General features: G+C 37.9%; 1 non-coding gene and 1 pseudogene across 1 annotated transcript; one reads left to right on the top strand and one right to left on the bottom strand.

The window, feature by feature from the left end:
* The first annotated feature begins 21,936 nt into the window (after positions 1–21,936).
* Positions 21,937–22,897, top strand: LOC113192464 (germ cell-specific gene 1 protein-like; annotated as a pseudogene).
* A 24,669-nt stretch (positions 22,898–47,566) lies between these two features.
* Trnae-uuc (transfer RNA glutamic acid (anticodon UUC)) lies at positions 47,567–47,638 on the bottom strand. The gene has a single exon. It is a non-coding gene; the product is annotated as a tRNA-Glu (tRNA).
* Between the last annotated feature and the right edge of the window lie 24,451 nt (positions 47,639–72,089).

Genomic DNA, 72,089 nt, shown 5'->3' with positions numbered 1-72,089 from the left:
CATAATAACCAGAAACCCCCTTTCCCTGAAGTGAGCCGTAAAACCTAAAAATATCACTCTAACTCTCCCTGGGATTTCCGTTTAAGAGTTGGCCATAAAGAAATTCTCTGACCAGCCTTGTTTGATTGTAGGTCATAAGACTCCCATTCTAGAAAGTGTCCCACCCCATACTCAGAAGAAATTAATGCTGTGCAGAGAGGCCAAGAAGAATTTAAACATACAGGTCTTGTGGGATTCCCCTCCTCAGTCTATTATTATTAATTCATGCCCTCTTTGTCCAATCATATGTCTACACAATCATCCATGCTTCACTGAAACTAACCATAAAAGTGAATAGTTTATTATACTGGGTCTTGGGGCATTCAATCTGAAGGCTCCTGTGTTGTGTAAAATTATGATCAAGTAAATTTGTTAAGCTTTTCTGTTGCTAACATGTCTTTTGTTGTAGGGTTTTTAGCTGTGACTCTATATGGTTGGCAGGACAGAGATCAAGCCCCCTTCTTTGTTGCTGCAGACACAAAATGCACTATTTAAGGAAAGCCGGGAATAGGGGTGAACACCTCTATAGTCTAGCTACTCGGGAAGCTGAGGCAGGAGGATCCCTTAAGCCCAGGAGTTTGAGGCTAGACTGGACAATGTAATGAGACCCTATTTTAAAATAAAACCTGAAAAAATTTTTATTGATAGTTTTAAAAAGTAAATGACAGCGGGAATGCATTACAATTCTTATTACATATATACAGCACAGTTTTTCATATCTCTGGTTGTATCTAAAGTATTTTGACACCCAATTCGTGTCTTCATACATATACTTTGGATAATGACATCCATCACATTCTATCATCCTTTTTTTAAAAAAAATGTTAATTTTTAAAAATATTTATTTATTTTTTTAGTTTTCTGCGGACACAACATCTTTGTTTGTATGTGGTGCTGAGGATGGAACCCGGGCCACACGCACGCCAGGCGAGCGCACTACCGCTTGAGCCACATCCCCAGCCCACATTCTACCATCCTTACTAATCCCCTGCCCCCTCCCTTTCCCTCCCACAGCTTGGCCCTATCTAGATTTCATCTATTCCTCTCATGCTCCCCATCCCTACCCCACTATGAGTCAGCCTCCTTATATCAGAGAAAATATTCGGCATTTAAAACCTGAAAAATTTAAAAATAAATAAATGATTAATTAACGTCACAATTAAAATTTTCTGATCACCCAAAGATATCACTAAAAAAATGGAAGGACCGTAAGAAAATATTTGTAATAGAAATATCTGACAATATATAACATATTCATTGTACACACACATATATATTTCTCATTTAAAAAATTTACTTCCTAAATACCATGGTAGTACATAGTATCAGGGCAAAAATGCCTTCAGAAATTGCATGTTTAGTTATACTAACTTCAAAATGCCAATTTTCATGATGTGTTCATATGCTTATTTTCTGCAGCTTGAGTAGGAGAGCAGATGACTCTATTAGAACAACTAACAACATTTCCAAGCTACATAACATCTCAGTTTTTCTTCCAGGTTGTTAAAAAAAGAAGAATGAAATTATGTCATCTCCAGGAAAATGGATGGAACTGAAGAGTACCATGATGAGTGAAATAAGGCAGACTCAAAAATTCAAGGGTCTTATGTCCTCTCTCATATGTGGAAGCTAGAAAGGGACCTCATAAAAATAGAAGGGAGACCAGCACAGTTGAGGAAGGGGATTAGAGGGAGGGAGAAGGAAAGGAAAGGGAAAGGAAAAGTACTGGGGAATAAAATGGATCAAATTATGTTACATGCATGTATGAATTTATCACAATGAATCCCACTATTATGTATAATCACAATGCACCAATAAAAGATTTTTTAAAAATCATATAAGCTAGAAAATCCAGCAGGGGGGTGTAGAATTCAGCTTATAGGATATTACATATTTCTTTGGAAAGCAAGTTCTTTCTTTATTGATGTAAAGTAGGAACCCTGCTCAGTATTGACCATGGAATAAAAAGACCTTTAATGCTGTTGTGCCTGAGCAGTAATTGAATGGCTCCTCTCTGAAAGATATAAGTTCCTTTTTCTGAGTTTCTTTTATAACAAATATGTTTTGTGGCCACTTTGCAATAAACATTAGTCAGATTGGAATTTCTTTAAAATATTTACACTGCTTTTGCTTTAATATTTATAAAAATCATCAAGTACATACAACACCATAAATAAAGCCTATGGTATTTAAAGTGGCAAGACTCTATGGACACATGGTATGTGCTTAATAATAAGAAACACTTTAGATATATGTCTGTAGATGCACATTTATAAAAATAAATATACATATGTAGAATTTCTTATTTCTTAAGAATATATTTAGAGGAAATCATAAGTATTTTTAGAAATAAATAATTTTTCATAAAGTAAGTGAGAAGAGACAGTGTGGTCACATTCCTGGGAAACAAGACAGTTTGCTTTTATAAAGTGGACTTTTGATAAAAGCTAGAAAAATAATACAGGAAAGCTGAACCAAGAGGCAAAGTCAAGGGCTTGCCTGAAACCCAAGCTGATAATCATCAGATGCATCTGTGTTGACAGACAGTTTTGTTTACATCTTTCCAAAATATACGTGTGTAGAAGAGAATCAACGACAGTTTAAGGAAGAAACAACTGTTGTTCTATCTTTGGAGTCAAGGGCCTTTCTCAGCTTTGCTAGGTCATTTCTCATTCTGTAGTCCATTCAATTTATTGTCCTGCCCTTACCTTCCACCTTTCTTACCTGTCTACCTTAGAGATGGGTCTGTGCCTGGCCTCACCTGGGAAAAAGTAAGGAGGCACCATCTACAGAGGAGAGGTATTTGCTGGGTCTTCAAGAGCAGGCCTGGGAGAGCAGGGTTTGTGAGGAGCAAGCCTGGAGATCATGGTGGACACAACATCTTTATTTAATTAATTTATTTATTTATATGTGGTGCTGAGGATCAAACCCAGCGCCCCTCGCATGCCAGGTGAGCACACTACCGCTTGAGTCACATCCCCAGCCCCGACTTATAACGGATTTTAAAACTTCTATGAACCTTAGATTCTTCACCTATGAGTAACACCTTTCATCTCACTGGGTTTCTGAGAATCCAGTGAGAATCCAGTGTTTCCTGGATGTGAAACACTTGCCACAAATACAGTCATGAGTTAATTTTCCAAGGAGGTGAATTTCTGTCCTACAGCAGAAGACTCCTTCCAGAGCAGATATACCTAAACTCTTGATTTTAGAGCTCATGAGGGGCAGCATGAAAAAAATAGGAAGTATAATTAAAGATTTACCCATATACTTCCTCACCAGCTCTGTGACTCTATCAGTGTTGTTCAAACTTTCTGTGTCTCGATATCTTCATAGTTAGCATGGGCATAATAACGTCTCTCTCAACTGGCTGTAGACTGTGATGACATTGCAACATGCCAGCGTGCTTATCCTGAACTATGTTCCTCATAATTCTCTTCTTTGTATATCTCTGATTAGAATTGTCTCATAAGGATGTTTGCCACAGGTTTGAGGTGGGTGAGTGTGAAGCAGCAGCTGTGTTGCTATTGTATTCAGAAGGTCGGTGCAGGGACTCACAGAGTGTCAATATCTGACTTGGTGGGCAGAAGCAGCCACGCCTGCAGTTTCTCAGCCTTGGCATGATTCTATTTCAGCTCCTCCAATTCCCAGGTCAGGAATGTGTTTAGTTCCACAACAAGCAGTGTCAAATTCCCCTGCAGGTCACCTACAACATAAACATGGAAGACAGTGAGTGACTGACAAAAAGAAGTACATTGATAAGTATTTAAAAATTAACCCCCCTGAAAAAAACCCCAAATTCCTGGTTCATGATGTTTGCCAATTCATGTAGTGTATATACCCACATCATAGCTGACTTCAAACTTCCTATGTGATGTCACTGAACATGAATTGGGGAGAGATAAATACAATAGACTCTGTGAGCTGGTGTGAGAGTTCTCCATCAAGCACATGACTGCTAACATGGGTCCAGTTAGTTCTTATGAGTTATAACATGTACTTGTGAGTTCCAGCTTGTCCTTGTTTTTACTAATTTCATAACTATCTTCTTTTCCTGACCCTATCCCAGCAAACTTCGAGTTGCAAAGTTAGTTTGGAAGATAGCAACCTCACAGTTATTGTCTAAGCATCACCTACCATTGCGTATGAGCAAATCCCTAGAATAATCCCTTTATTTTATATATGCAGAAGTTTCCCTTTATTGGCATAGGAAACATTCTGAGACTCCATATGGATGCTAAATAGTGCCATACCCTATACAAACTATATTTTTCTGATATATACATGTATACGTATGATAAAATGTAATTTATGGAGAACTCAGTACAATAACATTAATAATAACAAAACAGAACCATTATGACAATATTCTGTAATAAAAATGATGAGAATTTTTATTTCCTTGATGAAAGCATCAAGGAAACTTATATTTTCAAATAGTCGTTTGTCAGAGGTAACTGAAAACTTGGGAAGCAAAGCCACAAAGAAAAGGGAACTACTGAATATAGGCATATTTCCTAATAGTTTCACTTTGATTCAACCCTGACCCCTGACTGACATGGGAAGTTCAACTGAAATCATTTGTAAAACACCCAACAGGATTTGCTGTGTAGTACACACTGAAAAACATTGATTTCCTTGATTAACAATTGTTAACTATTGTACATATAGTAGTACACTCATTTCTTTTCTTGATGTCGTAGGACTCATAGAAATTCAACATATACATGGGAATTACATTCTTTTATTAGACCAGCACTACCCAGTAGAGATATAATGCAACTCACATGTGTAATTTAAAATTTTGTATGCCATATTGGAAAAAGAAAAAAATAACAGATCAATTATAATAATATACTTAATGTAACCCAGTATATCCAAGGTATTATTTCAAGATGTACTCAATATAAAACAACACATATGAGATTTTTAAAATTCTTCTTTTGTGTGTGTGTGTCAACTATTTAAAATGTGGTGGGAATTTTATCTTTGCAGCACTTCTTAATTTCAAGTAATCACATTGTCTCGTCCACAGCCTTGTTGGGGCAGGGCAGTGGGGTAGGTTGTGGAAAAGCCAAAGGAAGTGCCTTGAGAAAATGTGGAAGACATATGGTTTATTGGGGAAAGCTTATAAGAGATGAGTGACTGCTCCAGGGAGAGTTCAGTGGCTATAGTCTGACAGCACCTCTGTCCCTCGTGGTGTTCTGCCAAGCAGTGCCTCCTCTCCCTTGCCGTTTTATCTAGTGCCAGCTGGCAAATGACACATATCTCTTCCACAATGCCCTCATCTTCATCCCTGTCCTCACTGAAAGCTGTGAGGCTGCATCATCAGAATTAGCTTGCTCAGTTTCCTTGTCTGACCAGCATCCCAAGGAGCAACTGTCCTGGTATATTTGAAAGAAAGTAGCTTTCTAGAGGTAACACTAACACTCTGGTTCCCAGTGTGTGTAAGAGAAATTCAGTGTCCTGCAAGATAACTTGTATCTAGACATTCAGGCCCTGGCTTGCTCTAATTGTTTCTTGAACTGGGTGAGGTCTTGGGGAACAGAAAGGGGGCTTTCAGGGACATGGTGTTACTGTCCCCCCATCTTTAGTGATGATATACATAAACAAGAAGCATACTGTGACTAGTCACCATGATTGAAGAGTTTAGTGTGGATATAAACATATACTAAATCCAAAATAACATGTAATAATTTTTTTTAAATTTACATTTTGCATTGAAAAGTATGCATTTGTGCTTTGCCCAGTGACCTTCACTTCTAGGGTTCCTAGGGTCATTAGTAACTAGCACTAGGTTATTCTGGTTTTAGCAGGGCTGCCTTCTACAGCATTTGTGAATCACAGACTTCAGGAATTACAAGACATAGTGCTCCCTCATCCCTCCAACTACCTTGTGTTTCATATGTGTAGTAATTCTCAAGATACTTCAGGCCCCACCAAATAGCAGGACAGAGCTGTGGACACCAAAGCTGTGGCCTACTGGCCTGAATTCCTGGTAACTTTAAGTGGTTTAAAAACAAAAGAAATGAACAAACAAAACACAACAAGACCACAATTTACTCAAGATTTATGAGTTATTTGTTGAGTAAAAATGCAGTGATTTTTATCTGGTTTTACCACAACAAAATATGGTATATGTTTTTTTTTTCCAATGACACAATTTGGAATTCAACTAGAGTAATCCAAGAAATATGTCATATCTTTGCAGCCCCTCTTTGGTACTTCTTTCATTTTTGGTTATAGCGTTGGGGCAGAAATTCCACATCTGACGACAGCTCTTCATCCTGAAGCCTAATCAGAGTTTGCTTAATTGTTGTAGAATCCCTTGTGGTGTGCATAAGGTTTCAGGTCACACATTTAGGTACCAAAAAAGATAAATAAATAAAACTATATAAAAAAAAGTAATATGCAATTCTGGGTTTTCTGGTAAATTCAAGATTTTTCCCTCCTCCTCCTTCCTTGTCAGATGGATTCAACTGTGTAGAAGCTTCCTGTGACTTGAGGGGCTCTCTCTTCTACTATCTGCCTTAGGACACCCCCACCTGGGCTCCTCATCATGAGAGCCTCTTCCCTTCTACATGAGCATATCTTCTGCAGATATGGTCAAGGCCACTCCCTGGGAAGTACCCTTTGGCCTCGACTCTGAAGCTTTCTAGAACCTTGGCCTCATACTTGAGGTGATGCAGCAAAATATTTTTGTTGCTGTGGTGTGGATGTTGTTTGTTCCTCAAAGGTTCATGTACTGGAAGTTTGGTTCCCAGTCTGGTACTGAGAGGTGGCAGGAAGTTTAAGAGATAGGGGTTAATATAAGGTTTTAAGGGCATTGAGGCACTGCCTTTAGAAAGCTTTAATGCTGGTCTCAAGAAGTAAGTTAGTTCTTGCAAGCATAAGTTGTTATAAAAGGACACACCTGACCCATGAGTCCCTCTCTGGTTTTCTGTGTTGCCATGTGATCTCTTCTCTATGTGCTTTCCCCATTGTGATGCTGTCTGCCATGAGGCTTTCATGGGAGCCAAGCAGAAGCTTATGCTATTCTCTTGAATTTCTGGAACTAGAGCCAAATGAACCTCTTTCCTTTATAAAGTACTCAGTCAAAGCTGTTTTGTTATAGAAACACAAAGCAGACTAATACAGCTGTGTTCCGTACCCATACAGAGAGCTGAGAATCTCTATGGGCCTACAGTGTTATAGAATAGAACTGTGGAATCATGGTTAAGAAGGACCCATCCTTGTTGTATATTTTTTCTCATGTATGGAAACTAGACAGGGAAAAAGGGGGGGAAACGTGGGGCAGGGGGTTCCATGAAAATCAAAGGGAAATCAGTAGAATAGAGGAAAGAGACTAGTGGATAGAAGGAGGGGAGAGAAGAGGACGTACTGGGGATTGATATTGGCCAAATCATTTTGTTATATTGTGTTTGTATGAATATGCAACAACAAATCAACAAATCCCACCATTTTGTATAATTATAATATACCAATAAAAATGTGGAAAAAAAAGGAAAAGAAGAAGAAGAAAAGAAGGAGGAGGAGGAGGAGGAGGAGGAGGAGGAGGAGGAGGAGGAGGAGGAGGAGGAGGAGGAGAACCCATTCTCTGGGCTCTCATCAGTATCCAATTCTTGCTTCCTTCTAAACCTTCATCTGTTTTTCTAGCTTAGAAGATCTTTGTCAAGTATTTTCCTAAAAATTTTCTGTCTTCCTTATGCCTCTGGACTTGCTTATTTATTTTAAAACATAAAAGCCAAGAATTTTTCATCTTTATGTTCTGAACTGCTTGTAACCAGGGCAATAGCAAACTCATATCTGGGTACCTGGATCACAACAAGGGGCCTCAGAAACCACTAATTCATGCTATAAACCAATAAAGCAGGGCATATCCGTTAATCACTGTAAACAATCAACAAGTATGAAATTAGGGGATTTGTTCATTTTTGCAAAACAAATACTGAATCAATATTTGACATTATAATGACATTTTTTATTCAAAACTAACTCTGTCACTGTAGCACATAAATACATTTCCCCCATAAAATGCTTTTAGTAAACCACTTTATGACTCTTTGTGCTGACCAAATTTTAAAGAGTTTCAAGAGGATATGTTAAGATCCACGAGTCAATTTGGTTAGCCTGGGTAAGGGAACAAGGGTAACAGAAGGCTTCTACTTTAATTGAAACAAACTTGGATTTGAAATAAAAGATGATTTACTTGCAGTGTTTCCTAAGAGCATGAGATTTACCTGAGAATATTTGTTCTCTGGAATCAGTCAGAGGAACTCTATGTTCTCTGGGAATTTTACACTCTCCTGAGACCAGAAGCCTCTGGTAGAAACTGTATGTAGCATTGGCCTGGGTGTGGAAATTGTTATATAATTATTTCCTTGATGCTTATTTTGTTCTATGACTTTTACAATATTGTAAAAACAAACACTGTAACCTCTGGGTTGTCTTTGGCATCACTTTGATAGCCCATGTCAGGCAGATTTAGTTACCAGACTACCCAAAATAAAATAATTTTGGGCTTACACAGATGTGACTGATTTGATGACACAATCCTTTTCAGAAGTGATATTACTTTCTGTGCAATATCTGAGTGGCACTTCAACATGTATGCAGGAGGAAAATGTGGGATATCCTTTGGAGAAAGAATTGGAAACCAGAGACTTCTGTTGAAACCACCGAGAACATCTCTGGATTTGTGCCAGTTCTGTAGTTGGAAATCATGGCTCTTTTCAAAGAGACTTTGCAGAGGAACCCAGTGAGGGGACTGCAAGCTGAACAGGGTCTGATTGTTCCACCTAAAGAATCACATTATCCTGGTGTTTTGCTGAGTTCTTTGTACCTCTGTAGAGCCAGGGAGATATTACACAGGCTTAATTATTTAAGGGTTTGGTTTTGACCTGGAGGAATGGATTTCAGTATTTGGAACACCAACCACTGTAATGTCACGTGAGTCACTTCTGCTCCTTCACTAAGTGGAAACCTCTTTGAAGGCAAGGACCATGGCTCCCTTTGCTCATGACTTGCTATTAGCTTGTCCACTATATATGTCTACAATGTTTAGATGGATGAATGGATGAGATATAGATTTGTATCCCACTACACCCATATCTTACACCACTCTAGTCCTGAATAGTGCTTAGCATATATTGGTTGATCAAAAGCAATTTGTTTACATTCATTATGCCAGCATAATTTACACTGATTAAAAATATATAAGGAATCACATATGATATCATAGTTTTCCAAAGTCATTTTCAATTAATGTTATATTATTTGGTTTGATATTAACATAACTTTTAAAAAGTCCCCTTCTCCCATCAAAATATAATAGTTTCTTTTAGGAGCATCATGGATTCAGTAGATGTCTAATGTAAGTTTATTGATGATGATGATGATGATGATGATAGTATCATTAGTACAGATGTATTTGATTATCACAGTGACAAGCCTGAGGCTCATTGATGAGCAGATGAACCATTGCAAGATGCTGAAATGCCTTCTGAATGAATGTGATTATTCCAGTAAAGTTGCACTGTGAAGTTCTTTTATTGGATTTCAAAATTTTAAATTAGTAATTCCTGTGGGTATATGCTGTACAGAGCAGGATATCTGATTGACAGTTCAGGAGCTTGAGGTTTATCTCTTAATACCACCCTGTTCTTGGTCTCTAAGGCATGGGCTGGCTTTTCTGAACTTTTCTGTTTTTGTCAAATAATCACTGTTGAACCAGACAGTGGGTTGACAAATCAATGATTTAATTAATGGATGCCCGCTTTGTGCTTTCCTTTTCTGATTCTAATCTTAGCAAAGTGGAGTGTTCTGTGAACACTTTTGGAATGAATAGTACCAGGTTGTTCAGCTCAGATACAGACTCATCTCCTGTTTATTGAGTCCCAGTCCCATAGCTTCCTGGGCGCTTTCCCCAAATGCACACTCCTGTCCAACCCTTTATCACTCTGTGGCTCAAGGTTTATTACACACATTTTTCACATGTGGAAGCTAAGATTAGACTTGGAGATGTCAGACAACTTCCCAAGGTTGGGTCTTGCATGCTCAATTCAGATACCCCTTGCTAATTTTTGGTGAAATCCTTAGGGATGCAATTCTGGCAAAACTTTTGCAAACAGTTGAGAAAAAAAAAAGTTACCTGAGGAGGCAAAGTGGCTCTGTGATTGAAATATATAAAGCAAGTCAGGAAAATTTCCAAATCAGCCACAAGCAGGACACAGTTGAGCACATCTTTCTAGGATTTTAATTGTTTATGCAGTAATGGGTGGCATTTATCTGCTATAATTTGTCAATTGAAAAAGCAAATGGTTTCAATTCAGTCATGGAAAACTGTATTTAGGAAAGAGTAATAGAATAATCACTGAAGCAAAATGTTACTGGAGACCATTAAGCAAGAATTTACAGGAAGGTGAAAGACAGGCTGTCCCCTCATCCTGCACTGCAGTGTATTCCCTGGAAACTGCAAGCTGCCAATGAGAAAACAAGCTGAAATGCAAGGCCAGCCAATCAAATGGCTTGTCACAGAAATAAAGGTATTATGTCTGCAGGGAAACAGGGAGGAGGGCTCAGATTGCACAGTGTGCTGAATCCAAACACCTGGTTACCCAGCAAAGAGGGACATTTCATCTGAAAATTAGGACAGAATACAGGACAAATCCAATTACAAGGCATTTTCCTTTTTTTCACTGCTACACAACATATTTTGCAATAGAAAGTAATCAACCCCAGCATGATCAGCTACGTATTTTAAGTAATAGAGAGGCTTGTAGCAACTCTTTCTCCCTCCCTCCATGGATATTTCCTTCTATTCATTTCCTTACTCATACTACCCTCCTCCCCCCCATTTTATTCACCCATCCCTTTCTCTCCATTCTTCCACCCATTCACCTATCCATCTATCTATCCATCCATCTACACACATATTAGCACACATTCAACAAAGGCATTTTTATTGTATGTGATGTTCTATGCAGTGGTAGGTTCTGTGGATAGTGCAGTTTATAAGAGCCTCATGGTTCCTGTTCCTCATAGAGTTTATATGCATCTTGGGTGGGTATAGACATGTGATCAAACATTTAGAGTTCTTCATGATTGGTTCATGATGTGCCTCCTTTGCAGAAATTTGAAGCACTAAATGTAAGGTTCCTAGCTAGTACTACTATTTCTGCTACTGCTGTGAGCACTGCACTTAGGTAATGACTATGAAGTGCCTCATTGTTCTAAAGACTTCATGTGGAATAACTTACTTAATCCTATAATGACTTTATAAAGTTCTTGCTGGTTTTATCCCTTTACAAAGGAGAAAACTGGGCTGCAGAGAGATGAACTGATCTGTAGGAGGTACCCTAAATCATGGCAGAGGGCAGCACATACTTAGATACAATTTACCACCCAGTTCTCCTCCCTCCTGACTTTCCCTGGGTTTCTTTCTTGGCCTTTTTGTGTTTTTGCTATATCCTTCAAAAAGCAGCTTGAGATATGCATAGTGTCTTCATCAAGGAGCCTGGGCTTTTTTTTATTATTATTAATTGTTCCAAACATTACAGAGCTCTTGATAAATCATCTTTCATACATTTGACTCTATTGGGTTTTGAACTCCCATTTCTACCCCAAATACAGATAGCAGAATCACATCTGTTACATACTCACATTTTTACATAATGGCATATTAGTGACTGTCTTAATCTGCTACCTTTCCTAACCCCTACTATCCCCCCTCCCCTCCCCTCCCACCTTCCCTCTCTGCCTCCTCTGCTGTTGTTCAATTCTCTCCCTTTTTCCCCCCTCCCCCTTGCCCATCATAACCTCTTATACTTTTGTGTATCATTGAAGGTCTCCTACCATTTGCATATCCTTTCCCTTCTCTCTCCCTTTCTCTCCCCCCATTCGTCTTTGTTTACAGTTAGTCTTTCCCTCATGCTCTTCCTTCCTGTTTTGTTCTTAGTTGCTCTCTTTATATCAAAGGAGACATTTGGCATTTGTTTTTTTAGGGCTTGGCTAGCTTCACTTAGCATAATCTGCTCTAATGCCATCCATTTCCCTGCAAATTCTATGATTTTGTCATTTCTTAGTGCTGCATAATACTCCATTGTATATAGATGCCACATTTTTTTATCCATTCATCTATTGAAGGGCATCTAGGTTGGTTCCACAGTCTAGCTATTGTGAATTGTGCCGCTATAATCAATGATGTGGCCATATCCCTATAGTGCGCTCTTTTAAGGTCCTCAGGGAATGGTCCGAGAAGGGCGATAGCTGGGTCAAATGGTGGATCCATTCCCAGCTTTCCCAGGAATCTCCATACTGCTTTCCAAATTGGCCTCACCATTTTGCAGTCCCACCAGCAGTGTACAAGTGTACCCTTTTCCCCACATCCTCGCCAGCACTTATTGTTGTTTGACTTCATAATGGCTGCCAATCTTACTGGAGTGAGATGGTATCTTAGGGTGGTTTTGATTTGCATTTCTCTGATTGCTAATGATGGTGAGCATTTTTTCATGTACTTGTTGATTGATTGTATGTCCTCCTCTGAGAAATGTCTGTTCAGGTCCTTGGCCCATTTGTTGATTGGATTATTTGTTATCTTATTATTTAATTTTTTGAGTTCTTTGTACATTGTTGTTAAGTAAATAAAATATCACCAAAGTTATGATTCCCCTTATTTCATTTGTTTCTCCATCCAAGCAATGGACAGGACTGGAGAAGCTCCAGGACTCATGAGTCAAGGCATTCAGAAAACTAAGAAAACCTCCCAGATCAGCAGTAATTGGACTGCATTTGCCAACAACATCTGGCAACAATGAGAAAGAGGCATAGCAGCTTGGGCTTAGGAGCTAAGCAAAGCCTGATTTGCAGGATGAAGTCCAACAATGGTAAACTCTACCAGGGCTCAGTGATCCTGGAAAACAGTGATGATTAAAAACTTCATCTCCCACCCATTCATGTTCTAGGGAATGACCTGTGTTCCCCATTGGACTTAGATGACTTACGATGTTCCACTGTCTATGTCAAGGCCACACAGATCCACTGACTTCCCATCCTTTGCTTTAGGGGTGATTAGGTGAACTATTTGTCCCCACTGATCAGTCAAACCAAAATGCTTGTTAACCAGAATCAGGTCAGCTTCTCTGCTTTTCCCAGCCCATCCTCAGCTTGAGCCATCACATAGCCCCTCCTCAATAGCCCCTTCTGACAGCAGGCTGACCTCAAATCTTCCCAGATCTGTCTCCAAAGAGTCACCCTTCCATCCCCACAATTGATACCTCCTCCTCTCGTTTATTCCTCTTTATAAAACAAAACCCCTGTTTGCTTAAACCTTGAGATGCTTGCAGACGGTCACAGTAATTTCACCATGGCAGGAAATCTTTCTTCCCTTGGCAATATCCTCTCAAGTACAGTCTCACCTTAACTGAGTTCAGATTTGTTTTCTTTTGACAAGACATATCCCTGGCTGGAAGGTCCTGCATATGTGTGTCTCTGAGACTTGGAGAGTTTATCTTTGATCAGTTCTGTTGTGAGGACTGGGTTGTTAGGCTGATTGAGTGTTGGTAGGCAGGGTTTAAGAGGAGAGGAAGGAAAGAAGGAAGGAAGGAAGGAAGGAAGGAAGGAAGGAAGGAAGGAAGGAAGGAAGGAAGGAAGGAAAGAAAGAAAGAAAGAAAGAGAGAGAAAGAAAAGGTAGGTAAGCAAAGACAAATTCTGGTAAACTGTCTTATATTCTAAATGGACTCTTGAGGACTTCAACATAGAGAGGGTGTTCCTATATATAATCAGCCTTTGCTTCTAACTTTATTGAGAGCATTGAGATGTCTGGTGAGGACTCTTGAGGCTCTCAGGACTCCATCCTTCAATTGCAGGTTATTAAGCAAGAAGCTTGTAAGACCTGTATTTCTGGACAGAACTTCAATCAGGCTTGCTCAGTGTCTGCTCATGGTGGCTGGCCTATGTTTGTATTATCTTTTCTCTTCTTGCATTATTTTCACACGACTCTCTCCTTCCATGGAGTCCACATCACCCACACCTTCCCTGCCCCAGCATAGACTCCCTACTCTGTATCCAACTACAGTCTTTGTTTTCCTGATAAACCTGGGTTTCACCTCCAGCCTGGTGTGCTTATCTCTTTCTTCTCCCCAGAAGGAATTCTCCCATAACTAACCTCCACGTTGGCCGTCCTCCAGTCTTACCCCCATACCTGTAGAAACAAGATCATCTGGGATGCCCATTATCAAATCGAGCTTTTCTTATTTGTACTCAGCATTCAATGTGATTCTTGAGATGTTTTCCATTCTTTGATTAAAATCATATTACTCTGGTGGTCATACTGGCTTTTTTTTTTTTTTTTTGGTAGTACTGGGGATTGAACCTAGGCCCTCAAGCATGGTAGGCGAATGTGCTACCATGGAGCTACACCCCAGCCCTAACCTAGCATTTTTAGGATTCTTCTTTTCCTTTTCTTATTCTAACAATTCTCTTTCACAGTCTGTCCTCTCTCTCTATGTGTCTTCCCTCAGAAACCTCAAACCTTCTGTCTCAGTGTCTTAGCCATTATTTCTACCAATATGATTCCATCTTAGCTTATTTTTTTAATGTTCTTTTCAACATTTAAGTTTTGTACTTCCTCTCTGTTGTGCTTTTTTATTAAACTCAAACCACCATAAATCAAACTTCCTTTTTCTACTTTTACCTGGCTCCCTCCCAGATGAAAGAAATTGTCAAAGGAGCCTCCATATATTGAATATTTGAATCCAATGGGGGGGGGTTCATAAAAAAAAAGATGACAGTAGAGTCATTGTTCTCCCATGGAGGTCTGGTTTACTTTTCCGGCTCCTTTGCCCCCCAGTGACTATGGTTCACGCTGGTTTCTTCTCTTCCCTTACTTAATCATCTTGCAGTCCTGGTTTCCTCCCATCCATTCACTGTCACCACTCTAACCCAGGTTATTATTACTCCAAATCTTAATTCAAAAACATCTTTTGATGGATTTTTCTGCTTGTCATCCTTTCTATCTACCATGTTATCCAATACACCATTTGGATATTCCTTAAAATAAAACATTCATCATCCATGTCTCCTTTGATTACCTTGTCTAGGTTCTAGGAAATATGGCTCCAACTCCCAGTTCCAACCACATCTCTGTCAGCTATCTCTACCTCAGCCAAATCCAGGAACTCTTTGGCTGTTCTTTCAACCACCACATCTTTACCATAAACTTCATGCTACCTGAAGAGCTTTCCCTATGATTCTTCATTACATCAACCAAATCCCATCCATTATTCAAAAACCATGAATAAGATCTTCAATAATAAGATCTTCCATAGGTATTCTTATCAGTGTCTACTCATCATCTATGAAAAAAAAACAACTTTGTTTTTCTTGGCACTGGGGATTGAACCCTGAGGTACTTAACCACCGAGCTACATCCTGCTCCTTTTTTTTAATATTTATTTTTTAGATTTAGGTGGACATAATATCTTTATTTTATTTTTATGTGGTGCTGAGGATCAAATCCAGTACCACATGTGTCTTAGGCAAGAGCTCTACCACTTGAGCCATAACCCCAGTGCCCCAGTCCTTTTTATATTTTATTTTGAAATTTTATTATTTTTATATTTATTTTATATCATATTTTCGCTAAGTTGCTGAAGCCTCCCAAATTGCTGGGATTGATGTCCTGTTGTGTTTGGCTTTTAGGAAGTATTTTGAAGCAAGTAGACCATTAGCTCACAAATATTAGTATGTGAAATGGAGTTAAACTTGTATATGATAAGAGCTTATTAAAAATGTATTTGTGGGAGGGAGACAGGGGTGTAGCTCAATGGTAGAGTACTTGCCTAGCGTGTGCAAGGTCCTGGGTTTGATCTCTAGTATTGAAAAAAGAAAAAAAAAGTATTTGTAGGTCTTTTGCAAGGGTTGGATATTTTATTTATTTATTTACAAGGGCAAAGCTTTTTATTGATATCAGTAGAGAAGATTTACAAGATTCCTTTTGCTCTGACATATAATCTTTTAAAAAATTGTTCTAATTAGTTATATATGACAGTAGAATGCATTTTGACACACTGTACACAAATGGAGCATAACTTCTCATTTCTCTGGCTGTACATGGTGCTGAGTCACACCAGTAGTATAATCATACATGTATTTCTGTCTCATTCTACTATCCTTCCCATCCCCACCGCTCACCCATCTTCTCACTCCCCTCTATACAATCTGAAGTTTCTTCATTCTTCCCTGTCCTAGCCCCACTATGAATTAGCATCCGCTTATTAGAGAAAATATTTGGACTTTGATTTTTTGGGACTGGCTTATTTCACTTAGCATGATGTCTAGTTCAATCCATTTATCTGCAAATGTCATAATTTTATTCTTACTTAAGACTGAGTAATATTCTATTGTGTATATATACCACATTTTCTTTATCCATTCATCTGTTGAAGGGCATTTAGGTTGGTTCCACAGTTTAGCTATTGTGAATTGAGCTGTTATAAACATTGATGTAGCTTCATCACTGTAGTATGCTGATTTTAAGTCTTTTGGGTATAAACAAGGAGTGGGATAGCTGGTCAAATGGTGGTTCCATTCCAAGTTTTCTGAGGAATCTCCATACTGCTTTTCAGATTGGTTGCACCAACTTGCAGTCCCACCAACAATGTATGAGTGTGTCATTCCCCCTACATCCTCACCAACATTTATTATTGCTTGTATTCTTGATAATTGCAATTTTGACCAGAGTGAAATGAAATCTTAGAGTAGTATTGATTTGCATTTCTCTAATTGCTAGAGAGGAACTTTTTTTATACTCTTGTTGATTGATTGTATTCTTCTGTGAAGGGTCTGTTCAGTTCTTTAGCCCATTTATTAACTGGGTTATTTATTTATTTTTTGGTGTTAAATTTTTTGAGTTCTTTATGTATCCTGGAGATTAGTGTTATAACTGAGGTGAGTGTGGTAAAGATTTTCTCCCATTCTGTAGGCTCTCCTTTATTTTATTTTTTGATGAACCTACCCATTGGATTCAAGTGTGCAGTATGTAGAGACTATTTGACCATTTCTTTAATCTTGTTTGTGTTTCACTTTTCATGTGTTGGGTATTTTTATGGCACTAACATGTGTAAGCTGCTTCAGAGTAGGATCCAATGTTCATCTACTACAACAAGGGATCCTGCTAGAGACATAGGAGTACAAGGGGGAGAGAAGCTAGGTATTATTTACACTTATAAATAACTCCCAAATCAGCTTTACTGACACATCTTGTTGTTACAGATAAAATTCTCTTCACTCCAGAAGGAATTTGTTTTTTTTTTTCATTCATTTCAGACATTCACTTAATATACCTTTACTGGTCACCACCACGTCCCAGGTGAGTATAGAGGCTAGTTCATTCTTGGTAAGAGGAGACTCCCCATCCTAGGTAACAAAATTTCTGTTGGTCAATATAAACAAAATCCTATGGAGGTCCAGAGGTGAAAGCAATTAATTTTCCCTTGGAGAGTCCAAAAATTCTTCAACCAAGAGGTAACATGGGTGACATTTGAAGAGAGGGAAGAGGAAGGAGGGAGGGATGGAGAAAAAGGAAAGGTGGAGAGGGGGAGAGAGAGGAAGAAAGATGGAGAGAAAGAGGGGGTGCATCTGAGGAGAGGGAAAACTGATAGAGATTAAGAAAGGTCAACAATCAGTTGCAGAGAAGAATAAATGGCCCCAGGTGGCTAGAGGGAGGGTAGAAGGGGGTGGTGGTACAGGGAAGGTGATGGGGAGACAGGGAAGCATCACACTACAGCTCTTGTCTTGGGCATTGTGTAGGGCCATGTAAAGGCTCTTGAGAAGGGGAAATACTATATTAAAATGTGATGCAGGGTCATATATCTGACCACAGTATAGAGAGTAGGTTGTAGGGGAGATCTTGCAGGCTGAGAAAATGACTATGAACTGTCAAAAGGAACCAAAGAAGGAAGATGAGCCTTGATTCTCTGAGTCAGAGTGGAGATCCTGAGCCAAAGGCAAAAGTTGAATGGGCAAAGTTTGGTTCTGCCCTAGTACAGGCAACTTACTCCTACCATCTTCCCCAGCTCTTGTCAAAGACTTGGCTCCAATTATTCAGGCCACTGGGTTAGTACATTTGGTTTTCCTATCTACAGTTTCTGCTTCCATTGATTCAATCAACTACAGAATTTTTTTTTTTAAAAATTGCATGTGTACTAAACATAGACTTTTCTTATTATTTTCCCCTGAACAATACAGTGTAACACCTATTTACAGAACATTTAATTAAGTATTTAAGTCATCTAGAGTTGATTTAAAGAATACAGGAAGATCTACTGTGTAGATTATGTGCAAATATAAAATATAAAATTGTTTCATATAAAGAACAAGAGCACCCAAGGATTTTGGTATACTGGAGGTGGGGGGATCCTGGAACCAGTCCCCCACAGATACCAGTGGATGGTTGTAGTGGTATCATTGATGAAGAACAGGACCCCAAAGAGGTACAGATTTGTGGGGAAGTAAAGTGAACACGCCTTTTGACACACTGAACTTGGATTACCCACAAGACACCATGATGAAGTGTTCAGAGGCACCAGGAAAATGAAGAATGAATGTCAACTTGAGTCACTAAAAAGGAGAAAATAGTCAAAGCTCTGAGAAGGGGTGAGATTTGGAGAAGATGTTGAAATAAGAAGAATGTTGGGTTTAGAAATATCTATATTCAGCAAGAAGAAAATGAATGGGCTTGAGTTTTATTTTAGTCTGTTTTCTGTGTCTCCTGTTTGGAATACTAATGAATAAATGAATCATATGAAGAAAGAGGATAAATAAAGTTTATTAAGAGTTTATGAGTTAAACAGTTAGTACCAAGCAGCAGTGGTGGACCATAAGTGGTGGATGGGACGATAGACTACAAAGAGGCTTCCTGAAGTGTAGAATTTGGAACAAGAATCTTTATACATCATCCATTATTGAAGAAGAGAAGAGACTGAGAATATTGCGACTATCTAGCTGGACTATGTTCAGGGAAGAAACTGTTGAGAAAGCAGGAGGCCTGCTCCCGGCCCTCTGGGGTCCTCTGGCGGGGGACAGGCCACGGCGCCACCCTGCAGACACCTGGGGCTCTATGGGGACTGCCCACAGGCTGGGCCTGGATGAAGGACCTGGAACCTCTCCTCACCTGAATGACCTGACAGCAGCAGCGACCTGAAGGATCCAGGACCCTGCTGACCGCCAGTCCAGCCCAGTTTGGTCGGTCCCAGGCGATGCCACCACTGAGGATGTGGAGCCTCATGGGCATCGAGGGCGCGGCAAGGCGAGAGTGCCAGAGAGCTTGGCCATATCAGGCCCTACTGAGCTCTGGGTGGCTCCACCAGACCGCACTCAGGCCCAAGGGGATGAAGACCTTAGTGGCCCTGGAAGGTGCGCGAAGCCCCAGACCAAGACCGGTGGACGGTCTGTGGCTCTCGGGCAGTGGTCTTCGTTCTACCCAAGAGAAACTGGAGGAACCCACCACGTGTGCCAATTGGAAGTGCCCACCACCCTATGGGGAGACTTACTGGCTGTTTATAGAAGGCTTATGTAATGACATGGAAACGCTGCTCTCAACTCTGCCCCCAACCTTTTAAACTTCTGCTACATCTGGACATTCTAGATGTAGAGAGGTTGTGGGCATATGATTGAATTAGAAAATAACACGGCTCGTAATGCCCATTTGTTTTCAGCGATCTGGAAAGAAATGTCTTCTGGAAGTGACTTTAAAACCGAATTGGTAGACACCTCTAGGAGCCACACTTGTCCACACTTGTTCAGTGGGTTAGGGACATGGAGGAGACTTCCACCATGAGAAGGTGGTGCTCCTGTGCCAGATTGGTTATATGTGAAAGACATTTTTGTATTGTAACCATTGTTTTGTGTGTGCATTTTCTTCCTCATTACTGTATATGCACTTGACAATGCTCACTACTTCTTTTTTGAAATATTGAGTCTTTCTAGATGTTCTAAAGTCCCTGATGGATGTTAAAAGTATAAGTAGTAAAGTATAACACATTTTGTAAATTTCTTTCTTTTAGCATTTTTATGAATTTTGGTGGTAGTGGGGCCCGTGGGGTGGAGGGTTAGTGAGCAATATCCAAAGCCTCCTGTTGGGTGGTGCACATTGAGTGCTGGTTTTCTGGAACCCTTTGCCAATGTGCTTATAATGAGGCGAGAGTAACCACGGTTCCTTATGTCTATGTGTTTCATTTTACTTTTCTGTGTACATAGTATATATAAAGGACAAACAAGTCCTAAACTATATCTATTCTTTCTAGATGTTAAAGAAGTTGACAGTGTATGACAAAAGTAGATTTAGTAAGCAAAATTTGTATGTTTGGTGTTAAAATTCCTAGTAAAGATTGTCTTCTGAAAATTTGAGTATTATAACCCACTAGGTCAGTGAAGGACCAGAATGCTTATATATTGTTACACATGTGAAGTTTATTCAAGACTGTCATGTACATAGTGGACAAGTTGAGTCCTTACTTGAAACATCTTGTCTGTCTAGATCTTCAGAAGTGCCCAGTGTATGTTAAATGTAGAGCTAATAAAATATCACTTTGTAAATATCCTTTTTTTGCTGAAATTCATATGAAATATTGTATTTGGGGAATGGAATCATTAAACCACCTCTGTGAGCAATACAGTACTGTCTGTACTTGTTCAGTGGTTTGGAGGAGGAAAGTAATTGCAAAAGGTAATATTTTAGTATGTTGTTAGTTGGACATTTTCAGACATAAGTTTTCTGTATGTTTTGTGCAATTTTTGATGTGTATATAGCATATATAATGGAAAAATGAGTCCCAGTTTGCAACATTTAGTTTCTAAATGTTAAAGAGGTTTCCAGTGTATTACCAAGTATTTAGTAAAATTAGCATGTTATGTTGAAATTCATAGGAAAGCTTGTCATTTGTAAATGACTTCTGAGTATGAATTTGTTCAACTGTCTCTAAGCATTAAATATGCCTGTACTTGTTCACTGGACTGAAAATAGAGAGAAGGAAGTGAGGAGGGAAAGGGTTAACGGCAAAATGGTCATATTCAAAGATACCTCAGATTATAGCCATTGCCATGTGTGTATTTTTTTTTTCACCAGTGCCTTGTGTGCAGTGAACAAGATTTTATGTGGAATATCTAGTCCTTCTATGTATTTATAAGTGCTTGATATGTTTAAAAGTACAAGTAGTAGAATAAACTTTTTATAAATAAATTTTAAAAGTGATGGGAAATAACATGTTTGGAATGTTAAACCACCTCTGTCTGTACTTGTTCATTGATTTGAGGTGGGGGGTAGGGGGGCTGCAAATGTTGTTTTACTAGAGCGTATTAAACAATTTCAGCTTACCCTTTGCTCTGTAAAGTGCATCTCATTTAACTTTTCTGTACTGTATATTTTGTGTACATACTAGCCAAGGAGTCCTAATTGTATAGTATCTAGTCTCTAGATGTTATATTATTGTTATATTTTATATATAATATATTATAATATATAATATGTAACTATATTGTTACCATGTTAAAAAATAAACTATTGTTTATAATATAACTGGTGATAGTCCATCCAGAAATTGTCATCATGGCAAATTGTATTATCCTTTCAATGTGGTAATTTCTTTACCTTCTGAAATGTTCAACAAACCTCCTCTTATATAAAAAAAATTAAGTTTTCCACTGCCAGAACATCCTTTCCATGTTCTCCAACCCACCATACACCACTTGACCCCTCTGCTGGGAAGAGGGGACCTGATACATCCTCTCACCCAACACTCATTCTACCCAAATGATTAAGACCCATCAGAAGAAACGGAAACTTGTTTTCCTCCGGACTACAAAAGTGAATAAGCAGCTCCTTTCAGCTGATTCAAAAATGTTCTTACCCAGGAAATGGAACTCCCAAAGGGCTTCTCTGGAAAACAGATTCATTCATATCTGCTGCCCTCAGCCTGCTATCACTCAGCCTGTCCACAACATCCCTGCTCAGCAGCTTCTGGTTTGTGCGCACACAGAAGGTGCCTAAGTCCCTAAACGGGTGGGTGGGGAGTCTGGCAGCCACGTGCTTTGACATGCCAATGTCCCTGGAGAGGGGTATCCCCAGTGCATCAACCCAGACGGTGGTTCAATACAGCTGGGAGACTGGGGATAACCAGTTCTCCTTCCTGACCTTCTGAGTGGCATGTGACTTCCCTGTGGGGAAACCATGGAAGAACCAGGGAAGAGGTGCTGAAGTTTCATTGAGTTAATGCCTCCAGCTGAGAGTGGTGAGAAGAACTGGTGGAATTTGCCACTGTTGCAAGGCCCATGTCATCCTATTCTCTGATTTGGAGGGGAGTGATTGATGGAGAAGGCTTTCCTCCCCAACCTTCCCTTGGGGCTTGTGGCAAAGATCCTCTGGTTATCACTGGGAGCCCAAATCACCTGCATTAGACTTGATTTCATCAGCTTCCTTCTGCTACTGATGGATTTGCTGCTCAGGGGGGACCCTGGCTGTGGGCTCAAGCTGAATGCCTGTGCAGCCATTGCCTCCGTTTTGTTAGCATGGCCTGGGTTTCCTTCCCCTGCTGCCTGGCATTGCCAAGGTGGTCCTGGAGTTCAAATACAGACATAGTAAGAGCTTCAAAGAAAATTGGAGTTGCCTACCCCCTCAGCAGCAATCATGTATGGCTCACCACAGAGGTCCTCTCACAGGCTACCACCAGTACCACCACAGCCCATCCATTCCATCTCCGAAGGTGCTGACTTCTATTCAGCATTCCAAGACCAGAGATTTCAACAAGGGACCAGCCAGGAGCTGGAAAAAGTGGTTGGGTCATCCATAGAAGAGCAGTGCTAGGAGTTAAGTGGATTTGGAGAGCCGGCTGAGCCCTACTTTTCATGTGTTTGCTCATTATCAATATCTGCTTAAGCCAAAAGGAAAGAAAATTAAGCTTATAGCTATATCTTGTATGTAATTTTTAAAAATGAAAGTTAAGGTAAAGCAAAATAGGAAAAAAAAAACATTGATTTGCTCAAATTGGCAGGCAGTTTAAGTAATGATAAATGATAGCAGAAATCTTGACCTCCAGCCATAACCTGCATCCTATGTTCTGAGTTGCAGGCATTGTTGTACTATATACAGCTCATTTAGCCAACATGAGAGTAGCATGCTTTATATTCATTTTTTCAAAGGAGACTAAAGTCTACAATACTTATTTCTTGCCCTACATTTTCTTTCTGGTATAAAGGAAACTTTTAAAGACCTCAGTAGCATTTTAATTACATAGAGGACAAGAGTCGTGTGTCTACAGAGACATATGTGATTTCACATAACACTTCTCATTCCCTAACTTTATGTTTCTAGGCTCTTTAGGTCATTTGTGATAAAATGTCTTATGCATATTAGCTATTAAGCTGCCTTTTATTGCAAACAATTTCTTATTTCACATCTATCATCCTCATATAGTAATTAAGAAATATTAGAAGCCTGAAAATGTGGGGGCCGTTGGGGTGTATAATACATTGTCAGCATCAGAAAATTTCTATATTCAATTTCATTAGCGCTTGTTCAGTATCCACAATGGAAAAGGCATCTCTGAGGTATACTTGGTGGAACCAAAAGTAAGACATAGCTGATTCAAGAGGCATCTGGTCCAACATATTAGCTCCATGTTTTGGCTCATTGCCTCCAACACAAAGATGACACACGGTGAGGAAAAAGAACAGAATGTTTTCACACACATTACTTCATGTGATCGTCTTAAGAAGTCTGTGAGGGAGACACATTTTCTAGGTGGTGGAGTGTGGAGCAGGGCTCTCACCCATGTTTGCTGGCACCTTTGGCCTGATTATGTTACTTAATGCATATGTAAATGGTGTGGGTTCACTTGACAAGAGTATTCTTCCATGAGAAACAAGAAAAATCAGAGAGCTAACTTACAGGAAACTGTTAACCAATGAATCTTTGTGCTAAAATGGTAAAAAAAAATGTTCTTTTTGTTTTAAACTTAAGCAGTTTTTAAAACTGTATGAACAGCAACAAAAAAAAATCCATTGATAGAATTCTTGAATAATTTGTTGCTTTGTGACATTTTTCTGTATTGTCTGGGTGACATTTTCCTTTATTCTCCATTGTCTTCATAATTCATTGCCCTTTTCTTCCATTTTTTTGCATAGCATTCTGTCTTTGGGTGCCTTTCATTTCTGAATTAAAGTTCAGAGCTGATGCTGATAGGTACTCCAGCTCTGCTTTCTTGGTATTGTAGTTGTGCCTGTACCAAATGCTGGAGCCTGAGAGTAATAAATTTTCTTCATTACCTCCTGCTGTGGTTTGAATATGGCCTGTACCCACCTCATATTGATGTTTTATTCTTCAATGCAATAGTGTCAGAAAGTGGAGCCTTTGGGAAGTGATTGAATTATGGGCGCACGGCCCTCATGAATGATTAATGATTTTCTCAAGAGACTGGGTTAGTTTTTTTGGAGACTGGATTAGGTCTCAAGGAAGTGAGAAAGGTCTCACAGCACTGGATTAGTTACTTCCAGAGCAGTTTTAAAAAGCAAGCCTGGCACCTCCTTGAGTCTCTCTTGCACATGTGCTCTTTTCAAATGCTCCTGCTTCCTATTTTTGCTTCTCTATCATGACATGACTTGACGTGAGACCCTCAATAGAAGCTGATCAGATGTGGCTGCCCAATCATGGACAGAACTATAAACATAAATAAATATATTTTCTTTATAAATTACCCAGCTTCAGGTGTTTTGTTATAGTAACACCAAACAGATTAAGACATATCCTAAAACAAAACAGACTTCACGTACAGGGAATGTCCAAGGCCACTGGGATGCATCCAACTAGTGAGTCTTGTCATCTCAGACCTGAATCCTCATTACATGAATTATTGGACTGTGCAATGTAATGGTTTATTAGCTTTCTGTTACTGTAACAAAATAACTGATTTAATAATCTTAAAAATAGGAAAGGTTTATTTTGGCTTACAGTTTTACAGGATTCAGTCCATGGTCGCCTGGCACCATTACTTTTGGACCTGTAGCAAGGCAGCACATCATGATGAGAGCACATAGTAGAGGAAGCCTGTACAACTTTTGGCCAGGAATGAAAGAAACAAACTAGGGTTCCAAAATCTCCTTCAACAGTATACCTCCAATAATCTAGGTCTCACTTCCTAAAGGCTCTACTGCCTCCCAATAGCACTGTGGGCTAGGGACAAAACCTTTAGCACATGAATCTTTGGGGAAAGTTTCAGATTCTAACTACAATAATAATGAAATATTGTGTAATCTGAGTGGGAAAGGTGATGTTAAGGGCACGAAAAACTTAATCTGGGAAGATTCCTCACTCAAATTGCTTTGTAAATGTCTTTAAATTTTTCACTTAAGGGATCCCAAATTGGTCAGCAAAAATAAATTGTATGGGTGTGGTTAATGCAAGATAAACAAAGAAAGGTAATCATATGCAAAGAGAAAATCTTGCCAGATGTGGTGGCTTGCATCTGTAATCCCAGCTACTCAGGAAACTGAGGTAGGGAAATGGCAAGTTCAAGAACAACATCAACACCTTAGAGACCCTGTCTCAAAATGAAATAAAAAGTGCTGGGAATGTAGCTCAGTGGTAACGCAGCCCTGGGTTTAATCTTCAGGAGGGAGTAAAGATCTCAGTCTGAGGCAAAGATTTTTTAATAAATACACATTTGCATATTTGGATTTAAAACCTTCTTCAAAGAATGTTTCAATACTTTTAGTAACTTTTTTTCCCTTTGGTACAGGGGACTGGACTCAGGGTCACTTAACTGTATTTTACTTAGAGATGGTTTCACTGAGTTGCTTAGTGCCTCACTTTTGCCGAATCTGATTTTGAACTTGCCATCCTCCTGCCTCAGCCTCCTGAGCGGCTGGGATTACAGGCATGTGCCATCCACCCGGCTTAGTAGTTTCTTGATTTTTGTGACTTTTAAAAATTAATGAAGCAGACACTGATCCCAGGTGGTGGGACATTAGGGCTCCATATGTCAGCTCTGATTGCTACTCTCTGTAGAAATCAGAGAGCCATCCCAGGGCTTCAGAGAAAGTCACCAGAGCATTAGCATTTTTCTCAAAGCCTTTACTCATCTTCATTTCCCATATTTACTTCAGTAATCTGCAGATTCTTCCTATAAAACCTTGCAAGAATTATTTGAAATCAACTCTCCTTCATTTACTGTTTCTATTTCTTCCCTTGCTACCTTAACTTACTGTTAATTTACTATTAATGTTTATGTCAATGTTTGCTATCCATTATTTTCTTGTTTAAAGCTCCTCCAACTCCTACTCTTTCTAAATCCATCCCCCAAAGAGAGATTCGTCTCCATAATTTTCTGTTTGTGGCATCAATCTCATTTCCCCAGTGTTAAATTGGGACATGGCAAAGCAAATAGCTTCAGGAAGGATCTGAACGGCTACAATAAGAGAGGTATTAAAGCAAAATAAAGTAAAATAAATCCTTGTTTTAAACAAGAGGGTCTAAAATAGCATGTGAAAGAAGTGTTGAATGTTGAATTACAGATTATGATTTGGCCTTGTTGAATAACATCTGAAAAGAAACTAGGCTGACTTCTAAATGGAGTCTTAGAAGAAGTTTAAACATGGCTAGAGAAACCAGCTCTAATGCTTGCCAAGAAAGCTCTGGGGTGATGGAGGCTCTATGAAAATTGGCCTCCTCGTCTGATTATGAAAGTCAGCTCTGTTGCAGGAAGGAAATTTGCCACAGGGTATCTTCATATACAGAATACATGTTCAGAGTTAGAGAAGGGTTCCGGGGGACTGGGACAGGAACACTTTTTCTTCTATAACAATGTAAATTTTGCTATGAGCTTTCCTGGAGATGACAGGTTCACGGAATTTTATGCTTATTTTAAAATGTAAAGATTCCATCTCATTTGCTTCTGAGACTTGTCAACTCAACTGGTATGAGCCATTGGGTGAAGAAACTTGCTGTTCCCCTGTCACAGTGCATGCTCTGCCCCAGTGAAACTCAGTAGGCTTACAGGGGTGAAGAGATTAGGAAGTGGATATGTGGGTGTATGAGTTGTATTCCTATTAGTCTCGGGTTCATGGTGATAGCTCCTACCAATATTACTTCCTACTTTTTAGAGGGATAATTAGTGCCTTGAGAAGGCATGTATCTTGGTACAAACAGAACCAAAGATATTGCTATAATTTCTATTTGAATTGTCCTCCAAAGTCATATGTTAAAGGCTTCATCCCCAGTCTCTGGCACTGTTGGGAGGTGTGGAGGGTTGGTGAGGTGGGGCCTAGTTGGGAGGAAGTTAGGTCATTGAGGGTGTGCCCTTGAAGGAGCTATTTGGACCCTGGCCCATTCTTTCCTCTCTTTGTTTCCCAGCTGTCATGAGGGGAGCATCTTGTTCCACCATACACTTTCCACCATGATGTTCTGCCTCACCATCAACCCCAAAGCAATGGGACCAAGTCACCAAGGACTGAAACCTCTGATCCCATGAATTCAAATAAACCTTTCCTCTTTTTAAGTTGATTTATCTTAGATATTTGTTATAATAATGGAAAACTCACTAATGAAGGTACTTTATCCAACCTCCCTGTGGCATTTGTATTTTTCCATCCTGCTTCACAAGAAACTATATAATTAGCACATCCCTGAACTATAATCTAAAAGCGTGAGCTTTGTGTTGTGCAGGTGAATGACTATGTCTGGAAAAGAAATGTTCTACTCTACACCTGAACTCTACTTACAAAAATGCAATAAGATGGGATGATAGTCTTGGGCTCACTAAACAAAGGGTTGACTTTCTCACTCTGTATATTTTGTGCTCAGTGAGCTTATATCTTACTTCTTAAAAATACATTACTATGGTGAACAATTAGACTAAACACAGTTCAACAGTACATCACAGGTAAAAAGCAACATGTCAATCACCATGTGAAATGAAATGTTAGAGAAACTGAGTCCCTTTTCTTTCGTTCTTGTACTTTACAAAGTGCTGAGCTACATCTGCAAGGTTAGCTTGCCTGATAACAGATTTTTGCATTAATAAGTAAAACAAGTCCTTTATCATACTGGTCTTCTCAACAGTTAAATTTAGAGTTCTAGAATCTCAAGGAAAACACTTTTGGGTTTTTTAAGATCGATCTTTTACAAACTTGTGATTTTTTGGATCTCTATTTGTAGGGTAGATTCAATTTTTCTTTCATCTTCACTTCCATAAACATGTAGACATGCACATAAATTATGTGACTTTCTCTTTCCTCTGTACTTAACTTTTGCCTCAATATTCCTCCTTAAAATTAGAGAAAGGGTAGTGAGAAGGTCTATACTGCTGTTATAGATTTCATTACATTGTCTTAGAAAGTAATGGGGAAGGAAAGTTGTCAATTATTAATATATATCTTCATCTTGAAGCACAGACATACACATTGAGGAATCATTTTAGTGGTTCAGAAACAGTCTCTATACAAAGGCAACTCTGATTCTGTCCTCAAATTTCACTGAATTTTCAATTAAAACAATGGACTTAGGTATGTATGGTAGAATCAGGGTCAAGTTAATTTCATCCATTTGCTTTCTGGTATAGACTATGGTATCAATTTACTGACATATTTATTAGAGTAACTTTAATTTTTCATCTTCTCAATCTTAAAAACAGAACTGATGATTTTTATATATAATTCAAAAGTAAGTACTGTACCAAAACAGCTTTCCTTTGACTTTATAAGTTTGTTGGAGCTTTGGGAGATAAAATGACTTATGTAGCCTTTTTTGCTACATAAAAGGATCTATATTCCTTTCCCCCACAAAAAATTTGTGCCTTGGATTTTTTTTAATCTTTTAAGGATAAATCAAATGCCAAGGATTTTTGTGGCATATATAACTTTTAAGTTTTATGTAACTACACTGTTAGCATTTGCTAATGAATATGGAAAATGAGAAATTTATACATGAAAAAAAAAATTAACAATGTTAAATAAAACCTTCAATGAAAGTTTATAAAGTGCAGGTAAGGCATATTTAATGAACTGGATAAAATTAAATTCAAATGTTAGAACCTTAATTTTTCTTTACATAGTTCTTTTTTTTTTTTTTTTTTTGGTACTGGGGATTGAACTCAGGGGCACTCGACCACTGAGCCACATCCCCAGCCCTATTTTGTATCTTATTTAGAGACAGAGTCTTATGAGTTGCTTAGTGCCTTGCTTTTGCTGAGGCTGGCTTTGAATCCTCCATCTGCCTGCCTCAGCAGGGATTACAGGTGTGCACCACCAGCTGCATAGTCCTTTTTTAAAGTGAAATTATTTTTCATTATCTCAAGATTTTGTAACTTGTTTTTTGACTGGAGTATGAAGTCAAGATGGTCTTGAGGCCGTCTTCTGCCTTCTAGATAGATTATTATAATCCCCTCTGTTTAGGGAGAAAGAATTGTTGTAGCTGTTTTTTAAGCACACTTTCTTTTTCTGGTAATAGCAATTGACACCAACAAAACTGCACCAACATCATTATTTATTAATATCAATCTTTCTGATTTGACTTATTTCAGAATTACTATTTTTTATGAGTGTTGGTGAATGCCAATTAAATAATTAATCTTTATAGCTAAGTCATGTAGGGTCCTTGGTTTTATCTGTTTAAAAAGAGTATATAGGTTGTAAGGCACAGAGTTCCATTAAAGTGACTTAGCTGAAAAAAAAAATTTAGAAGAGTTACTGGATCCCACTTGGAGCCCAAGTTTTGAGCATCAATTAGTTCTCAGGAGAGAATTATCCCAGGAATGATCTGTAGTCAGTAATTTCTCACTGTCATTCCTTTCTACTGCTCTTTCCTCGACTGCTTAATTTTTCTTTCCTCTCAGGCTTCCTCTACTCTGGACTCCAAAACACAGTCAACAGCAGGGGGGAGCCTGCCCATCTGCACTCAGCCAGACCAAACCTGGAAACTTCTGATTCAAATTCCAAGTCTGAAGGTGGACACAGCCTCAGACTGATCCCTGGGAGTTAGGAACTCACACAAAGAATATGCACGCTCAGCGGGTGGTGAGTGGTGTTGGTGTCCAGAAGTGTGAACCCAGATGTTTTCATGGGCACTGTAGCAAGGGAGATCAGCTGGATTTTGTTTAATTTGTTTTTGTAGCGCTGAGGATGAAACCCAGGTTCTCACAAATGCTAGGCTAGTGATGTCCCACTGAGCTGCACCCCTAGCCCTAATGAGGGTTAGCTGGAAGGAAGGAAGGAAGGAAGGGCCTAGAAAGTGTGTAAAAGGTCAACCACACCAAAGGTGTCCATGACAAGGAGTTTGGACCAGAAGCTTCTAATGCTGCTTTTAATTCTAATTAAATTCTACAATTCCTTTAAAATATTAGGTGTCTTTTTAAGGAAATAATTTCTTTTTTTATTGATGTGAAATTCACAAAACAAGATTAATTATTTTAAAGTGTGCAATTCAATGATATTTAGTACATTAGTAATATTGGGCAACCACTTCTATCAAATTTAAAAATATATTCATTACCTCAAATGATAATGCCTCATCTATTAGGCAATCAGTCCTATTTTCCCCTCCTATATCACCCAGTAAACACTAATCCATGTCCCAAATATATTTATTTATTTTGAATATTTCATATAAATGAAATTTTATAATATGTGACCTGAAGTTGTATCTCTAGATGGCTTTAGGTAGTATTGCCATTGTAAAGCATACTGAGTTTTCTAATCCACGAATATAGCAAATCTTTCCATTCATTTAGCTTTTCAATTTCTTCCAGAAATATTTTATAGTTTTCAGTATAACTACCGTGTTACTTAATTAAACCTTTGCATGGCTATTTTATTATTTTTGAAGTTACTGTGAATGCAATTATTTTATTAATTTGCTTTTCAGGCTGTTGGTTACTGGCATATAGATCTTATATTCTACAACACTGCCGAATTTGTTAGCTATTATAGTTTTTTTGTTGTGTATTCTTTAGGAATATAAATATTTGTGATCATGTCTCTTTCTTTAAATATTTGGCAGAATTCACCATTCATTGTTGGGAAGGTTTTTAATATAAATTTAATGTAAATAAGGAGAATTTTACTTCCTTTTAAATTTGGATATCTTTTATATATTCTTGCCTAATTGATTTGGTGAGACCTTCCAGTACAATGCTGAATATAAGTGACAAAATTGGGAATCTTTGCGCTGTCTTGACTTAATGGGAAAATACTTAGGCTTCTGCCATTGAATATGATGCTATTTATAAGTTTTTTCCATAAATGCCCTTCTTCAGGTTAAGGAAATTCCCTTCTAACCAAGTTATTAAATTTGTTTTCTCATGAAAGCTTGTTGGATTTTTTAAAATGCTTTCCTGCGTCTGTTGTCTTTGTTCTGTTGACTTGATATAGCATGTTGATCGACAGCCACATGTTGAACTACCCTTGGATTTCTGAAATAATTCCTGGTGGTCTTAATTCATAACCCACTTAATGTATTTTCAGATTCATCTGCTAGTATTCTGTTGGTTTTGCATCTATATTCATAAAGCATTTTGATCTGTGGTTTTCTTGTATTTTTTTTCTGACTTTGATATCAGGGATAATGCTGACCTTATCAAATTAGTTAGAAAGTATTCCTTCTTCTTTTATGTTTTGAAAGGATTTGAGAAATATTGGTATTAATTTTTGTTTAAATATTTGGCAGAATTCACCATTCTTTGTTGGGAAGTTTTAAAATTATTGATTCTATTACTTTACTTGTTATAGGTGTATTCAGATTTTCTACTTCTTCCTGTCAGTTTTAGTAGTTTCTGTGTTTCTAAGAATTACTTCATTTAATATAGATTATATAATTTGCTGTAAAATTATTCATGGAATTCTCTTACAATTCTTTTTATTTCTGTACATTTAGTCATAATGTCCTCTCATTCTTGATTTTAGGGATTTTGGTCCTCTCTCTCTCTCTCTCTCTCTCTCTCTCTCTCTCTCTCTTTATTCAGCTTAGCTAAACATTGGAAAATTTTGTTGATCTTTTCTAAGAACCAACTTTTGGTTTGGTTGATTTTAATTGCTGTTTTTCTACTTTTTAATCTCAATGATCTCTGCTGTAACCTTCCTATTCCTTTCATTCTCTGACGTTAGTTTGAACTTCTTCTCCTCCTTTTCCTTCTTAGCTTTCTTCTCCTCCTTTGCTTCCTCCTCCTCTTTGTTCTTGTCCCTGTCCTTTCTTTCCCCTTCCCCTCTAACTCTACTTCTTATGTTGTGGAAATATGGATTGAGCCTAGGGACACTCTACCACCGAGCTACATCTCCAGTCCTTAATTTTTATTTTATTTTATCTTGAGACAGGGTCTGGCTAAGTTGCCCAGGCTGACCTTGAATGTAGGATCCACCTGCCTCAGCCTCCCTGGTAGCTGGGATAATAGGTGTGTGCCACCATACTCAGCTTCTCCTTTTTTAATATAAGCATTTAGGACTCTGAATTTCCCTCTGAGCGCTGATTTTGTGGCCTTCAAAATATGTGGTCAATTAAAATTAGGTGTTATGGATGATAGACTGTTTTAGTTTGCCATGCTTTTGTGTCTAGGACTTTTGTGCATTGTACTCATATGACTTCTCAATAAGTTATAGAAAATCAGGAGGAGTGGCTTTTGAACAGTTCATGTATTTCTAGAGTTTTTTTTATATACTATAGATCGTCTTTATATATTATAGATTGCCTTTATATATTATAGGTTATGGTATACATGGAACTTTTAAAATAATTCTGTTTTCAAATATCACCTAACGTAAGAAATCAACTGATATTAATATAAACATATACCCCCCAATACGGGGGAGATATGACATCGAGAACATCCCAATCTAAAAACAAATTCAAACAGGTCATTCCCAAACTTAGCATCTTTTAATGGTTCTTGCTTTTTCAGATGAGGCCCCAGTCCTTTTCCAAGGCAAGCAAGAACTTTAATGCATGGCTCCTACTCACATCTCCAGCAGTTCTTCCTTCCTTTTATTTTCTTGCGGTGCTTGTTGTTCTGACCTGCACAGTCCCTGATGTTCCATGACTCTGGGCTTTTCTCCATGCTGTTCTCTTGCCTCAGGTGCCCTTATCTTTTTTCTGTTCTCAGTTAAATATTCTTCTTTAAAGACTCATTTCAGGCATTATTTTTCTCCAGGAAACCCCAGAAATTTTTAAGTACAGCTTGTACTGTTGCCTGAGCTCACTTTCTCTGACTGAATTATACTGAAATGGTCTGTTTTTGTGTTGGTTTTCCTCCACCAGACTGAAGGCTCTTATCTAAACCTCCATTTGCTCACATCCCCTCTCCCACACACAAGTGATTAATGAAAGCTTGGCACATAAAAAGTACATGCCCAATAAACATGTTGAACTACATAAAATGTGGGAGAATATTTAAATTGAGTGGCATAGAGTGGTTGTAAAAGTCACGGAGACAAGAAAAGAGGTTAAGAGTTTTCCAAGAGCTAAAGATTAGGAGGGGTCACCTAGGACACAAGCACTCAGATCCTTTCAACTGCGAAGGATTTGAATAGGAGGAAAAAGGATCAATTCAGGCAAGGGGCTTCCAATTAGAAGGTGAAGTGAAATGAGAATAGACGTGGATTCCCATGGAAATAATAAGCCTAACTAAATTAGAAGGCAAAGGACTTGAGAGATGCATTAAACCATTCTCTGTTATTATAAAGAAAAAACTCAAGGCTGAATACTTTATTAAAAAGAGCTTTGGTTAGCTCACAGTTCTAGAGGCTCAAGGGCATGATATCAGCTCCTGCTCAACTCTGGTGAGGACCTCATGGCTGATGCCATCAGAATGGTGGGTGTGTATGCAAAAGGGAGAGATCACATGGCAAGACCGGTAGCCAGAGAGCAGTTCAGGGGTCAGACTGGCACTTTTGTAACAACCATCTCTCAAGAAGTAACGAGAGTCCCACAAGAACTACAGCAACTCCTCCCAAGGGCAGTGCCTTCAATGACCCAACCACCTCTATTTTAGTTGATTTTTTTAATCATTGTGACAAAAGTACCTGAGAAGAAAAAAATCAGGAGTAAAAGTTTATTTTGAGATCACAGTTTCAGTCCATGGTGGGGCAACTCCGTTGCTCTAGGCCCTAGATAAGGCAGAACATTATAGCGGAAAGGTATGGCAGAGGAAAGTGGCTTGGCTTGTGGCAACCAGGAAGCAGTGAGAGAGAGAAGTGAGCATCCAGAGACAACATATCTAATCCCAAAGGGCACTTCCTCATGCCATATTCCACCTGCCTACAGTTACCACCTAGTAATTCATTCAAATTACTAATCAATCAGATAGATAAATCCACTAATTAGGTTACAGTTTCCACTATCTAATCTGTTCAGGTCTGAACACTCCTGCGTTGTCAATCACATGAGCTTATGAGGAGGATACCACATATCCAAACCACAACAACCTCACTACTGTCCCTACCTCTTAAAATTTCCACCACCTCCCCAAACTGCCAAACCGAGGAGCAAGCTACCAATAGTCAAACCTGCGGGGGACACACTCAAACCATAACAAAATCAGAACAAGAGAGAATTGAGAATTGCCTGTGTATGTGGGCTGGGCATCCAGATACATGGCCAGCCTGTGGTGCTTCTGTCCTGGTCTCTCCCTATTTGGTATGTAGTTTGGTATCTTTCAGAATGTTATCTGGCCCTTAGAGAATACTTCTTTTTCTTGACTGTCAGTTGCAGGAAGGCTTTGTTCTCATTGCACTTTGGTGTTGGTTCCTGGGGAATGGATGGGAATCACTGAGAACCACGAAAGATACTTGCACAGCGTCAGGGAGCTCCGTAGCCCCTGGCAAGGGACTAGTTCAAAGCTACATATTGAATTTACCTTGAACCTGCAGTTGTTTTGTTTGTCTGCTATTTTACAAGATACTAATTATATCCTAGAGCTACAGACTTCTAATGAGCCTGTACCTGGGAGATTAAAGCTGGACTTGCTTCTTAGAAATTTTATTTTTTCAAACAGATCATCTTAATATACAGATGCAAGATAATAATTTTTCATTTAACATGTACTATTCCTTTGTGGATCAACCTATCATTATGCCTGATTATTCCACCACATTATGAGCTTTGTTAAAAGGAGGAAAAACAGCTTGTCTTCCTGATGGTACCAAAAAAAAAAAAAAAAAAGGAAAGAAAGAAAATAAATCAACTGAATATAAGTGGTGCTATATATAAAAGCTGCTATGGGTTACCAGGGCAACCAAAGTTCTAAAAATGACAGAAAGAAAAGAACATCAGGTTGTTGTGACAAGTGACACTTGAAGTGACAATTTTCTTATGGTACTTGCTTTTAATTAATGCAGCTCTGTAAGGAACTTTATTATTGAATAATAGATTAATGTGGTAAACGAGAAACCTGGATTGCAGATTTGTTTTTCCAACACTGGGATAACTAATAAGAGAATGACGAGAACAACTGGAGAGTGAAACTCCACTGTGGGGGAAGATGACTGATTGTGGTTATTCAAAATCACAGGATGGATGTATGCACCACATACTCTTGTGGATCATGGAAGCAGCTGTCTCCGGCAGGAGTGATCAAAGCACAGCTAAAAATATAACAGTCACCACCAAGGAAATCAGTTGTGTAACATCAAAAATATCACCAGCTTAAAATTTTTAATACATCGCTTCTATTAATGCTGCTTTCTCGTGTGTGCTTTAATGCCTGCTATGTAAGAAGAAAACACATGCATATACATGTAAACATGTATATGATCGTACATATTTTTGTATGTATTCTCCAATATATATGTATATGTGTGTGTGTATATTTATATATTTCTGTGTGCATTTCTCCTTTGTTAACCCATTCCTTTCAGTCAGCAGAAGGATCCTTCAGTATTGTGAGCTCTCAACATCCTATTTCAGGAGGCTGAGTAGGGACTTTATCAGGTATTTACAGGGATTAAAATACACGGGCAATGTCTAAAGGAGACGATCAGCTTTGATACACATGGAAAAGAGCAGGTGCAGACTCTATGGCTATGGGAATTGGGGACAATATGATGGAGAGAACATGTCCATAGGACATCAAGCAGAGAATGAATTCCAGGTCTCTACCCACCCAGTGTTCTGCATCCACGTGGTCTGCTTCAGGCCTGGATGCCTTGACTCGGTGCAGTGGGATTGTTGATGTATTTATTTATAACCTTAGACTAACTCAAAGGGCATAGACAGAAAGTAAAGCAGTTTTAAAGGAGAATAGGGAAACAAATTTCAAATGCCATGAGTAGTAAGACCCCATTTCTTATATATGCTTCCATCTGTAGTGTACTGAGCTGGGCATTTTTTTTCCCCCCAAATCCTTATCATTGTATTGTTTGCTTTAATCTCCCAATTCCAGGATGGCTCAACTATCCTATGTGGTTCTATAGCTCCTTGTTGGAGATACTTTTGTTGGAAGTATTGCATTTCTGTACATCTGAGAGGCACTAACAACCATCTATTCTGGCCAATCTTTATTTTTTTTCAATAATGTTACAGAAAATAGCTTTATAAGACAAAGATATTGTTTCTTCCTGGTATAGAGTCAAGCATTGTTTGCTATCTAGTAAAATAAAGATAATGTTCCATTCTAGGGCAAAGATTAGGTAATTTGTTGAAAGGCCATTAGAGACATTTAGGATTTTCTAATTTCAGGGTTTCTTGGTAGTAATGTGAAGACACTGTGTATGTTGCATCTATCTAGGAAATTCTTCATGTCAGTGTCATTGAATTTGGGGCACAGGGAAAATAAGACAAACATGAAGCTCATTCTACCTGCTGTGCAGTGAGTAATAAAGTCATTTGTTTTTCACCCATGTAACTTGTGTCTTCTCCTGGCGTCTGTAAAACTTATAAGATTGGCAAGAGTAAAACCTCAGGATTTCTGAGAACTTTGAAATTATGTTGGTGTCCCTTCCTACCTAAACTTTGGGCTTATTTATTTATATTTGTTACAGGGTCATGGCTTCCTATTTTTACAAAATATCACAGTATACTATTATCGTTACTTCTTTTTTTTTTTTAAATTTTTATACCTTTGTTTTATTTATTTATTTTTATGTGGTGCTTAGGATCAAACCCAGGGCCTGGCACGTGCTAGGCGAGCACTCTACCACCGAGCCACAGTCCCAACCCCTTGTACTTGTACTTCTTTTGATGTACAAGTTGCCCCCGATTTCCCTTTGGTTGGTTTTGGTGTCTTTTTTGACATCTCCACCCCCACCCTCACCTCACCCCACCCCCATTTCTTTGAGCACTTTCTTGCTTTATGTCATATAAAGATATTTTAGCTTATCTTGTGTTTGTCCTTCCCTTGCACTTTGTTCAGCTCTTTTTCTAAGGAGTTCTGGTTCCATTTAATGGAACATCCTATTTAGAAGCTAAGCTGTGGGCTATGAGAGTCAGTCAGTTAGAGGACACAGTCCCCCAAGACCGCTTCATGTCTATACCAATTGCAAGTTAAAGGAGTATGCAAAATCACCCTCAGGTTTAATAATTCACTAAACTTAACACAGTCACAAAAAGCTATTATTCTCATGATACGGTGTATTATAGGGAAAGGAAACAGATTAAAATCAGTCTAGGGAAGAAACAGAGACTAAGTACCAATGTAGAGCTTCCACTTTCCTATCCCCATGGAGTCATCAGGGTGTGTTACTATAGTAACTCATAGGAGGATTGCCATCAAGGGAAACTTGTCCAGTGTTTGCATTGGGGCTGCCTCAGGCAGGCTTGATTAATTGATTGCCTATGTGACTAATCTAGATTATAGATAAACGGATATTGGGTGACCCAAAACCCTCATCCTAAATTACACTGTTGTTCTTTCTATTACGGCCAGTCCTATCTGAAGATCATATGGATGTGTTTAGTCTCCGCTCTAATCACAGTTTTAGGTAATCCAATATGATCCTAGGCCCCTAGGCAAGCAAACACAATCCTATCAGGTATAATATTCCAAGAATCTCGAAGTTACATCCCAGAAGCTGGGAAACAGCTTTGGCCAAATTTTTCTTTTTTCTTTTTCTTTTTTATTAGTTGCTCATGACAATACAATGATCTTGACATATCCTACATTGGCCAAATTCTTTATTACACAAAGGATCTAGGTGTGCTCATTGATATTGGGGTGCTGATGCTGTCAAGATCTCTCAGGAGAGGGAGCTAAAAATATATGTACACATGTGCACCCAGATTTATGTCTTTATTACTATATCTAGACAGTGTATCTATATCTTCGTATGCCTAGTCTATCATCTATCTATATTGAAAAGCATGAGTTCACACCAATACCTCAAGTACCAATCCAATCCCACACATCGTTCATTGCAGTTGGCTCCCCTTTTTAATGTGTGCAACTCTTTTCTCTAACAGTAATAAACTTATCTCCCATCATTTGTTTTATTTGTTTAATCCTGTTGTATAAAGCATCCCCTGTCTTTTCTACCATACTCTCCCTCCCAGCCATACTTTCTGACCTGTGTGGCCTCTGATACCCCATGCTGGGTCATTTCTCCAGGAGGAATTTCTTTTCACCATGTTCATACCCCAAAACCCCATGAAGAAACACCGTCTGCACAGATGCCATTCTTGTGCTACTTGTGCTCTGACATCCCATAAGAAGGGAAGAGGAAAGGAAGAGGAAGAAGAGGTATACACTGATTTGTTAGCATAGCCTTCTCTAACTGTAAAGATAGCCCTTGTTTATTAAATAGTATTTAGAATATACAGAAAAGCATAGAAAAGTATTTGAAAAATCATTTCCATTTCCACGTTCCGTTAACATATTTTGTTTTTCATTTTGTCCCCTTCCTAAAAATGCTCAAAACCAGTTGAGATTATTAGCTGTATAATTTTCATGACAAAACACAACAGGCAGATTCCATCTTTTTCAAGATAGGAGTTGATATGAGGACAAAAGCTAAAGCAGAAAAGCACTAAATGGCAATCTATTTAGAATATTATGGAATTTCCAGGAAAAGATACCTAAAAATACCACCAATCAGGCTGATCATGCCCTTCCCAGGTGGTGACTTCTTCCTTTCATGCAGTCCTCTCCTCTAGGAACAATTACTGTTAAGATATGGCTCTCTACTGTTAGGTCCTATATCTTTAAGCTGAATGGAAACAGTGGTTGAGGGAAAGGGGGACAGGTGAGTTGAGAGGAGAGAAGACAGGGGGTAGAGGAGGACCAATCATCCTAGGACTGTCATTCCACTGTCTGGTAGGGGTTATAGACTCCACCTCTGGTGGCATAACCCAGGAACCTACTATTGGTGCTATGATGCTTGTTATCTGATGCAGGAGATGTAAGTGCATGTTGGAGTAAGAGAGTTTCTAACCATGTGTCTGTTTAAGAATCTTCATAGACCTATTATTGGAAAATCATCTAAGATGTCTTGGGGCTGCTTCCAGGCACCCTTGCAATCCAAATACTCCTTGATGTTCAAGAAAGCCAATGGGAAATGGTTGATTGTTTAAGTGGGCTGTCTTGGGATTCAAGGCCATGGTAATGCAGAAGGGGAAGAAGAAATTGTTTCTCTTTAAATAATCAACTCAAGGAAACATCAAAATTGATTAGATGTCAGTTGTAAGAAACAAAGATGGTGACAAACTTACTCAGGTTTTCCCTTGTGAGAGTGGGTGAATCAGCAAATAAATGCATGAGTTATCCATATTTTTACCCCCTCCCCCCCTCCTTAACAACTGCTCCTTTCAAAAACAGCTTAAGGAATAAGAATCCGGCCATTTCTTTGTGTTGCCTGCAGCACCCTGGGCAGTGCTGAATAATCAGAATATAATTATTACCTGCTTCTTGTTTGAACTTTGGGTTTTATGCTATAACAGGCATTAGGGAGGGTATATAGCTCCATCATGGTTGAGAAATGTCCCTGAACATATTAAACAGCATAAAATGTGTTCACCTGATTCTGCCATCTGGGGGATGTAAGAGAACGTGTGTTTCAGAGTTTTGCACCTAAATAGCCAAGCCCAAAGCAGTGTGACAATGATGCCAGGAAGTTCAGAACTTAACCATCAGGGCACATTTATGGCTTCACATCTTCTGTTGAGTAACATGTTCCTTGTATATTTAGTACATCTTAATATGAATATACTATTAACCTCCTTTTAAAATAATTTATAGGAATTGTTAATACATAACCATGAATGATTTATTTTTGCTAAAAAAATGCTGTTGTGAAACAAATATAGATGTGTAAGGGAACGTCTGATACTCAAATGGTAAGGGTGAACCATCTGGTGCAAATCTAGGGTTTTTGCAGTTCATGCAAATATAAGGAAAATGGGTCACAGCCAATACTATCCCTCTTTAGATTATATGCCACCAGATAATTTCAATTGTTTTGCTCCTCCCTCAGGGAGCATTAGGAAGAACTCATTCCTTTTAATAAAGATGGCTTCAATAAAAGGTCAATTGCTTTTTTTTGTTATTTATCCACATTTTGCTTCATCAACAAAATTGAAGTTTACTTTACTGAGGCTGCAAATAGAGCCATTAGTCATAGTTGCAGAAGGCACTTTCAAAGTGTGAAAGGGAGATTGGGCCTTGAGAGAGGAAGTAGGATACAGTACTAAGAAACTGTGGATCGTATGGTTATTGTGCTTGGCCATATTGTTTAACTCTTAAGGTCCTAGTGGCCAAAGAAAAGGGAAAAGTGGATGGGTTCTGTGGATTTCACTGCCTGCTAGAAGGAAGGATATTTCTACAGAATTACTATTTCCAGAACTTCATTCATCTGTCCATTCAATACCAAGCAAAGGCTCACGGGTTAATATGCATAAAAACTAATTCTATGACAGGTTTTTGCAAAAAGAAGGAGTTTTATTAAAGATTGACCAATAAGGAAGCAGAAGGAATGCTCTTTGGCTTTCTTCATTGGCTGGTAGCCAAGACATTTTAGCAGTCTGGGGTAAGAGAAAAATGGAAGGTTGATTGCTATAACAGAGACTGTGAGTGGAAGAATTTGCTGGACCAGGTGGAATGTGTTGATACTTTGTAATTGGGCAGTTTCCAGTATCTCTGTTGTCCTGGTCCATCTTGCAAATGTCGATGGTATCTTTTGCTTTTAATGTAAGTCCACGTTCTGTTCGTTTTAGGTCCCACCAGGATATCGAGGTGTACACCTGCATCCAGAAAATCAACTTGCATGACAGGTTTTTAGAAAAAGAGAAGTTACAGTTTATAGTCAGAGTTTGCATTCAACAAATATTCACTGTTTACAGATACTCCTTGATTTATGATGGGGGTTGTGTTCCCATGAACCCACTGTAAATTGAAAATATTAGTAAAAAAATACATTTAATACATGTGCCCTCATGAACATCCTAGTTAGCAGAACAGTGCACTTAAAAGAGTATCAATTGTTTCTTTTTGTTATGTGATTGACTGGGAGCTGAAGCTCACTGCCACTTTCAGCATCAAAAGGATTGCACCAGATATTACCATCCTGTGAAAAGATAAAAATTCAAAACTACAAGTGTGTATTTTATGAATGCATATCACTTTTGTGCCATCATAAAGCTAAAAAAAAAATTGTGTGGATCCATTGTAAATCAGGGCCCTTTTGTACTTAAAATAAGCCACTTCCTCCCCTACTGAGAGGTGAAGATCTCCACCCCCTTTAAAATATGCAGGTTTGGAACTACATTGCACAATGAAATAAAGCACAAGTGACACTAGGCCAGTTCTGAGCCTAACTTTTAAGAGTGTTCACTCCTGCTTCCTTTCTGTTGCAAGCCAGTACAATGTAAGGTGTGCAACTACTCTGAGGTCACCATGCTTGAAAAGTCCATGATGTGTGGAGAAGCCCCAGAGACTGAGAAGCCATGTGTTAAGGTACCAGTCTCAGCCCAACCCAACTATCTGCTCAATCAGTCAAACAAGGGACTGTGGTGGGTGTCAGATGCAACAGCAAAACCACGTTTCTGATCCCTTCCTGAATTGTGAGCAAAGCAGGGTGTTGGTTCTTAAACAAGAATGTTTTGGGAACAGTTTTTTTTTTTTTTAAATGTAGACTCCAAACCTATAACTTCCAGTTTCAGAGAAGACCAGTAGGTTAATAAGAATTATTAATAAATATGATAAATATTGGGATTATTCCCTCTGCTCTATATTTCAGAAGGCTGTAATCTGATAGACATTGCCAGTTCATATGGTCAGCTAGTTTCTGATTAGATTCTGTCAATTTAAGCACTGATGGGAGATTGGATAGTAGAAGGAACAGCAAATTTTTTATTCTCTTTTCTACCATCATGATTGCCTCCAGATTTTAGCATCTCTGGCATTCTCAAGAGAGGTAATAATAGAAGGTGTCCATCAGCCTAGGCAGTTATAGGAATTGAGGCAGTGTGTATAAATGAGTGGCATGCTTCTACAGTGGTTACCACAGAGTGGCTGAGCTGCAAAATTAGCAGCCTAGGAAGTTCCAGAAGTTATTATCTGCAGGATCAAACAATGTCAGCATCAGATGTGCCTAAGTTTTTTTTTTTTTTTTTTTTTTTTTTTTTTATGCCACCTCCACTTTCTTTGCTCCATGTCCTTTCCTTTATTAGGGTATAGCTCAGTGGTAGAATATTTGCCTTGCATGCATAAGGCCCTTGATTTGATTCCAAGCACAGCAAAACAAATAAACAAAAACTAAAATGTGTCCTGATTTTCTGGCTAGACATCTATTGATGTGGTTTTCGTAATCAACAACATCCTTGGGGAACAGACTCTCAAAGAAGAAAATTGGAGATTGATTATCTTTCCTTGGGCATAAACAGAGTAATGACTTCATTACTTGTAAAAACTGAGCTACTGGTAGTTCACAATTGTTGCAGCAAAATATTTATTTAAATTATAACCTGGAATTATTCAAGATAAAGGCAGCGTCATTGAAGATAAAGTATTGGGACCAAAGGATACTATGAGAATCTATGGTGATGCTGGATTGGCTAGTTTTGGCTACACTAGAGAGTTTATAGAAAGAAAATAAATTACTCAAGGCTCTAAACTCTCAACCCAAAATATTTTCAAAGGACTAGATCTCTTTTATCATGGTCCTCAGACAATCCATTATTCCTGCAACTTGGAGAAATAAGATACACAGCTGAAATCCAAGTCCATGATTTGATTGTATAAGTTACAGAATTACAGTATGGGTTAGATTCACAGCCTGTCCAAATCAATTAAGTGAAAGTGAAGGCACAGATTAAGAAAGAATAGATCTCCACAAAATGTAAAGGGAATATTTGATGGGAATATTTGAGCCGACTGAGTTGAAACTGAGAATTACAAAGCTCCAAATTTCCCTGAACCTTCTCTTGATGATTGAAGCAGCATCTTTTTTCATCTGAGGAAAATAGTCTTCTCTTGCTTGAGGTCTTTATCAGTTATTTTCAGACTTTAATGTGCATAAGAATCACCTGAAGTTCTTGTTAAAATGCACATTTTGACTCAGTGGTTCTTGGAATTGGCCCGAGTCCTGCATTTATAGCAAGCTCCTGGGTGATGCCAATGTTGCAGGTTCACAGACCATGCTTCCCACACCACGGTACTCCATGTGGATCTTTCCCATCACAGTTACCTTACCAAAGGGGATGCCCATTCTATACCAGGCCTACATTAGCCACCCTGCAATATCTCCAGATTTAAAACAAGAATAGTCTAAAATCTAACCCAGCATGAGATAGTGTGTACTTTGAAATACCTGTAAGATTATGTCAATTTATGTTTAAGGAAGCTAGAAAAGTTTTGTGAGAATGGAGATGGTGAGGCAAAAGAGGCAGGAGATAACATTGGATTGGGCCAAACTTGTCAATATGGATTGCACGTGTTTGTTTGTCTTAGAGTGGTTCTAATTCCCCGTTTTCTGGGCTCACAGTGGCCTATCTTCATGAGGAGTAATGCCATGTATTCATGGTATAAGATGGACCAAGGTTTTTAAAGGCTTAGTCAAATAGTCATGTTGTACAGTTTTTTAATTGGAACCACAAATTTGTTCATTCTCTACATGTCCCAGAAAGGCCCAGAAAATACTCCCTTCATTAACTATTAAGAAATACATTGGTGAAGAGATCCCTCAGCTGCTTGGAAAAAAAAAAATGGTAGCAGTCTTTCATTACCAGGGTTGGGGGAAAAAAAATCACAGGAGATCATGATTCAATCCAGAGTGACACAGTCCAAGTAGTAAGGTGGTAGGAATAAGGTACAATCAGTTATGGAAGCATTGCTGGAGAAACAGGAATCTTTGGCAGTAGTATCTGAGGAGTATAGTAAATGGTATTCCACTAACTGGCATATATTTTTCAATTTATATAACTTAAAAACTCAAGTTTTGGTGTCCAGAACCCTGATTTAGTCTCTGCAATGGGGAGATATTGCTTGTCATCTAGTACCAATAGCTGAATCAGTTCACAGTCCAGAATCACATGAAAGAAGAATAGACTGGATCCATTACCACAAGACTCTTCTCCATTGCCACAAGAATACATTGCAGATACCCAACCACCACAATAACCTTTCCTCCAGAGGACTTGAGGCCATATGGCCATTTGTCCTGTGAACTTACACTGTTTTTTTTTTATTATTTAACATAGATACTTTCCTGCATTTAGGAAGCTCAGAATTATTATTGTTGTGGTTATTTCTTACTCCTGTCTTTCAATACTTTTGTGCAACCCTTTGGAGCTTCAGAGATCAATGAAATTTTGGTTGAAGTCTCTCAAAGTGGTTCCATTGAGTTTGTGGATCCAACTAATTCTGTAATGTACAATGCATGCACATGTATACCCTTGGTCACTGACTTTATCTTATTGCTCCCTGAATCTTGGAATGAGGACTGCTATGGTTAAAAAAAAGAAAAAAAAAAAAAGACAAATGGTAGCCCTGGACCCCACCTTCTTGACAAAATAATAAAGCAAAAGTGGTGATATATCCCAGGGAGAGTTAGAGATTAATGCCACCAACAAAGACTTAAAAAATATAGTTTGTCTTTTCAAGGACGTAATTAGTAACTCATCTACTTGACCAGTGCAAAAGGCAAAAAGATTTTGAGAATAATCTGGCTTATGTACATTTATGCACCCCTTCGCCTTGCTAACTCATCTTTCAGGTCTCAGCTGAAATATTATTACAAGAACTTGTCCTGACATGTGGCCTGATTGTGTGCCTTGCCCTCCAAAATATAAGTCAGTAATACTGAGAACATAATAGTAGATGAAACCACATGATAATAACACTTGTATTAGTCGGAACAAGAGAACAGATAGTTCAAACAGGAAATCTAATTGAGGGAATTGTTACACTTTTTGCAAAGTTGGGGCTAGAGGAGCAAAAGAGGATAACGGTTGGATTATTCAGATATTTGCAACCACAGATGATACTACTCAGGGCTGAAAGGAACTAAAAGAAAAGGATGGTATTGCTTCAAGCAGGGGCTCATTTTATGTGGATCCTTCTGGGCATTGCCATTGGAACCACCACTGCCAAATCTATTCATGTGCTGCTGAAACTTCCAGGGCTACTGCAGCCCACAGCAGCCCACTGCTGCCACTATTAGTGGCTCATAGCTGACAGCAACCCATGTTAGAATCACCAATGCCTCTGGTATCTGGCAGCCACCAGGGGATGTCCAAAGACACTATTAGAAGCATTAAAAAAGACTCTGCTTTTAAGTGACATATATTAATCTTCCATAGAACGTCCCATAGGCAGGTAACAGAAGTGTATCAGGAAAAGGGAAAAGTATATGCTGGAAAGGGAGTCTGGAAAATATGGTTTGGAGGGATCTAATGCTCCCAAAGAATAGGTAGGCAAACAAGAGAATGACTGCAGAAGTCCACTCTTTGGGCTAGTAGGTATCCATTCCCAGTCTCACACCTATATTTCACTTCTATATAACAATACGACATTGGTTCAGGCTAACCTGACGATATGATTTAAAACAAATGAAACATTCTCACTTTTTCTCAAGGTAGTATGCAAAATTCTCTCTTTATCACTGTAGCCAATCTTAGGTGAGTCTTTCTTGGAAATTCTGGCCAAAATCAACCCTGGAGTCTGGTAGTGAGAGTGGGAATGGAGAGAAGGCAATCAGTCTGAGAGGTATTTATGAAGGGCACTTTTTGGACCTAAATATTTATCATATGTCACATAATGGATGATGGCTGAAGCAAAAATTTCTGAAGGACCCAAATGATGCTTGAAGTCCCTATGACTAGTGAGGCTGAGGTAGGAGGATTGCAAATTCAATGCCAGCCTGGGCCATTTAGGGTGACCTTGTCTCAAAAAATAAAAAGGGCTGGGGATGTAGCTCAGTGGTAGAGGGCCCCTGCGTTCAATACCCAGCACCGCTAAATAAAAAAATAAGACTCAGATGCTATCTTTGTAGTTAAATCTTCTATGGACTCCAATATAAAAACCTATAAATTACAAGCTGAGATTCTAGAATTAATATTCAGTCGAGTAAAGGAGACTGTATGACTCTGTATGAACAGTACGACTTATTCAAAATAAAATTTTAGTTTTGCCTACAACTCATGCTACCGGTTTATGAACTATCCGGATTCTCCATGGTTTAGATTCCCACTTTCTCAGCTTTTTTTTTTTTTTTTTTTTTTTTTTTTTTTTTTTTTTTTTTTTATGTCCAAATCAAGCTGAAGATATCAGCAATTGGAGTACCATAAAGTTGGTCACATTATTTAGTAGAGCCCAGGATAGGTTCAGACAACTTTTGAAAGTGCTGTTTGAAAATGTTCTGCATATGCATTAACCACGGCGTTCCCTAAATACAGAGATAAATATTTGAATTCCATTCTAGAAATGGCTTGGAAGCGAAGTTTTCAAGCCCTTTTGGTGTCTGAAATTTTGACTTCGATAGGAGCGTAGACCTCAACCTAACCACAAGCATGACTCTATCCAGAGGCTGATTGCATGCCTCAGTTTCCCTGTGTATTACTTGGCAGAAGTGAGTAGGCGAAGGGGTCTGGTTTCCTCTCACCCTCTTTTCCTATGCAATCCTCTGCTAAAGCTATATTTCTTCGTGAAGAAAGCTCACTTCTTTATATATCTCAGCGCTAGTGGTTTCTGCTTCAAAAAGCACTGCCCCCAATCCCTTGAGTACTCAATTTGAGCAGCTTCAGAATACCAGCTCTTCAGGCCTCTCCACATCCCTCCGTCCTGTTCAACATGTTGCTTTCAGCTCTGCAGAAAACAGTGGTAGCATAAGGAATTCTGAATTGGCTGGAACAGGAATTGCTTTGTGTAATAGTTTAACCACTAAATAATATCACTTAAAGGAAAAATTTTAATGAATTACATGGAAGAATAAAGTAAAAATGGTTACTCGGATTTTAGGTCGGAAATTGCGGAGCACGAATCTTCGGAGTAACGTGTGTTCTTTCAACAAGTATTTTTCAGTAGCTTTGCTAAAGTGGCTTTAAGTTTAAATAGTTTTTAAAAAGAACTACGTGTTCCCACACCGGGAGTCGAACCCGGGCCGCCTGGGTGAAAACCAGGAATCCTAACCGCTAGACCATGTGGGAACCGATAGTGAGGCCTTCCTGTCTGAAGCAATTGAATCAGATGCATCTGCTTCCGCCTCCCACGGTCGACTCCGCCTCCGGTGTCAGATGTGTTCCCTGCGCTTGCGCGGGCTCTCAGCATTCAAGCAGCCTGTGCTGGTTTCCGCGGGTAAACACAGAAGCTGGTGTTGAGCCGCGGGGCTTTCAGCTTGCCCCCAGTGCTGGCAGCCGGCCCTGGTAAGCGTCAGGTTCTTGATTTTCTCAGATCCCGTCCTGCAGGGGCCTGCACCCCGGCTACAATGTCCAAATATCTCCGTTAAAAGGTTCTGCGGTGCAATTTGAAAAAGAACAGTTTACATGGTTCAAAAAATTAGGGGAAAAGAACCACCAAGTTATGAGAATATTTTGCAGGTCTCAGACCCTCACGTTTGATGCTAAGGGTAACTATTAGAACCAGATTTTTCCAGTCATAGTTTAAGGATAAGACTGAATTTTTTTCATTTAGATTAGTTTTAATTTTAAGAACAAAAACGGAATGGATGAAATCTCCAATAGGGGATCTTTGGGGACAAGAGGCATTTGAGACTCCTTATTTTAAGATCTTGTAGACTATGTTATTAAAGCAAAGCCTAGACAGCCACGAAGGGGGAAAAAATCCACTTATTGCATTATTATAACAACTTTTATGCTGCAGGAAAAAAAAAGAAAAATAAAAAAAGTGAAAAGAACCTCTATTTGAGAGAGAAACATTTATGACCCATAATGAAATGAAAAAAAAAAAAAGATTGTTATTGTATGTACATAGATAGGGAAGTACACATTAATTACAATAAGGCAAACACTACAATATAAAAGGGAGAAGTTGATATGAGAAGGCCCTTTTATTGAGAGGAAGCCCATGGCTAAAAAGCATTTGAAAAAGATCTTAGTATTTCTGGTTCACAGTCAGAATTTGACCAAACAGCAAAAGTGTGAAAATATCAAGTATAGGGAAGTATGTAGGAAAAAAGAAGCTGTTAGGAACTTGTAAGACTTGATTGGAGAGGGAGATTGTCAGGATTTCCTAAATGTGTTATGACAAAGCAATTTTAATTAACTTTTTTTTTTTTTGTAAAATCAATATTGTTCTGGAACTGCTTCTCACACATAAACATGGATACTTCTATGAAAACATTAGACATATCTAAAGGCATCATGACATTATCAGATTGAAGGGGCAGAATCATCCTAAACAAAAGTTAAAGAAGATGGATGGATTAAGAGATTTTTATTCTTTAAGACTTTTAATTGTATGTATGATAAAAGAATTCTTAAGGATTTCAAGCACTTGTGGGATGAAATCCCTATATAGAAGATCAACAGTCAGTCACAGACTGTAAGAAAATGTTTGATAGGAAAGGATGATTACTCTTACTTTACTAATGAACTGAACCAGCCATGAAACACCCATAGGAAAAGGGACCAAGGATATGGATGGAGGGATAAGAAGAGAGGAGCTCTGATTGGTCAATAAATGGGGTCAGGGAGGGAGTTTGTCTTGCTGGTACCATGGCAACACAATTTATTTGCTTATTTAATGGTGTGGGAATTGAACTTAGCACTTCCAAATGCAAGGCAAGCGCTCTACCACTAAACTACACTCCCAGCCCTCAACACAATTTAAAACATTGCTAAAATATCTCTATTAAGTTGAGGAAGGTGACAAATTTAAACAATAAAAATAGGCTGGCAAAACTAGAAATTCATATGTAGCAAAATGAGATTGAAATTCTATCTCTCACCCTGCACAAAAATCAACTTAAAGTGGATCAAAGATTTAGGCACTAGAACAGAGACCCTGCACCTAACAGAAGAAAAAGTAGGCCCAAATCTGCACCATGTCAGCCTAAGATCTGACTTCCTTAACAAGACCCCTAAAGCGCAAGAAAGTAAAGTCAAGGATCAATAAATGGAATGGATTCAAATTAAAAAAGCTGCTTCTTAGCAAAGGAAACAATCAATAATGTGAGAAGAGAGCCTACAGATTTGGAGAAAAGCTTTACTATATGTACCTCCAATAAATCTCTAGAACTCAAAAAACTTAACACCAAAAAAACCAAATAGCCCAGTCAATAAATAGGATAAGGAACTGAACAGACACTTCACAGAAGAAGAAATACAATTGATCAACAAATATATCAAAAAGTGTTCAACATTTCTGGCAATTAGAGAAATGCAAATCAAAACTACACTAAAATTTCATCTCACTCCAGTCAGAATGATAATCCTCAAGGATACGGGCAACAATAAATGTTGGTGAGGATGTGGGGAAAAAGATACACTCATACATTGCTGGTGGGATTGCAAATTGGCACAACTACTATGAAAAACAGTATGGCGATTCCTCAGAAAACTTGGAATGGAACCACCATTTGACCCAGCTATCCCACTCCTTGGTTTTTACCCAAAGGACTTAAAATCAATATACTACAGTAATGCAGTCATGTTAATGTTTATAGCAGCTCAATTTACAATAGCTCAACTATAGAAGCAACCTATGTGTCCTTCAATGGATTAATGGATAAAGAAAATGTGGTATATATTTTCAATAGAATATTACTCAGCCTTTAAAAAGAATGAAATTATGGCATTTTCCAGTAATTGGATGGAATTGGAGAATATCATGTTAAACGAAATAAGCCAACCCCCAAAAGACAAAAGCTGAATTTTTTCTCTATGTGGATGTTAATTCACAATAAGGGTGGTTGGACACTAGAGAAGAATAGAGTTACCTTAGACTAGGTAGAGGGAAGTGAAGGGAGGGGTGGAGAGGGGATGTAGGTTTAGGAAGGATAGTAGAATGAAACAGACATTACTGCTTTATGTATCTATGTGACTGCTTGACCAGTGTGATTCTACAACAGGTACACTCAGAAAATTGAGGAATTATATTCCATCTATCTATGTATGATACATCAAAGTGCACAAATGCATTCTACTGTCATGTATAACTAATTAAAAAAAAAAAAGAAAGAAAATAGGTACAATTCCTCTGGTGCAGGTACAACCTAACAATTATCTACCAAAATGTGGAAGATGTGAATCTAATCCAGAAATTTTGATTCAGTGTTGTCCATGGCCAGGAATCCTGTGATAGCCACATCGTGGGACTGCTGAGAGGCGGTCAATGTCCTGCAGTGGCACATTGGATATTTGGAAACTTTGGGCCTCTTCATGCCACTCTGCAGCTCCTGTACTAGATCAAGGCCATTTAACTTTCTTACAAATGAATGGGAGGTCCAGCTTTCTTCCGTGTCCTGTTATGCAATTGTTTCTGAGACTTGGTTGCTCTTTCAGAGATTCTCTTTCTCAGGTCTTTATCTTAATAGAGCCATGAAAATGAAAGGAATGAATGTCGATTCCAGGCCCTGATGCTTAGAAAACTGGTGATCCTTTCTCTACTACCTGAATTCAGAGCATTCTGAGCCCCAAGAGGAGGAGACAGAGTCACAAAATGGAAAGAGAGTGAGTCCCTGGATCACTGCATGGAAGCCATTAGTCAACTTCCAACATTAGGCTACCAAGGCTAGAAATAAAGTTTTATTGCATTAAGTCACTGAAATTAGAGACATGTTTTTTAATACTCTGAGTGATACAATAGTTTCTGTAACAAGAGCAAGCACTATGGAAAGAGAAGGAATTTTCCTGTAGATGGTTAAATTGTCTCAGCAATGGTTATTTTGGGGGTTGAGGGAGGGAATTTATGGAGGTATGGTAGAAACTGAAGTACAATAGAAAGCAAGGCTTGCATATTTTGCTTTATTTTACAGAGCAGTGTATCCGAATTGTCTTCAGTTTGGTAGTATTAATTTAAATAATTGAAGAGAAAATAGGAGGAGGGGAGGGATAGGGAAGGTACTGGAAATGATATTGATCAAATTGTTATGGTCATGTAGAAATATTTATAATGAATCCCACTATTATGTATAATTATAATGTGCCAATTAAAATAAAATAAATAATAATCACATTTCTATTTTTTCATTGGATATGTGATATAATAATTTGGAATTCAGAGCAACACATTTTGAGATCTGAAAAATAACTGTGGATTTTTAATGTAATTTAATAAATTAGAATTTAGATTTAAGAAATATTTAGATTGAGATAACTGGGACTTCCAAGACCAAAACCTAGAAAATAATTCAAGAGGTCAAAATGACTTGCTTCAATCATCAAACTAGTAGTTGGGTGAAATCCTTTTAGGAGATTATTTCATATTGACCTCACAATTAGGATAATTTTAGAAAATACTGAAATGAATGAAAGCTAAAAAGCAGTTTTTTTTTTCATAGAGGGATGAAAAATTCCATGCCAATGCACATTCTAAATGAAAAAAAATATTAAGTTCCAGTGTCTATTAGTTGTAATTTGGGTGACATTATTGGTAATCAATTGGTTAATGATCTGGGTAATCTGAAAGTTAAACTAGGAGAACAATATGAGTAGTGTATGCTAAGGTTTGAATATAGTTTGTGCCCTGCAAGGGTCCCCCAAAAAACTGAGATTGAAGTCTTGGTCCCCAGAATGGTGTGTTGGGAGGTAGTGGAACCCCTTGGAGAGATCCTTAGGTCCCTGGGGCATGCCTTTGGAAGGTAGTTCTCATGGAACTTCTTAGTCGTTCTCCCACAAGAGGGTTTTAATAAAAGTTTAAATTGGCCCACCTAGCTCTTTTTGGTGCTAGGAGAATATGATCACTTGATGTTCCTGTATTCCCCCCTCCCCCCATAATGCTAGCGCTATGCACTTAAATGTCCTACTGTGTGTGCTAAATAAACCTCTTCTTCTTCAAAAGTAGCTTGTATCAAGTGCTTCATTATAGTGGTGAAAACCTGACAATACTGTGTGCATGTGTGTGTGTGTGTGTGTGTGTGTGTAAATGTCTTTTGTCTTTGAAGCCAACTATTCCTGGCATAAATCCTAACTGTGAAAGCTGACTTGCTGTTAATTTTTGGAAAAACTACTGAATCTTTGAAAATGAATTTCTCCTCTATAATAATACAGAGTCATTGTGAGGGCATTGAGTTTTCCTGAGGGTAAACTCTTAGTGTTATGCCTAAAATAAAGAAGGTACTTGCTCATGTCAGTTGTCAGCACTGTCACCCTGAAGCCTCTGGTGGAAGGCATCCAACCTGGTTGCCTTCATCAGCTACTGAATTGGAGTAGGGTAGATCTGTGGAACTTCCATTCACAGAGTTTGTGGCTGAATATTTCTCCAGCTGGTTCTCAGGTTGAGGAAGTTAGCAACATTTCACCATTATTCACTCAGTGGCTTATTATTCTGTGGAGGCGTTGTTCTCAGGAAGTGAAGGTGACTTTCTTAAGTACATACAGTCAATATTTGGCCAAGCTGCTCAGAGAGATCTTATGTGTTCTGTCTGCATGTGGATGTATGTTTTCTCTTTGGCTTTTTTTTTCTTTCACTATAAGCTTTCATTACTTCTTTTTGTTATGATTTTTTTGGTAATTGTATAAGGTCTTATGGTTTTAATCATCTTTATGTATATATGAATGTGTATGTGTGTATGTGTGTGTGTGTGTGTGTGTGTGTGTGTGTGTTTATGTATATATAATCTTCTTAGGAGAACCATATCTGATTTGTTTTTCTGTCAAGTGTGTTTTCATTTGAATTGTTTTTCATTCAGGCATGGAGCCTAGTATGCAGTAGATGTTCAATAATTTTTGATGGATTTATTTCCTCTTTTTGGTGACATAATATTTTGTAAAAGTTTAGTTAAGCTTTCCATCACAGTAACAAAAGTTTAGTTAAGCTTTTTATCACTGAGATAAATCAACTTAAAAAGAGGAAAGGTTTGTTTTGGCTAATGGTTTCAGAGGTTTTAGTCCATGATATCTTTGCCTCCTTACCTTTGGACTTGTGGTGAGGCAGCACAATGTGGTAGAGAGTGCATGAGGAAGGAGGTTGTTACCTCATGTTGTACAGGAATCAAAAGAAAGAGAAAGATGAAGGGCCAGGGTTCCAATAATCCCTTCAAGTACATGCCCCTGATAGCCTAACTTCCACCCAAAGTGCCATAGATTGGTCACCAAACCTTCACAAGATGGGACTTTGGGGAATATGTACCCAAACTATAGCAATTGTGTTGGTAAGTTTTTGGAAAGTCTGGGCTTCTCAATTTTTCAATTTCAATTTTTTTTCTCTTTGAAACTATTGTAAATGAGGTGGTTTTCCTAGTTTCTCTTTCAGAGGATTTGCCACTGATGTACAGAAATGTTTTTGATGTATGGCTATTGATTTTATATCCTGCTACTTTTCTGAATTCATTTATTAGTTCTAAAAGTTTTCTGGTGGAATTTTTTGGATCCTCTGGGTATAGAATCATGTTGATAGTTTGAGTCCTTCTTTTCCTATCTGTATTCCTTTAATTTCTTTAGTCTGTCTAATTCCTTTGGTTAGGGTTTCAAAAACTATGTTAAATAGAAGTGGTGAAAGAGGACATCCCTGTCTTGTTCCAGTTTTTAGGGGGAATGCTTTCAATTTTTCTCCATTTAGAATGATATTGGCCTGAGGCTTAGCATAGATAGCTTTTACAAGGCTGAGATATATTCCTATTATCCCTTGTTTTTCTAGTGTTTTGAACATGAAAGCGTTCTGTATTTTTGTTGAATGCTTTTTCTGCATCTATTGAGATGATCATATGATTCTTATCTTTAAGTCTATTGATGTGATGAATTACATTTATTGATTTTCATATGTTGAGCCAAACTTGCGTCCCTGGGATGAACTCCTCTCAATTGCGAAACACTATCTTTTTGATATGCTTTTGTATTTAATTTGTTAGAATTTTATTGAGAATTTTTGCATCCATGTTTACTAGAGATATTGGTCTGAAGCTTTTTCTTTGATATGTCTTTGGTTTTGGAATCAGGGTGATATTGCCTCATAGAATGAATTTGGAAGTGTTCTGTCTTTTTCCATTTCATGAATAATTTGATAAGTATTGTTATTAGTTCTTCTTTGAAGATCTTGTAGAATTCAGCTGTGTATCCATCTGGTCCTGGGCTTTTCTTGGTTGGTAGGCTTCTGATGGCATCTGCTATTTCAATGCTTGAAATTGATCTGTTTAAATTGTGTATATCATCCTGATTCAGTTTGGGCAAATCATATGCCTCTAGGAATTTGTTGATGCCTTTGGTATTTTCTATTTTATTGGAGTACAAATTTTCAAATTAATTTCTAATTATCTTTTGTATTTCTGTAGTATCCATTGTGATATTTCTTTGTTCATTATGGATGTTAGTCATTTGAGTTTTCTCTTTCTTTCTGTTCATAACATGGATATAAATTTTATTTATTTTTTCAAAGAACCAACTTTTTGTTTTGTTAACTTTTTCAATTATTTCTATTTCATTGATTTCAGCTCTGATTTTAATTATTTCCTGTCTTTTACTGCTTTTGGTGTTGATTTGTTCTTTTTCTAGGGCTTTGAGATATAATATTAGGTCATTTATTTGTTGAATTCTTATTTTAAGGAATAAAATACTTGGGAATCAACTTAAAGAAAGAGGTGAAAGATTTTATATAATGAAAACTACAGAATGCTAAAGAAAGAAATTAAAGAAGACCTTAGAAGATGGAAAGATCTCCCTTGTTCTTGGATAGGCGGGATTAATATTGTCAAAATGACCATACTGTCTATACAGATTTAATGCAATTCCAATGAAAATTTCAATGACATTCCTTATAGAAATAGAAAAAGCAATCATGAAATTCATCTGGAAAAATAAGAGACCCCAAATAGCTAAAGCAATCCTTAGCAAGAAGATTGAAGCAGGTGGCATCACTATAACAGACTATACTATAGAGCAATAGTAAAAAAGATAGCCTGGTATTGACTCTAAAATAGACTTGGTGTAGATCAATAGTACAGAATAGAGGACACAGAGACAAATCCACATAAATACAGTTATCTCATACTAGACAAAGGTGCCAAAATCATATATTAGAGAAAAGATAGCCTCTTCAACAAATGGTGCTGGGAAAACTGGAAATCCATATGCAACAAAATGAAATTAAGCCCCAATCTCTCACTATGCACAAAACTCAACTCAAAGTGGAACAAGGACCTAGGAATAAAACCAGAGACTCTGTGCCTAATAGAAGAAAAATTAGGCCCAAATCTCCATCATGTTGGATTACACCCCAACTTCCTTAACAAGAATCCTATAGTGCAAGAAATAAAATCAAGAATCAATAAATGGGATAGATGCACATGGAAAAGCTTCTTCTCAGCAAAGGAAGAAATCCGTGAGGTGAACAGAGAGCCTACAGAATGGGAGCAAATTTTTACTACACACACAGCACTAATCTCTAGGATCTATAATGAACTGGAAAAACTTAACAACAAAAAACAAATAACCCAATCAATAAATGGGTCAAGGAACTGAACAAACACATCTCAGAAGATGATATTTTATCAATCAACAAATATATGGAAAAATATTCAACATCTCCAGCAATGAGAGAAATGCAAATCAAAACTACTCTAAGATTTCATCTCACTCCAGTCAGAATGGCAGCTATTAAGAATACAAACAACAATAAATGTTAGCAAGGATATGGGGAGAAAGGTACACTCATACATTGCTGGTGGAACTGCAAATTGATACAACTATTATGGAAAGCAGTATGGAGATTCCTCAGAAAACTTGGGATGGAACCCCCATTTGACAGCTATCTCACTCCTCAGTCTATACCCAAAGGACTTAAAAACAGCATACCACAGGGATACAGCCAACCAATGTTTATAATAGTACAGTTCACAATAGCTAAACTGTGGAACCAACCTAGATGTCCTTCAGAAGATGAATGGATAAAGAAACTGTGGTATATATGCACAACAGAATATTACTCAGTATTAAAAGAGAATAAAATCATGACATTTGCAGGTAAATGAATGGAATTGGAGAATATCATGCTAAGTGAAGGAAGCCAATGCCAAAAACCAAAGGCTGAATATTTTCTCTGATATGTAGATGCTGATCTATGATGGGTGTGGCGGGTGAACATGGGAGGAATGGAGGAACTTTAGGTAGGGCAAAGGGGAGGGAGGGAAGAGAGGAGGTATGGAGGTAGGAAAGATGGTGGAATGAGATGGACATCATTACCTGGAGTACATGTATGAAGACACAAATGTTGTGACTCTAGTTTGTGTATAACCAAAGAAAAATTATGCTCTATGTGTGTATTATGAATTGAAATGCATTCTGCTGTCATGTATAACAAATTAAAATAAATAAATGAATTTTTTAAAATGTGTCCATTTGGGAAGGGAGAACACCTCTTGCTTTAACAAACACACAAAACCAAAAAATTGAAATTGCTTACAAAAGCATCTTTGGTTGTCCTCTAAATCAAGCAAAACATCCATTTAAAAAGTAATTTTGGGGGAAATAACATTCAAAGGAAATATATAAAAATGCTCTTGGGTGGTTAGATTATTGGGCTTTCTATCTTGGTGATTAAGCTTTCCCAGGCTTTTTAGATCTTGTAAAATGACTCCATAGCAGTTTTATAGTCAGAACTGTTAATAAAGCAATTTACATAATCTTTTATTTAAAAAAAAAGTAATTTGGGGGGCAGGGCAAGTAACTCTATAGCAGAAGGCATTGTTAGCATGCATGAAACCTGGATTCAATTCCCAGCACCAACGAATAAAATCAAATAAAAATTTAAGAAGTATTTTTTTCATTATATTAGGTTAACCTCATGAAATTGTCATTAATCTACTGGTGTTGACTACTTACAATGGACATTTCATATCTTTGAACCTCATTCCTCTTTCCCTGACTGTGAACATGATATTTTTCTATTACATTAACAGGGCAGACTAAATAGAAACCCACTATTTCATCAAAATCAGAGTTTTTCCAACAAACAAACAAACAAAAAACTGTGCTTACTTCTAGAGTATAAGTACTTTGCTTCCCTACCCCATACCCTTCCCAGAGCTGGGGATCCAAACCAAGCCTCACATACCCTACCACTAAGCTATAGCCCCGGTCCTACTCTGCTTTTAAAAGTAATAGAATTGTGAGGGGGAAGAGGCATTTAACTGTTGGCAGTTAAATTCTTTTAGCCAGGCATGGTGCTGCACACCTATAATCCCAGCCCCTCCGGAGGCTGAGGCAGGAGGATCAGTGCCTGATGTCTTCTTTTGTACAATTTCGTAATATATGTATGACTGTAAGAAGACCTCCCTGAAACTGGGAAAGGACCAGGGCAAGTGAGGCTCCTAGTAGCTGAAACCTCATTGACTTTGTGAGTTTCCACCTCTGGCTGTAAAGAAAGAACTCGAACATCTCTGTTCCTTTTTACCCTTTAGTCCCAGAACAGGGCAGGTTTTCACAGCGACTCCTGAATTCTTGGCAAAATTTCCTTGCTGGTCTCTATCTCACCAATTTGTCCTCTCTCTACTATGATGATGTCAGTTCAGTGTTTAGCACCTTTTAATGACTATTAATCATATCACATCAGGTTGAACTTCCTCAGCAATTCCAAAAGCCCATTAACATCTGACTTCGGCCACAGAGGTAGCCTCATTTGTCTATGCTCTGGATTCTTTGTGGCTTCTCCTATATGGTCTACTGCTTGAGAACTCCTTTCCTTTTTGTATGTTACCTTACTTCTGCATAAAATGCCCTCTTTCTTTTTTTTTTTTTTTTTTAAAGAGAGAGTGGGGGAGAGAGAGAGAGAGAGAGAGAGAGAGAGAGAGAGAATTTTTAATATTTATTTTTTTAGTTCTCGGCGGACACAATATCTTTGTTGGTATGTGGTGCTGAGGATCGAACCCGGGCCGCACGCATGCCAGGCGAGCGCGCTACCGCTTGAGCCACATCCCCAGCCCCAAATGCCCTCTTTCTTGAACTCTAAATGTCCCTTGCCCACTCTACCTAAGGAATGTTCATTTGCCTGCCAAGACTCAGCTTGGATGTCACCTCTGGATGAGAGGTGGGAGGGAAAGGGAGAGAGAAGGGAAGTTGCATGGAAATGGAAGGAGACCCTCAGGGTTATACAAAATTACATACAAGAGGAAGTGAGGGGAAAGGGAAAAATAATACAAGGGGGAGGAATGAATTACAGTAGAGGGGGTAGAGAGAGAAGAGGGGAGGGGAGGGGAGGGGGGATAGCAGAGGATAGGAAAGGCAGCAGAATACAACAGACATTAGTATGGCAATATGTAAATCAATGGATGTGTAACCGATGTGATTCTGAAATGTGTAATTGGGGTAAAAATGGGAGTTCATAACCCACTTGAATCAAAGTGTGAAATATGATATATCAAGAACTATGTAATGTTTTGAACAACCAACAATAAAAATTAAAAAAAATAGGAATGTATGGAAAAATTCTCTGGGATTTTAAAAATTGTGGCAACATCAGTTGTTTTATGCAAATGTAAAAGCCTGAAATTTAAATTCTAAATTAATTCTATCAATATCATAACTAATAAAAATTTGCATATGCAAAAAAAAGAAATCCTCTTAAGTAAATAAATAGTTTCTAAAAATTCTCCTTGAACAGAGCTCTTTGCCATGGTGCTCCCAATCCCCCATCAATTGCATTATTCCCTCCATCCTGCTTCCACTGTACCTGTACACATGGTTGTGATTCATTCATTTCCCATCCTATTATATTTAGTTAATGCATCTTTTTTTTCCCCAAACGTAAAACCTTTTCCCTCAATGACAAACAACTTTGACGAAAAAATGACAAAACAAAACTAACAATCCCTAATGTCCAGAAAGCTTTCCTGGCACTGACAGCTAGACCATATTATTCCCCCTTGACATAAACAATTTTACAATCACCAACCTCAGATAAGATTTCTTAGAGGCCATGAAAAGTGAGATAAAACACGGCTATGCCATAACTTTGTTTAAGCACAGAACAAAATAAGGTCCTTGGGTCACCTACAAAATCCAAACATTCTTCTCTGTTGGTTTAAATGAGTGCCTGCAACTTCTGCCTTTATCTGCACTCTAGTCTTGTCTACTATCCCCATGGATAAGATTGATACAATTATGGAATTGCTTCTGCTCTGTGTTGGCATCCATAACAGAGCAATCTCCTACTTCCTTTGATTCTTCCTCAACTCATCCAACTAGAGCCCAAATCATAGAAGAAAAGTTTGTTTCTAATACTTTTCTACTGAGACATCATGGTTCTCTAAGTTGTGAGTTCTTCCTTATTGTGACTAATAATAAACCCAGTTTGTTTATTGATGGGTGTGCTTCTGGTGCTCCATACCTAAAGGACAAAAAATAGAGGTTGTCTGAGATGGCAGCTGAGATCCATGCTGCATCCACCTGGGTGGATTCACTCAGGGGTAGCACATATGTTTAGTCCCCTGTGCACCGACTTATTTCAGGTGAACAGATAAATTCATGCTAAACTGCATTCTGACATTTCATTGAAGGCTTTCAACATAGGATTTATTTTGCTATCTAAGTAAAGGGTTCCTGAGGATTTTTAGTTATCAAATTGAATTTGTATTTTTTTTTTATCAAAATTGTTTTCCAACATGTAACTTCTGTTTGGCTATTGCCTTATCTGTCTAGTGTTTTGAAGTTGTTTGTCATTGAGGGAAAAAAAATCCATTGGAAGAGAATGGATCTAAGCCTGAAAAGTCCAAAATCAACTCAACTGCAGGTTCTGAAAAATTGAGGTTCCTACTCAGATCAGAATTCTGTGGGCAAGCTTGATTCTGGGTCACCATTTCAAATCCTTAGAAGAACTTCTTCCTCAGTCTTGTTTTTTGTATGTCCATAAAAACTGGTTTTATTAATTTTGTCTGCTTGGTGCCAGGAGATTTTGTCTGGCCCCAATGGGTGATGCTTGGACTTTGCTAAACTGCAGAGGCATAGAATCACACAAGAGTAAAAGTTACAGACACACAAATGGCACCTCTTCTAAACTGTGCTACTGATTTTTTTATGTTTTTGTCATTATGGAGTTGAAGCTCCAACTCTTGTGCATACATTTTAACTGGCACAATTTCACTGAAACAATTCAAAATCACAGCGATGACTTCAAAAGACTTTTAATATAGGAGACTTATTTATTTAAGCAGTACTTTAGAATAAAAAGGAAACAAAATTTCAACTCTTCAGTCATTTGCTTTATTTAATTGATAAGAAGAGGTGTCTTTTAAATGAAATTTAGGTCTCACATTTACTCCACTAAAATATTCTTTAGTGATAGCTAATAAAAAATGTGAGAAACTAAGAAACTACTTGAGAGGGTGTTTAAGATAGCCACTGTTGACATTCTCATATACTTTCTATATTTTTTTCTCAAGAGTTCGAAGCCAGAAATTGCAGATAGGATCATAAATGATCCTATCTGAATGATGAATCACCTCACTGCATAAACTTTAATGTATGAATGCATCACAGAGACTTTAGATACCTTGAATTTAAAAACACTCATAAATGAACTATCTCATTTGTTTAAAAGAGAGATCATTTTGTTTAATATGGTAGGCATCTCCTTGTTTTACTCTGGGGATTACTGAATGTGAGATTTTTTGATAAAATGGCTTAATAAAAAACCTCAAGGACCCATACCATGTTAAAACCAACTCTGTGACACTCTTTTGTGTGAGAAATTTCAAAATCTTTTTTATACATATAAACTTTCTTTCTTCTTTTTAACAACAACAAAAAAAAGTTACTTACCTGTATCTCTGAAGATTGCTTCCTATCTTCTTTCTGTCTCACTCTTTTCCCTCTCATGAGAAACTTGACACACTAAGTGATCAAAAGGGGAAAAAAAAAAAGGAAAAAGAAAGAAAAAAATCAGCTATTATGTGCATACTCTAGGAATATTTAGTTCAGATAAACAGTTAAAGTGGTTGAAAAACAAAGTTATCAGACTATGCATCTTTTTGTTTATAGGCTAAAGTCTTTGTTATTATAACAAGGAGACATTGAGAAAAGTCTTCAATTTCAAAAGAGAATTTTGACAGAATTTAGTCTTGGACAATGAGTTTACCATAAAAACATTAATACAATATTTTGGTTATTCAAGACCAAGGTTAATTTTTTTTAATGTTTTAAATATCCTACATGGGTTTTGAGAGTTAAGTTTCCACAATTTCTGTAACTGTTGAAAATTAATATTATATGTATAAATTTGTATTCAGTTAAATACAGTTATAATGCTAATGTCTTTTCTTATTAATAAATACCAACTTTAGCATACTATGAGATTACAGAAAAGTTTTGATGCCAGCATGTAGCATTCTCATATACTCCATCTCTGGTATTCCCTATGTGAGAAATAGACAGTTCAGTGATCCATTTTCAGAATACATTATTTAGCCTTAACTGGGATGTAAAAATCCAGTTGTAGCCCTTTTAACTATTAGCTCTTATTTTTGTCATCCCCAATTTAAACTAGCCAATCGAGAAGATCATAACTCTGAGCTCTTGCTATCGGGGAGGACTGCCTTAGGTATAAAAACAAGTGGACTGCTGGCCAAAGTGCTCTTGCTAGCCAAATACTGAGGCACACCCTCTGGCAGAAGTTTGCCTTGCCCACCATGTGTTTGATTTCTTGTGGTACTTCCTATTTCTAACACCTATGATTGATATCTAACATTAGTAGGGTATATTTGTCACAATTGATGAACTGATATTGGCACACTGTCATCAACTAGTCTTTGTTTAGATTGCCCAAATCTTTTTGCCTCGTGTTTTTTGCTGTTGCAGAATCCCACCCGGGAGACCACATTGCATTGAGCCGTCACACCTCCTGAAGCTACTCTTGGTTATGAGGGTTTCTCAGACTTGCCTTGTTGTAGATGACTTTGACAGTTTAGAGGAGCACTGGTTAAGCAGTTTGTAGATATTCCTCAATAAATATTTGATTAATAATTTTCTGATTTTAATTATTTCTTGCCTTCTACTGCATTTGCTGTTGATTTGTTCTTCTTTTTCAAGGGCTTTGAGATTAGTATGAGGTCATTTATTTGTTGGCTTTTTCTTCTTTTAAGGAATGAACTCCATGCAATGAATTTTCCTCTTAGTACTGCTTTCATAGTGTCCCAGAGATTTTGATATGTTGTGTCTGTGTTTTCATTTATCTCTAAGAATTTTTAAATTTCTCCTTGATGTCTTCTGTAACCCATTGTTCATTCAGTAGCATATTGTTCATTCTCCATGTGAAGTAGGAATTTTTCTTCCTTATTTTATCGTTGATTTCCAATTTCATTCCATTATGGTCAGATAAAATGCATGGTAATATCTCTACTCCTTTGTATTTGCTCAGAGTTGTCCTATGGCATAATATATGGTCTATTTTTGAGAAGGATCCATGTGCTGCTGAGAAAAAAGTGTATCTGCTTGATGCTGGTTGATATATTCTATATATGTCAGTTAAGTCTAAGTTATTAATTGTGTTATTGAGTTCTATAGTTTCTTGATCAGACTGTACTTCAGGGTTTTTATTTTGTTTTGAGGCAGGGTGTTACTGTTGCCCAGGCTGATTTCATATGCCTGCACTCAAGTGATCTTCCCATCTCAGCCTCTCAGGTAGTTGGGACTACAAGTGGTGACACCATTTTTAAGAGAAAGGTGACAGGCAGAGTGCCATTCTCATCAGATCCTTTCAAGGGTACCTTTTATCAATGTGACTTGTTACTGCTGATCCTGATCTTAACCATTTGGTGTATTTCAGATTTCTCCACTATAATGTTATTCTCTTTCCTCCATTCCCATATTTCATTATTCAAAAGGAATTTACTAGGCACAGCCTCACTTAAGGAGGGAGGAACTATGTTAAACTTCATCAAATATGGAGTATCTGTACCAATTGCTTGAAATTCTTCTGCAAAGGTGCGATACTATGAAATTCAAACTTGATCTTAGTTCCTGGTTTCCTGGAAGACAACTAATAAAATCCTTGGAATCTTTGAAATGAAGTGTCCTTTGTATGCTGATGAGTTGACTGATGGCTGACAACCCCTCCCTAGGTAGCTTCAAGATGGTGGCTGGTCCTGGGAGAGACCAAGGCAGGATTAGAAGGTTGAGACTTTGAGTTCCCCTCCCCTAATCAACTCCCCCATCTCCAAGGAAGGGAGAGGGAAAAGGTTACATCAGTTACCAACAGCTGATGATTTTTATCAGTCATGAATGAATAAGTTTTCCATAAAAACTCCAAAGGATCTCGTTTACTACTGTTCCCAAACTTTGCCCTTTGCACCTCTTCATCCTTTATATACATTGTCATCCTTTGTAACATTCTTTGTAATAAACTGGTTAATGTAAGTAAAGTTTTCCCCTGAAGTCTGCAAGTCAGTCTAGCAGATTAATTGAACCCAAGGAGGAAATTCTGGGAGCCCTGATTTAAACCTAGTTGGTCAGAAGCGCAAGTAAAATCAACTTGGACTTGTGCCTAGCAATTGAAGGAGGGGCCAGGCAGGGAACTAAGCCTCAACCTGTGGGACATGATGTTATGTCCAGTCAGAACTGAACCAGATTAAAGGATACCTGGCTGGTGTCTGCTCTTGCAACATTGCTTGGTTGTTGTGTAGAAAATAATCTCTACATATGAAAGGGTAAAGTTTCTAAGCTGCAAAGCCTGAGTTAAAATGTAAAGGACCAGGCATTGTAAACCTGCTTCTAAACTGCAAAGCATGGGTTAAATTCCTGAGGCAGTTAGGACAAGGCCCTACTGGTCATTTAGTTGATTTATGGCCTGGGGTCCTGTGCAACTCCTCACGTAAGCATTCAAGACCCTGTGCTGCTTGTCAGGAAGACATTCAGGGTCCGAACCAATCAGTTTAAATGTAACCCCCTCCTTAGGAAAGACCTATCACTCCAGCCAGCCCTGTTCCCGCCAATGAATGTACTAATCAAGTCTAAGAATTATTGTTTGATTTTCCCGTGGTGTAAGGTGATTGGTTAAAGGAGACTGTGATGTATGCAAAGCCGCCCCCCCCCCCGTGTCCCCCCCCCCTCGCTTCTTGAGTGGGCCTAGAGTCTCAGCACGCTAAATTGGGATCCTCAATAAAAATCCCCTTGTGTGTTTTGCATGAAGCCAGTCTCTTGTGGTCTCTTCCTCCGACGTTTCACCGGTCCCTTACACATAGCTGGTGTCAGAAGGGACCTGTTGTAAGGTTATATAGGAGAAATTGAGTCTGATGCTTTTTTTTTCCTACACAAAAAGGAAATTTTTCTGTTCTTCTGAGTTAGGATGGAAAAAATAAAAGTTATGTAGAAAGAAGACAAAAGGGAGGTCAGGGAAACTATAACTTTAATCCAAAACCTTTATGCTAGCATTCCAAATTCTCTTCCTTCCTAAGCCCATACTTCCCCCAGGCCTGCCACGCCTCTAATGAGTTCTTCTTCTAAACCTGTCACTCCCAAATTTCTGGGAAATCTAAAGATCTTTACTCACAATCTTACAGTTACTGTAAATTCATCCACTTAGAAAATTGCCATATACACTGTTCATTACCCCACTGATACATATATTTTTAGAATTAACTGAGCAAAGGGAGATGTCAAACCCATAAAATAGGGTCCTTTCTAACATTATTTACTAATCAGATAAAGGAGAAAATGTCAACCCAAGGATACGGAGAATTCCCAGTCCACCATAAACCATCTTGTGATCACTGAACCGATGTTAGCCCCACATAGCTTCCGGTACCCACCCACACTAAGTTTCCTTTCAAAGAACAGCCTGAGAACCCCAAAAAGCATCTCCCAGTCTTGCGATTGCCCACATTCTCCCTTAAATGCTTTCCTAAATCAATTTATGTCTGTGCTTCTGACACATTCTTAAACTATTTCTGTGACGTTTGTCAAAAACCCCACTGTCCTGAGTTGAGGTTGCCCTCTCCAGTAACTTTTAGGGCCTTCTCCAGTGACACTTTTAATTTATTTATCTACTTAGTCACTTATTGTGTACCCGTGTGTTTTAGCATTTTCTTCCTTTTTTTGCACAATGTTATGTTCCAGGCTTACCTGGTGTATTTCCTGTCCCAATCCTAGAATCAGCCATTTCTCTGAAGAGCCCCAGTTCCATTTATTGGAGAATGATATTAGAAACCAAGATCTGGGTTCTGGGAGCACTCATTTCTGAGGTGATACTGCTTCTGTACCTTCTCAATTGAAAAAGTAAGGAAATGTGTGCATGTAGTGAATGTGTATGTACGGACACGAAGAGATCCACACATATTCCCATATTATCCATCTATTTGAAGCTAAATATGAGTTCATACTGATGTCTCAAAACCTAATCCATCACCTGTAGATCATTCTAGGCTTCTATTCTTTGTTATATTTAATCTTGAACTTTAACAGTAAGAAACTTGGCATCTACCATGCACATCCATTTAATTTTTCAATTCCAAATGTGTGTATGGTAGTTTTGGATGTGTCAACTCCTGTCCTGGTAGAGAAAAAAAATTGCCATCATAGAGAACTGTTCTATATTCAGTTGTTTTTGCCATTAGTTTTGCAATTTCTACTCATTTCTAAAATGACTCATGTTACCACTTTTAGCCCCAACTCTCTTCAGTGAGATTGTGTCATACATTTGTAATACAGTTATTTTCTTTTGTCTGTCTGCATTCCATCCTGAGGGCACAGACTTCCTAAATGATTTTGTAAAAATCTGTGACCCTTAAAGTTTTTCTTTGTGTTATAAACTTTCATACACTAGCTTTACGTATCCACCAGTGCAGTATAATAAAAAATTATTTCACTACCTAAAAAATCCTCTGTGCTCTATTTTCCCTCCTCACATCTGACACTAACCTATTGCCTGCTTACTGACTCTATAGTTTTGCCTTTTCCCAAATATCATTAAGAAGAAAGCATATATTATCGGGCTTTTTCAGTCAGGTATCTTTCACTTAGCAACATGTGTCAAAGAGTTGTATGTTTACTGTGGCTTGATGACTCATTCTTTTTATCATTGAATATTTTCTTGCATTGTGGCCACAGTTCAGTTATCCATTCACCAATTGAAGGACATCTTGGTTGCATCCAGTTTTTGACAATCATGAGTAAAACTGCTATAAACATTTGTATGCAGGTTTTGGTGTAGACATAAATTTTCAAATCAGTTGAATCAATACCTAGGAGTGTAATCTCTAAATCACATGTTATGACTATGTATAGCTTTGTAAGGAACTACAAAACTGTCTTCCAGAGTGGTTGTACCATTTTGAATTCCCACCAGTATTCTGTATCCTTTCTAAACAATTGATTTAGTTAGTTTTTTACCCATTCTAGTAGATGTGAGGTGGTGTCTCATTGTTTTGATTTGCATTTCCCTAATGACAAATAATGTTGTGCACTTTTTCATATGCTTATTTGCAATCTGCAAATTTCTGTTTCTATAAAGTTTCTAATCTGATCTTTTGCTCCTTCTACACTCCACATTCTCTTTACTTCACAAGAGGATGTTCTTGCCTCAAAGCACATACACCATTCTATGTACTCTTTCTTATTCTGAAAGGACATTTCCAGGCCTCCTACACCTGACAATCAAAAGACAGTGGCAAAAATAAGCAAACAAACAAATAAATAAATAAAATTAAAACACGTGCTTATAAAAATAAGCATCGAGTTTTGTAGTCTGGATCTAAAATATCCTTCCAAAGGCCCATGTATTAAAGTCTTAGTCCTCGACTTGGTACCCTTGAAAGGTAGCAAAAATCTTTTAGGAGGTGGGCCTAGTGAGAGGTCTTAGGTCCTTGGAAGAGAGCCCTCAAAAAGGATTGTGGGACATAGGTCTCTTCCTCTTTTTTACTTCCCAGCCACCACAAGATGAGCAGCTTCCTTTATCATGTACTCCTGCCATAATGTATTGTCCAGAGCAATGGGCCACGTGACCATGGACTGAAACCTCCAAAACTGTGAACTGAAATAAACTTTTTTATCTTCTTAATTTATCTTGTGCATTTATTATAGTAACAGAAACTGACTAAAACACAGACTCATACCCCTAGGCAGGAATAGGCAATTCAATCAATTTGTTGCAATTCCTTCTGGTATTTTTTCTCCTATGAAATTATTTTCCCCCTTCATGTTTTTTTTTTTTTTTTTTTTTTTTGGTGCTGAACAGTGAGTTTATTTTAAACTTCTTCTTATCTTAAATCTTGTTTAAGCAGACCACAAGCTTCATAAATCTTTGAACTCATTTCAGATGAAATCCTAGAATTAGAATTACCATGTAAGAATTTAACAGCTTTTTAAAGGTTCTTTATTACACACATCCCAATTGCTTTTTTCACAAAATTGCTAACATGTTATTTCTACTGGCAGGGACTGAGAATGTTCATGGTTACACTCCCACCAGCACTGAGGAAGGTCAGCGTTGTTCATCTTTGTCGAGCTGTCAGCCCACCACGGGCATCTTGTGTTGGTTTAGATGTATTTAATTTACTAGCAAGTTTGAACATTTCCTATTATGCCTGAAATTGGTTTCCTAGAATAGTTTTTGTAAAGTAGTCATTTGTGGCCTTAGTGGTGATTCGTTTTAGTCTGAGTCATCACCACAACTGTTTCTCAAGCTGTCTTGGAAACTTATCTTTAATCACAAAGCAAGACCAGGAGAGGGTGGAGCACAGAGCCCCAGTTTTTAGGTCAGGCAAAGCCAGATTAAAGCATAGCCTCCCCATGACTTGGACAACAATGTGGTATGTAGCTAACTCTCCAGGTGTCTGGATCTTCATTGGTGAAACTGGAAATATCCTCTCTGCTTCCCATGGTTTTTGTCAGAATGACTTGAAATGATGCAGAGAATAAGCTTTCTTCATTCAGGCTCTTTGCCCAGAATTGCTTGTGAATATAGCTACTATGTCAATCTGTCCATGATTGTGAATGGGGAATGGACCACTTATAAGGAGGCATGGTCCATGGAGGAGATGGGGCTGGTGTTCAGTGAAGGCAGCCTGGGGGAATCTTGGTGTAAAGGTCTGGCAGTGGAATATATCTGGGGAAATAATTTTTGTTTAAGGACCAATTTGGAAGCCTTTAGTTTACAGGCTATGTACATATAAAATGCATCTTCCTTCTACCTCAAGAAAGCTTAGTTTGCAAGCTTGTTCACTGCCAGTCCACCACAGAGGAAGCAGATCTACCCACATTTGTGGTTTACCGCTTCCTTACAGACCCTAAGTGACCCAGCAGCTGAGGGCATGCCCAAACCCGAGAGCTTCCAAGCAAGAATTGAAACTCAGTTAAGGGAAACTACATGCTAAAAGACTGCATTGATGGAGCAAAACTGGTAGAAAAACCAATTGATGATTTTAACAAAAAAGTACTCAAGAGGGGACTTCATTCAAGCACAAACATGGCTTTCTTAAATTTAAATTTTATAAGCAAACTGGAAAGATTTCATCATTTTAGAACAGAATATTGGATGGATGGAAGGAAATAATACAAGAAAAGATACTAGAAACTGTGGAAACCAAGAGTAATTTTAGGAAATGTTACACATAATCAAGCAGTCTAGAGAGATAAAAATAAGCAGCTTGAATAGAGATATTTAAATAATAAAGTAAAATTTCTCTGATAAAGTTTTGAGATTGCAGATTGAAAAGACCTACTAGATAGTGAAAAGATTAATTTTTTAAAATCAATAACAAGATGTCCATACACACCTTTTTGAAATTCTGACATTCCAAGTATGAACATAAAATTGCTTAAGCTTCAAGATGAAAAATAAATAACTATTTAAAACTAAATAAGAACAGCATTATGCTTCTTTATTCTAGCACAGGTCTTTAGGAAAAGTGAAATAACATCTTTAAAACAATGAAAGCAAAAGATTGTGACACAAACACATATTCCCAACTAAATGTCATTCACTTTTCATGGCTAAAAAATACACATTTCTGAATGTGTATTGGTTTAAACTATTATATATATATATATATTATAATATATATAAACTATTATAGATGAAGAAAATGCAGTCTTACAACACTGAACAACAGCTTGGTCAGTGAGAGACTGCTTATGTGATGGTAGCCTCATGAGACCATATTGCCCAGTGACATCATAGCTGTCTTAGTACATGTTTATGTACATTTTGTGATGTTCACACAATGGCAAAATCACCTGATACTACATTTTCTCATAACATATTCCCTTCACCGATCAATGCATTACTGCATTGTTGAAAGTTTCTGAAACAGCCCTGGAATCTGGAGAGAAATCTCAAGACAGGTGAGAAGATTGATGCCTCCTGAATCTTGCAATATCTAAAATCTGAAAAAGCAAGAAAATAGTTAGTGTGATGGAAAACCGGTATTGTGTTAATTGTTTGATTGTCGAAATACAATGTACTGTGAATCCATGAAATATATATAAATTACGTAAGGAAGAACAAATTTATTGTCCAGGGAAAACTGATACAGAACATTACGTATTAGATGCATCCCAACAAAATTATTGAATTTCAAGAACTGGAAAGCAGTACTTTTATAACTATGTAAATGATTAAGTCACATTTAATGAGAATTTTTTAAAAATATCACACTACTGACTTTAGGGATTAGATTTTCTCCATAAATATTCAATACTAAAGTACAGTAGAACAGTATTTTCAAGTTCTCATGAAAGGAAGTATGGCCAAAATACTATTCCAAAGCAAATTGTCTTTTTCTTTTACTTTTTTGCTGTACTAGAGATGAATCCAGGACTTCACACATGCTAGGTGAGTGCTCTAACATCGAGCAGCACACCCAGCCCTAGGAGTCTTTCAGTAAAGGCAGCAGAATACATTTCCATAAATTTTGATAGATCCTGGTCTTAGAGGAAGTGTTGAAGACAAATTTGAGCTCAATAGCTTCTTTGTGACTATTACTAGAGGCAAATGATGAGTGGATAAGCTATGGGAAAAAAAGACAGGATATTGGGATTAAATTTATTGAGTGACATAGGATTAAATAAAGCCAATGTGGGAATTCTAATTAGAGAATTTTATATAAATGTTGCATACCTTACTTCTATAAAGAGTGCCTACTAACCAAAACTCCAAAGGAAATGAGTGAAAATAAAACATAATTTAAATATTATGATACTCTTGTTTCTAGCTATTCAATATAATAGTTTCAAAACTAATAAATAATAGAGGTATGTGTATTTTTAAATTTTAGTAATGCATTTGTTTATTTTTTTCATGAGTTGGCCTCGGACCAAAATCATTTTGAAAATTTAAAAATAAATAATAAATTAATATCCAACTAAAATATAGTGGTAGAGGAGAGAGGAAAGATATTTAGCAGTGGGAATACACTAGGTTTATTGTGGTACTAATAAACAACTTCATGTTGTTTAAAGAAACAGATGACTTGAGTTTATTTTTCTAAATTTTTATTTTGAAAAGTTTAAGTTCTTCAGAAAAGTTGAAAACAATTGCATAATGAAAGAACTGCATTATGAACATTGGTAGACCCATCACCTGGGTTCGATTGTTGACATTTTGCTACATTCACCTTACCTCCATATAAAATGCATCTGTTTCTGAGTCATTTGAGAATAAATTGTAGCCACCGGGGCTCTTCATTTTAAATGATTCACCAAGCATCTCCAAAGAACAAGGACGTGCTCAGAAATAGCCATCATAAAGCTGAAAAATTTAATTATGACTCACTAGAAAGTTTTCCAATTGTCCCTTAGATCTCTCGAAGCTTTTTCCTTCAACCTATTTAGGAATCAGGGTTCCTCTGATGGACTTGGTGTAGTCTCCATTATCTAGACAGATTCCCTGGCTTTTTTGTGTTTTTCCTGAGATGATTGCTTGAAGTGCAGTTTTTTGCAGAATGTTGCTCAGTCTGGATGTATCTGATTCCCACCCTCACCTCAACCCCAGTTTGATTGGATTCATTTAAAACATTTTTTTGACTGATATACATGGGTGCTATAAAAACCCAAATTTGGACATTCATAGTTCTGGTACCTTTCTGGTACCAGGATGGTTGATATTTCTAGCTTGTGCATTATCAATAGCTTCTTTGTGACTATTACTAGAGGCAAAATTTAAAATAGGTTAGGAGAGGGGGAAGAAGGTTGGGTGGCACATTTGACTTTGGAGACAGTTTTCTTTGTCAGTGTTAGGGCAGGGGATCGGCTACTGGTATCTAGTTGGTAAAGACCAGGGATACTGCCAAACATCCCATAATGCATAGGACAATCCTCCTCAAAAAAGAATAACGGAGCCAGAAATGTCAATAGTGTTGAGGTGGAGAAACTCAGGTGTCCAACCAACTGACTCTGTGACATCAACCTTCTTCCCAACCTTCCTTGTTCCTGAGATACTGCTTGTAGGGAGAGTTGGGCGAATTCTTCAGTGGTGGCTGGTTTCTGATCTTGCAGAAACCATTTCACATGCACAACGTGGGCCAGGTCCTGTATGGCTAGGAGAAAGCTAGGTTTTATGCAA

This window comes from Urocitellus parryii, chromosome 6 (genome assembly GCF_045843805.1).
Source record: "Urocitellus parryii isolate mUroPar1 chromosome 6, mUroPar1.hap1, whole genome shotgun sequence".
In the NCBI taxonomy this organism is placed as follows: domain Eukaryota; kingdom Metazoa; phylum Chordata; class Mammalia; order Rodentia; family Sciuridae; genus Urocitellus; species Urocitellus parryii.
This window is presented reverse-complemented; position numbering and strand designations above follow the sequence as displayed.